This window comes from Siphateles boraxobius, unplaced genomic scaffold, assembly GCF_051911475.1.
Source record: "Siphateles boraxobius isolate OS27281-9 unplaced genomic scaffold, OSU_SipBor_1 56, whole genome shotgun sequence".
NCBI classification, from domain to species: Eukaryota; Metazoa; Chordata; class Actinopteri; order Cypriniformes; family Leuciscidae; genus Siphateles; species Siphateles boraxobius.
Genome location: NW_027509182.1, coordinates 1,685,833 through 1,757,921, shown reverse-complemented (window position 1 = coordinate 1,757,921; position 72,089 = coordinate 1,685,833).

Genomic DNA, 72,089 nt, shown 5'->3' with positions numbered 1-72,089 from the left:
TTGATCTCCGACAGGCGAAGTCGAACATCATTAGTGCCGACATGAATAATAATCTTAGAGAAATTACGATTAGCATTAGCCATCACTTTTAAATTTGCTTTGATGTCAGGCGCTCTGGCTCCTGGCAAATATGTGACTGTGGTGGCTGGTGTCTCTATTTTCACGTTCCGTGTAATAGAATCGCCAATAACTAGGGCACATTCAACAGGATTCTCAGTGGGTGTTTCACTGAGTGGGGAGAATCTGTTTGATGTTGTAATCAGAACGGAAGAGCAGTGTTTTGTCCCGCGACTACAGCGCCTCACCGTCACTCAATTGCCCTGCTGCACGGGCTCTACTTCAGCCGGAACCGAACAAAGTACAGTGTTCTCTAAGCTAATTGCATCCAAAGTAGTATCTAAAGCCCTTGCACTCTTACAATTAACCTCAATTAAAGTTTGGATGCGTGTATCTAGTTCTGAAATCTTCTCCGTCAGCCTGACTATCTCCCTGCATTTATCACACGTAAACCCTAGGCTGGCAGAGAAGGCTATACTATACATGTTACATGAAGTGCAAGTGACAATAAGAGGAGAAGATGACATGACTCACCATGTTTGTTGACTGATTCTACTTACCACAGCTTTGATGGATTTGTAAAAGGCACGGGCTAAATATATAAATAAATAAATAAAGAGCGCACGGATGGCATGCTAACAGGCTAGCGAATTAGTAGCTTGTTGTGCTGGCAACGATTTAGATTGAAGTTAGCGATGTCACGTTAATATGTGATGTTGAGTAAGTTGTATTTAGCAGTATAAACAACAGGGAATAGTAGTAAATCATGATTCAAAACAGAAAGATATACGATGCTACAGAAACAAACCAGCAGCAAGGCAGCAGACAGACAGGAGCAATCGAGGCAGACAGGAGCAATCAATCGATCAATCGTCCAACAAACTATTTTGATTATTATTTTATTCTAAAAAAAGGGTATCTTTCATGGCCACAGAATAATAATTCTTTCTTAGGATGTACAGCGCTTAGAGCATGTAACAGGATCAAGATCGTAAAATAAACTTTGTTGCAAGCAGAGGATCAGAACCAAATACATATTGTGCACAAGTTGTATTAACAAAATCACGAACACATAACTAACATACAAACAATTACACATACAGGGTAGATGTTAAATGACAGAATGAAACCGGAAATGAAATGAAGCTACAGAAAAGATTCATTGAACATGAAAAGAACCATCAGATTAACATTTTCAAAGCCCCTCATTAAATGTATATACTTGCATGGCATTTGCAGCGGACACATTTCTTGAAAATCTTGTAAAAGGATGTTGATATTTCCTTTGAGTGTTAAACACAGAAGTTGCAATCGTTTTCTTCTCCGTTGGATGAAGAAGATATGATGAACTTGCTGGGTAGTTCGACTCGTAGTTCTGGATGAAGGTTTTCTCTCTCTCCATGAGCACATGGCTGAGCACATGCAGATTGTGACCTGCCGGCTCTGGGCCGGAGAGTGGTCACAGCCTGCCGGGGCCCATGGGGACACAGTATCAAAAATAAAAATTAATAGAATTAAAAGACACTACACAAAACAGAGTGAGACCTGGGTCTCTATAGCCCCTTTCACACAGAGAATCCGGAAAATACACGGATAAAGTGACCCGGGATTTGACCCGGGTTCGTTTGATTTTGGTTCATTCACACTGCCAGTGATTTTCCGGAATCAGAGAGTGCGTTCACACACAACCCGTAAAAATCCCGTAAAGACACGTGACATTGATGTGAAATGTAATGTCTCAGCAGCGTCCATAGTTTGATTATGAGCTGCGATTTCTCTCTGGAGCGAATTACTGGCGATTTACTAGCGAGTAAAACTAGCGAATTACATACTGTTTCACTAGCCTGCTTTCACTTCACTGCAGCATCATCATTACGACATGGCATTGATTACGGCTTTTGTTTACACAGCGCGCGTTCGGGGCCTGATCCTGGCAATGTTACTTGGTCCCCAACCCGGCATCGATCCCGTCATCAATCCCTGGTCGTGTTTGCGTTCACACAGAAGGTGTTCTGGCAATTTCCCGGGATCAACGCGCTGTGTTAAAGGGGCTTATGTAGGCAAGGGCGTGGTGAGCTGGTACCTGCTTACCTCACGCAGTACCACAAAATCCAATAGGAAAATTCAACTGCAGTAGCCACCTTTCAACCTGAAGAGTGCAGCACTCACGTTTTTACACCATATATTGTAGAATTAAAACACTTTATACCCAAATGTCAAAAAATTTCCTCAAATCAATGAACAGCATTAATAAACCCCCAGTCTTACAGAACATTAACTAAAAAAAGTTGTTTTAGGGTTTAATTACCCTTTAAAATAACTAGCCCCACGTTACATTGTGCCCCGCTCTCCCCTATGCTTTTTTTTATCAGTTTTATTTTGATAAACATGACACAATATAACATCGAGACAACATGAAAAGAGCTTTTACTGTTATAAAAAAAACTGATTTGTGAATATTAGTGGAACTGAAGGTGTTTGAATAAACACAAAACACACGTGATCGCTGTCATGCGATGAATCCGGCCAATCGTGGAACAGCTGTGTCGTCATCAGAGCTTATGCAGCCGCTCTGGAGAAGCTGCGCAGAATGAACCAGCCGACTGCTCTCGAATCGCTCTCGCTGTACTTTGATGGCATACGTCTGGTGGCGTCGGCGCAGTACGGACAAATTTTCAAACCGACATGCACTGCTTCAAGTCAGCCGCCGATCGGTCTGCGCAGTGCTGTATGAAGTTGAACAAGTTTTTTTTCAACAGACTTGCTAAAATCATGAAGGCCCACCCCTAAACCAAGTGGATTAGAGCAAATCAGGTAAAGTGGCTGAAAATGCCCATCGTAGTTTGAACCCGTTGGAACATGGCTGTGTTTTAGGCTTATATCTGGTGTTAGTGTCACATGCTGTGCTAAGCTTATCAGGTATCAGCAATATGCTGTCGTTTCAGCACCATTGCTCTCAGTACTTTACTGGTGGTTGCTAGGGCAAATGTTATCGATATATGCTTGTTACTTAGGCCTCTAGTATTATTGCGCATACTGTCCTAAGCAACATGCTGTAGTATCAAGCGTTGTTTTAGGCTTATCTGGTTGCATTGGAAAAATGCTCGTCATTTATTCTATCCGATTATTGCAACAAACTGTGTTAAAGTTTACACATGCTTGTGGCTAAAGCTATCTAGATTATCGGTAACATACTTGTGCAAAATACACATTCACCATAGAGGTCTGTTATTCAACACTAACAACACTGTAGCTTGATGGTCCTGTGGAGGAGTGTGGAATCATGGGTGTCGTCATCTTCACCTCCACAGCGATGGAATCAGTACGACGGGAGCAGAAATCATGTTCATGAATGAGGGAGCACACTGTATTCATAGCTTAGCTGCACACTGCATCTGACTCAGAGCTGCAGGGTGTATGCTTACCCTGCCAAACTACTCTAGTTTTAATACTAGTCCTATGGGTATACAAACATGCTCGTTGTATCAGTTTTGTTGCCGCTAGTCTGAGCTATTGCTGTAGGGTGTATGCTTCCCCTACCAAACTACACTAGTTTTATCAATAGTTCTGTGATTTATACAACATGCTGCTTGTATCAGATTTTGCTGCCGCTAGGGGTGTAAGCTTCCCCCAATAGATCCCATACAATTGTTAAATTGGCTACAGCAACACGCTTGTTGCAATGTGTCCTTGCTGGCTCCAGCTTGGGGTGATGCTTCCCCCATAAGATTGGATCTATAGTGCTCAACAGATGCTGCTAACATCAGGATGTATTAACCATTATATTATATTATATCAGCATCAGTCGTGTTGGGGGTAGTGTGTAATTTTTTTTTTAAAAATCTGGGTTTCTACAGAAGTAAACTACAACCAAGGTTATGGCGTCATTGACAGGTAGGGGTTGCATGACTACTGATTTTTGCTAGTCGATTTCTTATTAAAACAATACTCGAGTTACTCGACTACTCGTGGTTCATGCTACTGTAAATGGAAAGACATGAAATAGTTCTTATCAATAAATGTTTATTAATTCATAATGCAACAATTACATAAGTAAACTCTCAAAACATTATAATTATGACATTACATATTTTAATTTCCATGTTACAGAGTAGCTAAAGCCAAATGTGACCGGTCACAGAAACTCGGGATACAAGTCGGTTCTGGGGCATTTTGAGTTATTCATAGATTCTGAAAGTGTAATCTCCAAGCTTTCCAACGATGTGTAACATGTGGAAATCTGATAATATTTGGAGAAGTTGTGGCCATTTTAAAGTAGGCACTTAAAAAAGCTCAAAGATGAGAAAACGACCTCTAAAGATTGTGCAGTTCTCACCTGTCTCTGCTGCTGGGAGTGACAATAGGGCTCATTTACATTTAGATAAGCCATACCCCCTGTAAAGCTCCCCCCTGTGCTTTACAGCTTTTTTTGCACTTCAAATGAGTGCACTTCTGCCGCACTAGGCGAAAAACAATTGTGCTGCCCCTCTATTTGCAACGTACCAGCAACAACACACAAAGACCAATATGCCATATAGCCTACATATAACGCAAAACCAGCAACAACACCCAAAGACCAATATGCCATATACATATAACGCAAAACCAGCAACAACACACAAAGACCAATAAGCCATAGGCCTACATATAACGCAAATAGTGCGCAACACTCGTGTGCCCAAAATGTCAACAATATTAAAGTTTATGCAGGAGGCAAATGCCTGCTGGCATTTTTCTTTAAGCAGTCATGACAGGAATTTTCCAAATAATCACATTTCACCTCCTCAAATTACTGTTGCAAATCTCTTTACACCACTTTCTTATGTGCGTATACACACACAAAGGAAATGTCCGCAAGCACATTATATCATCAGCAGGTTCAGCATCTTAAATAACAACTTAAGAGAAAATGAAGCTTAACTTACATTTCAGATGCAGTGAGGGCGCGCCTAACCATGCGCCTAACTTTTGCCCCCACCCTTGGAGGGTGGGGGCAAAAGCGCCGGGTTATTCAGTATGGAAATACACACAGACAATGACACGCCACGCCCCTACTGCATGCTAGAATCTCCGAAAACAAGCCGATTTCAACCTCAAAATGTAAGCTTTTAAATATACCAATACTGCTATCTCAAACATGGAGAGGCTTCTTCGTGATTTCAATTAACAGATTCTGCAAAAAAATTTTTCTTTCTCATTTTGCTCGAAAGTTGTGCTGCCGACTTGTGTCCCTGGTTTCTGTGACGGGTCACAAATAAATAGTCGTTCTTGCCTTTCATTACAGGCGCAATGTCTGCTTTTAGGGGCCGTTCACATATCGTTTCTTTTGCGCGCTCAAGTTTGTTATTTCAAATGAGGCTCATAATGGAAGCAACGCGGTCGCGACGCGCATGTGGTGCGGCGCGCTCGTTTTTCCAGGCGCGTGCCTCGGCGAGATGAAAACATCTCAACTTTTCAGAAAGCCGCAAGCGCACCGCAGGTCATGAGACAAAAACCAACCGATAAGCTTGCATTTCCCTAACAACATCGAAAGCTCTGCCGCACAGCTGATCATAGCCTTACAGAGTTGGCAAATTACGATATTTTTGTCATCCTTGATGAAATATTTCCACACATCTGATGTGTGGTGTCTGTTGGTGACGTTCGCCATTTTTATTTCATGTATGGTTAATGGCATAGTGGTTAATGGGCGCTCGAGCAGTCGATTGTTTCTAAAAGCGCCAACTAGTGGTTGAAGTAGTCGATCTCTCGACTACTCGACTAGTCTGTACAAGTCCTATTGACAGGTGACGGTGTATGCAGTTTATGCAAACCTACATATTTGTGCCTAAATATACTGTATCTAAGTATCAGCATCATGTTTGTTGCATCAAACCATCCAGCTGTATTAATGACATGTGTTGCTTAATTCTGTATGAACCGGACGTTTCCACAAACATTACTTCAGTATTGTGACATATTTCCAATGAAAAGGATAATTGAAAAGGAAATCTCCATCTCTCATCTCTAGATCACAGTCGTCACTCAAAAGAAACTGGAACGGGACTGTGGATATACAACCACAAGCAAGCATCTTATTAATTTTGATATCTCAATTTTCACTTCTTCATTTTAGAAAGCATGTCATTAATGGCAATATGCCTGTTTACTGCTTAAGCATTTCGGGTATTGACAACATGCTTGTTGCTATGGCTCATGCAGGTATTGGCAACATACTCGTTTAGGTCATCCAGGTAAGGGCAACATACTTGTTGCTTAAGGCTTTCCATATTGTTGGTAACATGCTGTTGCTCAAGTTTTTTAGATATTGACGAAATGCGTGTTGCCTTGGCTCACTCAGATAACTGCAAAAGCATCCAGAATTATGCTGTCAGTTGGGTTTGGGGGATATTGGCATATGGTTTTGTTTTGGAGGGTTATTGCTGCTCTCCCTGCTCTTATCCATGCTAGGCTGCATGGATGCGCAGGGAGTTCTCACCCAGAACGGAACCATACCACCAATCCAAACTGTATGCTAATTGTCAATCGTATTTGACGATAGTGGTACTGACAGAACTGATGATTTCTACAACATTAACAGCTTATTTTCTTGTTTATTACTGTTAAGGTGCTTTAAAATCTGTATTGTATGCTATATAAATAATTGTGACTTGACTTGACATTTTTGCAGTGCACAAAGGAAAGCTTATTTACACTGTTTGAATCATTCAGATCATCTTCAGGTCTCTTTCTTGACTCAAACTCAACTCTCTCAGGTGTTGGACTATAATGAGCTGGTCTTTCATTGAATATTTGCTTCAAATATGTTTTGGTTCCAAAAACCACCAATTTGTAAAGTTGACATGCCCCCAACAAACTGTTTTCAACAAAATCATTCACATTGCAGCTGTTCTATTAAAATCTCATGGAACAGCTGCAATGTTAATTCTTTTGTTGCTTCTTGCTTGTGTTTGTTTTGAGTACACTGTAATGCTCTGCCTAATCAAGGCAGGATACATCACAAAACATTTGTTCTGACCCTCTATAAATGCGTTTAAAATAATTTCTCACAATGTAAACAAAACAACTATCAAGATTAAATGACAACCCAAAGTGTATTAAATAGAACACACCGAAAATCAATATACAATATATATAAAATGTATGTATGGGATTGTTCCAGTCCAATGTGTTTGCGTTTTTTAAACCGTTTAAATCCGGGCACCAAATGAGGAACAGCGCTGTCCTGTGAAGCGATCTCCAAGGTGAAATAATCTAATAAGTGTGTATTCTCATGGAGTCGGACAGTCACAGTCAATGACAGCCAAGCTGTGTAGTGCGATCGATCATTAAGAGCAATAGTAACATTTTTCCACCTGAACGACAGGCTCCCTTTATCGGAAGTGAAGTTGATCAGCTGACGTATGAAGTCACGGGGATTCCCAGGTGTAACGATCAAGACTCTCGCTTAGAGAAAACAGACCAACACTCGACAGGGGCAACAAAAGAATTGCTGACATACACTCACCTAAAGGATTATTAGGAACACCATACTAATACTGTGTTTGACCCCCTTTTGCCTTCAGAACTGCCTTAATTCTACGTGGCATTGATTCAACAAGGTGCTGAAAGCATTCTTTAGAAATGTTGGCCCATATTGATAGGATAGCATCTTGCAGTTGATGGAGATTTGTGGGATGCACATCCAGGGCACGAAGCTCCCGTTCCACCACATCCCAAAGATGCACTATTGGGTTGAGATCTGGTGACTGTTGGGGCCATTTTAGTACAGTGAACTCATTGTCATGTTCAAGAAACAAGTTTGAAATGATTCGAGCTTTGTGACATGGTGCATTTTCCTGCTGGAAGTAGCCATCAGAGGATGGGTACATGGTGGCCATAAAGGGATGGACATGGTCAGAAACAATGCTCAGGTAGGCCGTGGCATTTAAATGATGCCCAATTGGCACTAAGGGGCCTAAAGTGTGCCAAGAAAACATCCCCCACACCATTACATCACCACCACCAGCCTGCACAGTGGTAACAAGGCATGATAGATCCATGTTCTCATTCTTTTTAACCCAAATTCATCAGAGACTCATCAGACCAGGCAACATTTTTCCAGTCTTCAACTGTCCAATTTTGGCGAGCTCTAGCAAATTGTAGCCTCTTTTTCCTATTTGTAGTGGAGATGAGTGGTACCAGGTGGGGTCTTCTGCTGTTGTAGCCCATCCGCCTCAAGGTTGTGCGTGTTGTGGCTTCACAAATGCTTTGCTGCATACCTCGGTTGTAACGAGTGGTTATTTCAGTCAAAGTTGCTCTTCTATCAGCTTGAATCAGTCGGCCCATTCTCCTCTGACCTCTAGCATCAACAAGGCATTTTCGCCCACAGGACTGCCGCATACTGGATGTTTTTCCCTTTTCACGCCATTCTTTGTAAACCCTAGAAATGGTTGTGCGTGGAAATCCCAGTAACGGATCCTCAGACCGGCCCGTCTGGCACCAACAACCATGCCACGCTCAAAATTGCTTAAATCACCTTTCTTTCCCATTCTGACATTCAGTTTGGAGTTCAGGAGATTGTCTTGAACAGGGACCACACCCCTAAATGCATTGAAGCAACTGCCATGTGATTGGTTGATTAGATAATTGCATTAATGAGAAATTGAACAGGTGTTCCTAATAATCCTTTAGGTGAGTGTATATAACTCTTTAATTAGTTTAATAAGCCGCCTTATAAATATCCCCTTTATGTGGCCATGCTACATAAATCCAATAAATCCCCCCCCCCCCCCCCCCCAAAAAAAAAACATTTTTTTTACGGGAATTATACCTAGCTTGTTTGCCTTGGCACATCCTCATTCTATTCCTCACTTCTACCATCATGATGTTTTGTTCCACCAGGGAATATGCAGCTTGTTCTGGTGAAGGTGGTCTGTGGATAAGACGTTCCAATTGTCCTAGAATTTGCCTACTTAGCATGAGCTCTGCAGGTGTCTTTCCGGTGGTTTCTTGCTGGGTGGTGTTAATGGCATAGCGGAATTCTGGTAGCCACTGGTCCCAGGTCTGATATTGTTGACCCACATAAGCAGCAATCATAGTTTTTACTGTTCAGTTGATTCTTTCTGTTAGGTTTGACTGTGGATGATAACTCATGGTGAGTTTTTGAACACAACCCCAGGTTTTGCACAGATCGCCCAGAATGCTGGGAGTGAATTGGGGACTATCGGACACCAGGCATTAGGGTACACCCCAGCGTGTAAATACCTCCTCCCAGAGTATTTTCACTATTTTCTGGGTCTTGTCGTCTCTAAGAGCTAGGGAACATTTCCACCCACTAAGTGAAGTAATCAACAATGACAAGGAGGTACGTGTTCTGTTTTTTACTGTTGTGGAAGAGTCCCATTAGATCCACCCCTAACATGTGTCCAGGTTCTGTGATCTGTGTACTCTGCATAAATCCAGAAGATTTGGTATTACTGGGTTTATATTTCTGGCATATCTCACAGCTTTTGACGTATGGGCACACGTCCTTCCTGACGGACGGCCACCATGCCACGTCTAGGATTTTCAGCAGAGTTTTTAACGGTCCGAGATGGCCTCCAAGTGGATTATCGTGGTAATAATGCATGAAGTCAGTGGTTAACGATTGTGGTACTACCAACTGATACTTCTCTCCCTTATTTCTTAAAGGAACTTTGCGGTACCACTCCCCTTGGAGGTCTTAAAAGGTGATGGGTTGATCATTGACTGATCGAGGTTTGAAGCTAGACTGCAGGTGAGTGATGTAGACACATGGTGTGAAGATATGGATAGGCAAGGATTCCTCCAGGTAATGTCTTCACTTTTCAACTGCCCAAACCACTGCTAGACATTCCTTCTCTGAAGTGCTTTAATTTTTCTCTGCTTCAGTTAAGGTCCGTACTGCATATGCCACCACCTTTTCTCCCTCCTCTGAATGTTGAGTGAGGATGGCACCCAGTCCTACCTCACTCAAGTCTGTGTGAACCTGGAAGTCTTGGTGAATGTCTGGGTGTATTGACACTGGTGAGTTTTGTAAAGCTTTTTTTAAGTGCATCCATCCTAGATTGACACTCTGGAGTCCACTCCCACTTAAGTCCCTTCTTTTTGAGGTAGTTCAATGGAGCAACAATATCAGCGAAGTGGGAAATAAACTTATGATACCACCCCGCAAGTCCCAGAAATTGTTGCAAGGCTTTGAGATCTTGCGGTGGGGGGAACTCGGCAACGGCCCTGGTCTTCTCTATGTCAATCTCTAATCCCCTCTCAGAGACTATATGGCCGAGGAATTTGAGCTGTCGCTTGAAGAAGTGGCATTTCTTCATGTTCAGCATCAGGTTGGCTTGGTTAAGTCTATGGAGGGCCATGTTGAAATTGTCACAGTGTCTGGTTTGTGTTCCCTGGTTCACCACTCGAGGTCCTCTTCCCCCACGGTGTCAGTCACATTAGAAACTGCATTTCCCACAATCCTTGTCTGCTCTCATCACGGTTCATTGCACCCAGATGTTCCCCATCATGATTGCCAGTTCTGTGTGTATAAATACCCTGCCTGTTTAGTGTTTGTCATGGGATACTTGTTTAATGTTACTAACACTTCAGAGACCTGTTCCTATCTGTTTGTCTCTTGTTTTGGACTGCCCTTACATGGATTTTGATCTTTGCCTGTCTGGATTTACGCTCACGGATTACCCAATAAAACCGCTCTTGGATCTTACCTGCTTGTGTGTGCGTGACGTGACAGAAGGATCCCATCACGAATAGATCCAGCGTTATGGGTTTTCGTGCCTCTTCCCCAGCCACCGAGAGGGAGAGGAAGCAGCAGAGGGGGAGTTCGCAATCTGGGGAGGTGCCGCCTCGGATGAATATTTTCGAGTGCTTCGCATTATGGGCTCGCATCACTGAGGAGACAGTGGTGGTAGAATCTCCCGAGCCCCCTTCCATCGAACACAGACGAACGTTTGAGGGAACCCGTCTGGCCAGGCTTTCTGGGACCCGCGGTGGTCGCAGGAGAGGAGGTGCTAGAGGGGAGCCCCGGCACCACTCTCCGCTTCGGTCCCTCCTCGACCCTGGACTGGTGATGTCCAGCCCAGAGCTCCATCCGCCGCTGATTCCATCAAGCCCAGAGCCTGCACATCGCGGTCAGAAAAGGCAGAGGAGGGGGAAGACCACCAGCCTCCCGGAGGCTGTGCCCGAGCAGCCCGCTGTCTTCCCGAAGGCCGTCCCCGAACAGCCCGCTGTCATTCTGGAGACCGTCCCCGAACAGCCCGCTGTTCATCCCGGAGGACCCGACTTTGGTGGTCTCTGATCCGGTTGATCCAGAGCTGACCACCATCAGTCCTGTCACGGCCAATGGGGCGGCCTTCACATTTTATGTAGTGGCGGTCCTGCGTGTCTGGGGGGGCACACATCTCAAGGGTGACTATTCCTGTGCCTGAGCCAGTGTCTGTTCCTGTGCCCGAGCCGCTGTCTGTTTCTGTGCACGAGCCGGTTTCTGTTCCTGTGCCCGAGCCGGTGTCTGTACCTGTGCCTGAGCCGGTGTCTGTTCCTGTGCCTGAGCCGGTGTCTGTTCCTGAGCCGGTGTCTGTTCCTGAGCCTGAGCCGGTGTCTGTTCCTGTGCCTGAGCCTGTGTCTGTTCCTGTGCCTGAGCCGGTGTCTGTTCCTGTGCCTGAGCCGGTGTCTGTTCCTTTGCCTGAGCCGGTGTCTGTTCCTTTGCCTGAGCCAGTGTCCGTTCCTGTGCCTGAGCCGGTGTCTGTTCCTGTGCCTGAGCCGGTGTCTGTTCCTGTGTTTGAGCCGGTGTCTGTTCCTGTGTCTGAGCCGGTGTCTGTGCCTGAGCCAGAATCTGTGCCTGTTCCTGAGCCAGGGTCTGTTTCTGTTCCACCGCCATGGCCGCCCGGGGGGGCTTCGTCGCCGCGGCCTCCCGAAGGGTCTTCGCTGCCCTGGCCGCCCGAAGGGTCTTCGCCACCCTGTCCGCCCGAGGGGTCTTCACTGCCCTGGCCGCCCGATGGACTGTCTGCTTCGCCCTGGCCGCCTGAAGGACTGTCGTCTGCTTCGCCATGGCCACCCGATGGACTGTCTGCTTCGCCCTGGCGGCCCGATGAACTGTCTGCTTCACCCTGGCCACCGGCTAAACCGTCACCCCTTGTTCCTGTTCACCTTCATGGACCTGGACCCCCATCCCTCCCCATGGTCCTCCACCATTCCACCTCCCACCTGGACTCTTGTTTTGTTCTGTAGTGGTGTCTTGGAGGGTCTGGTAGCCGCTCCGTAGAGGGGGGGTTATGTCACAGTGTCTGGTCTGTGTTCCCTGGTTCACCATTAGAGGTCCTCTTCCCCCACGGTGTCAGTCACATTAGAAACTGCATTTCCCACAATCCTTGCCTGCTCTCATCACGGTTCATTGCACCCAGCTGTTCCCCATCATGATTGTTAGTTCTGTGTGTATAAATACCCTGCCTGTTTAGTGTTTGTCATGGGATCCTTGTTTAATGTTACTAGCACTTCGGAGATATGTTCCTATCTGTTTGTTTCTTGTTTTGTCAAGCTACTTAGAAAATGTAGTGAGCTAAGCTAGCAGTTACTTTACATTAAATGTAGCTTCACTACACTGAAGCTACCACCCTGGGAAATATAGCAAGCTAAGCTACAGCACTATGGGAAAAGTAGTTTACTACATCTAAGCTATTTTTTCAAATTAAATTTTTATATTGAACCAACTTTATTCCAAGTCAATGCTATCTCAGTGATCAATAAAACTGTCAATCAAACATATAGGCAGGCATCATTTTTCAGTTCAATTGTTTATTCAACAACTGTTCCAAACCAATTTGGCAAAAAAAGAAAAAGAAAAAGCTAAAACATAACTATATAAAACTATATAACTAAATAAAACTATAACAAAACCAGGTGTCAAGAGTGTGTGCATCTTTTTCCATTAAGTTGGCCTACATTTCTCACGTGTCAGCCCAAGGATTGATATTGGTACGTGATGTCACACCATACAGAGCAGAAGGGGGTGGTAATGCACCAAAAAGCTGTTTTGTAGGGCCCTATGAAATCCGTTTTATTTTTTCCCACATTCCAAATTCAGTTTTATTTTGTTTCCATTTTTCTGGGCTACCATTTTAATGGTTAAATAAAATTTTAGTAATCAAAAACGCGTAACTAATTGAAATCATGAAACGTATACAATTTTACAGTAATTTATAAAAATTTTAAAATAAATTACATTTTAAGGGCACTATGATACTGGCACTATTTTTTTTAATGGTTTAAATTGTAATGACCAATTATTTAAATTGTAGGCCTAATGATTTAAGCAAAACTTTTTTCAAAGGTTAAATCAACCTTTTATTTTGACAAGTTGCCATGTAGACCTTTGAGTCTCTCTGTGTTTTTTTGATATGACGATAGTTTTTCTCAAATTAAGCTAAAATGCTGCTAAAGTGCCTCTCAGAGCGGCTGTGCCGGCTGTGCCATTAATGGACATTCATCCATTAATGTCCTCATATAGGCTGAAAACATCCAGGCTTCATGGGTGTGGTAAATGAATTCGCGCGTCTGAGCCATTCATTCAAAGAGACACGCAGAACATGCATGATTCATTTTTAAATGGTCTTTATGCAGTCTAATATTCACAGACACTAGTCTATATCGCGGTTTTATTTAAGTTTACTTACCTTCTTTTCATCCAAGATCTGACAAATTCTGTGAAATTACTCGTTATACAGTAAATTTCGTTTTTATGCATGGATATCGCGATTTAGTCCATGTCTTCCACATTGCGGTAATGAAATCAAATGGCCCTATGGTTGCCAACCACCATAAAACAAAAAGAAGAAGAAGAAGAAGTCACCGTCACTAACTGATCCAGCATCAGTGATACTCTGTCTATGGTGATACTTAGCAGTTGTATTTCTGACTTTAGCTTGAGCTTTAGAAATGCTTGGGAAAATGTAGCTTGTGTGGACGCTACCGGACTACTTGATCAAAAAAAGAGCTTCGATACTGAAAAGCTATTTGATTCAGCCGAGAGGGAGATATAGCTATGGGAGATATAACAAATAGCTATGCTACCACCACGCTACTGAGAAATATAGTTAAACTAGTAGCGTCACTACTTGTTGTGACACTACCGCCCAACTCTGCAACTAACCACATATTTGTGCATAGTTAGGGTAGCAAAATAGCCTCATAAGCTTTTTGTTGTTGATGGCAAAGACTATACGTCTAATTAAATTCTACAGTAATGGAACAGTATTTAAGTGGATGATTAGGTAGATTCTGATATAGAAATTCCTTCATCCTCAAACCATAATTTGAATAATTTTTAAATTATGATTTTAAGGACTTTTCCTGTTTACATTTTTACAACAAACAATTCCTGGAGTGTGCTGAGTCCACTTGATGACCAACGTAAAATGAACCAAAACCAAATGAGCATAGGAGTTTCCATCTATGTGAATGGACATTTTATTTTGAATGTGCCTCTTATTAGATTTTAGAGTCCCTGGATTCCATTGATGAAGGTTACACAAACATTATTGAGCAAACTGGAAAACCTAAATCTTGGAAAAGTATTTTACAACTTCACTATATGTAGTGCTTTGCTCTTTTTTAAAATAGATTTTATTCATAGATTCTGAGATGTCAAAACTGTCACAATTATTGAAGAATCATAAAATGTGTTCCCTATCCCAGCGGAGGCAGCAAACTACTATGAGCTGTCAAAACGTATACCCCCTATAAACATAACTTTCTTTCACCCTTGAAGGACTCGGCTGCTTAATGTGTCTTCAAATATGATCAGAAAGTGAATAAAACCTGAACATAAAAGTTTGCTCATTTCTATCCGTATTGGCTTTTAGCAAACTGGCATACACGAATCTCAAGAACATAATTGAATTTGTGGCTGTTAATATGTGCTATTCATCACACGGAAAAGGGAGCTCTATTATTTACCTAGCTGGAATAACACTTCAGCTCGGGCGATGGTGCGGCCTGCTTCTTCATGTTGTTTTAACAAAGTTCTGCAGCCGTGGGCTGAGTGGTGGCTCAGGTTATGTGAGAAGCACTGTCTACTCTCCAAGTGAGGCTATGTTGCCTTTCCTCCAGCCCCTGAGCCAGGGTTTTGTGCTTTGCTTGGCAGCTACTGGTATAATCAGCTGGTGTGCACATTTCAGAGCAGAGTCTACGACCTCGTAGACTCTTTTCTCTGGTCGGGATGGTGAGGTGTGGTGGCAATTCTGTTAACTGGGCGATTTTATAGCACACAAACACCTTTAGCTGTGGTCGGTGAGGGCTCAGGGTCCCAGGGAAAGAAGAACTGAGAAAGACAAACTGGTATTTGTTTAATTTGAAACAAGGTTGAATCATAAAAAATAGCTGTGCATTAGTTAAAGACCAGAAATATGCAAGTGCTTAGTATGTGTTGTTGCATCACTTTGGTGGTGACAACCATACACAGAACATGACGACTTCACATCTAAAATCGACATTATATATCTTCGATACTATTTCTCATATAAAAACAATCGGATTCCTATGATATCGCTACTTATATCCAACTTTCAGAATTTCCGCTACTAGCCTTAAGCCCGCTAGCATTGAACTCGTGGCCTCTTGCCTATCGATCGTCTTATTTACACCCGTATCACTGAAAGGATACGGGTTCTATCCAGGATTTCAATCCTAAATTAGTAGTGATATTGGTAGTATCACTACTAATTTACTGTTCATCTGTTATAATGGCGAATATATCGGATGTGTGTCTAACGTTACCTCTTAGTGCAGGTGAGGACACATATTTGAGCTGCATTCAGTGCAGTTAGAGCTGGAGTCCGTGGAGAACCAGATCCGTGATCTACTAGAAAGGCAAGCCGAGCTGTGAGTTCGGCGATCAGCGCTTGAAACATCACGCGCCGATGCTCACAAGTCAGTGGTCAGTAACTGTCTGACTCCGACCTCGTCTACTCCGTGTGTTTCTCTGCACAGGACCCAAGCACCCAGGACGCGATCATCCCTGGCTTCATTCACTCCAGCACCGACACAACACCATGGACCCTGGGTGATCCCACAGCGGAAGACATGAGCCAGGACCAGAGCAAGAACCTCTCCGCCCCTCCCAATCTTCGAGATCTCCACCCGGAAACGCGAAAACGCCGTGATCATTGGCAGTTCCATCGTCCGTCATGTCCGCGCTACCTCAGGTAAAGGTAAGGTGCGCACTCACTGCTTTCCTGGTGCTCGTGATCTAGATGTCGCTGCACAGGTTCCCGAGATCCTGAACGGTGATGAGCGCGTCGGAGCTGTTGTGCTGCACGCGGGAGTGAACGACATCAGGCTGCGGCAGGCGGAGGTTCTGAAGAAGGACTACAGGAGCCTGATCGAGACGGTACGCAGCACATCGCCTGAAGCAACGATCATCGTGTCTGGACCGCTTCCCACATACCGACAAGGACATGAAAGGTTCAGTAGATGATTTGCACTAAATGAAGGGTTAATGTCATGGTGTAATGAACAGCAACTGCTCTTTGTAAATAATTGGAATCTGTTCTGGGAGCGACCTAGGCTCTATGGCCTGATGGCCTGCACCCCAGCAGAATCGGAGCGGCTATTCTGTCGGACAACATCTCCAAGACGTTACACACCATATGACTAGTAAGTCAAACTCCAAATCACAGTCTTTGCTGTCCCAACTTAATTGATATCATAGGTAGTGTAGAACATTATATAGAAGCTGTGTCTATTCCTCGTTTAGTGAGGCCAAACAATAAATCTACTGTAGGATCTAGGAAAAATCTAATTGTAATTAAACCAGAAAATCTCAATATCAGTGAACAAAAACAATTTCTAAAGCTAGGTCTTCTAAACATTAGATCGCTCACACCTAAGGCGGTTATTGTAAATGAAATGGTCACAGATAATAGTTTCGATGTACTTTGCCTTACAGAAACCTGGCTTAAACCAAATGATTATTTCGGTCTAAATGAGTCCACTCCACCAGGATACTGTTATAAGCATGAGCCCCATCTGATCGGTCGTGGCGACGGTGTTGCAACAATCTATAGAGATATTCTAAATGTTACTCAGAAAACATGTCAAAGGTTTAATTCATTTGAAGTACTTGTGCTAAATGTTACGCTTTAAGATGTAAGAAAGAAATCCCTATTATCTCTACCCTTGGCTACTGTAAATAGACCTACAGGGCCCTATGCTGATTTTCTAAAAGAGTTTGCAGACTTTCTCTCAGATCTATTGGTCAATGTCGATAAAGCAATAATTGTTGGAGATTTTAACATACACGTAGATAACACAAATGATGTGTTAGGGGCTGCGTTTACAGATTTTTTAAACTCCTTTGGGGTCAAGCAAAACGTCAGTGGTCCCACTCATCGTCTAAATCATACACTAGATTTAATTATATTATATGGAACCAATCCAACCGATATAGATATTATACCGCAATGTGATGATGTCACTGATCATTACATGGTAACTTGCATACTACGTACTGCTGAAATTTGTCATGTTGCGCCATGTTATCGACCAGGCAGAACAATCCTTCCAACCACTATAGATAGATTCTCAAATAGCTTACCTGATCTATCTCAGCTGCTCAGTGAACCCAAACAAACAGATGAACTAGAGGAAATGACTAGCAGTTTGAGCATAATTTTCTCTAGTACATTAGAAATTGTTGCAACAATTAGATTAAGAAAGGTTAGAGAGAAAACTAAGGCACCATGGTACAACAGTGCTACGCATGTTATCAAGAGAGAAACTCGTAACTTAGTGCGTAAATGGAAACAAACTAATTAAGAGGTCTTTAGAATCGCGTGGAAAGACAGTATGTCACATTATAAAAAGGCTCTAAAAGCAGCCAGGGCTGAGCATCTCCACAAACTAATAGAAAATAACCAAAATAAACCAAGGTTTTTATTTAACACCGTGGCTAGACTAACAAATAAACTAATATCACCAGAGCAAAATATTCAAAATATATATAGAAAATATACTTAAAATAGAAAGCATCAGAAACACAATTGTAAATGTACAATCTTTTATGGTGTCTTATGATTCAGCCTCAATTATCGCCCCTCAAGAACAACTACACCGCTTTACAACTATAGGACAGGAAGAGCTAAATAAACTTATCATTGCATCTAAACCAACAACATGTTTATTAGATCCAAAACCTACTGAAAGAAGTGTTACCTGTAGTGGAAGAGACTCTTCTCAATATAATTAACTCGTCTTTATTTTTAGGTCATATTCCAAGAATATTCAAGCTGGCAGTAATAAAACCTCTCATTAAGAAACCACAATTTGATCCAAATAACCTAGCAAATTACAGACCCATTTCAAATCTTCCATTTATGAATAAAATACAGAATTTCCATTTTTGGGTGAACTAACCCTTTAACAGAGTGTCTTAAAGATATAAAATGCTGGATGACGTGTAATTTCCTGCTATTAAATTAAGATAAAACGGAGGTATTACTTATTGGTCCAAAAAACTACCCACAAAACCTCGTACAATACAACTTTAATTTAGAAGGATGTACTGTTACTTTATCCACTACAGTAAAAGACCTGGGTGTTATACTAGACCACAACTTGTCTTTCGAAAATCATATTTCATATCTTACAAGAACAGCCTTTTTCCACCTTAGAAACATTGCTAAGCTACGTAACATGCTATCTGTTTCTGATGAAGAAAAGTTAGTTCATGCATTCATGACCTTGAGACTAGATTACTGTAATGCTTTATTAGCTGGCTGTCCTGCATCCTCAATAAACAAGCTACAGTTAGTGCAAAATGCAGCTGCTAGAGTTCTTACTAGGTCAAGAAAATGTGATCATATAATACCGATTTTACCATCTCTACACTGGTTACCTATTAAGTTACGTATCAATTACAAAGTATTACTACTGACCTATAAAGCCCTAAATGGTTTAGCTCCTGTGTATTTAATAGACATTCTATCGCCCTACAATCCACGGCGTTCTTTAAGATCACTAAATTCAAGGCTTCTGGTCATTCCTAGGATATCCACTAAAGGAGGGAGGGCGTTCTCACATTTAGCTCCTAAACTCTGGAATAGCCTTCCTGATATTGTTTGAGGCTCAGACTCGCTGTCCCAGTTTAAAACTAGATTAAAGACGCATCTCTTTAGCCAAGCATTCACATAATGCTTACCTTTTATACTACTGTTGAATCAGATCGAATGCATTGATATTATGAACAGCAGCTATGCTAATTATTTCCCATCTGCTTTTCTGCTGTTCTCTTACGAGAGGTTCTCTCGTATTGCGTAAGTTTAGCTTACGCTACGGGAAAGATTCATCTTCTCGAGATACTGAAGCCAAAAAATTATCCTTAATTTTGTATTCCTTGTCAACGCAGTGCAGCAGCTAGCAGACCTAGAGCAGGCCATCTCGCGTGCTCATTGGCTGCCCTGCGGGCAACTGCTGCAGCCTACCAGTGAGCCCGGCGTGACGTCACGCCCAAGAAGGGCGCCCGCGCCTTCATAGCGTCACAGCCCGCCAGAATGGGCGTGGCTTAGCGTATAACACTAGGGGCTGTAGGCTGACTTCCCTGATTTTCGTCTCTTCAGCGAGCTCTTCGCATCGCTGGATCTGAGAGAAGCCACCGCCGCCGTCGAACAGCGGACAGCCAGCTTAGGAGAGCGCTGAGGAAGCCGGCCGTCTTCGCCCCCTTCAGCCATCCGTGCGAGCTACGCTATCCGGCGACGTATCCTTTACCTTGCTAAAACCTATTATAAAACCTATTCTAAAAGAGCAGCGAGTGTCTTTTTTAAGATGCCTCGCACTTCCGGCTGTGAAGCGCTTCCGCTGTCGACCCTGCAGGCTCGACTCGAAGCCTTCTACACCCCCCGCCTCTCCTCACCGACGCGCAGCTGCCGCTCACGAGCCTCACTGCCGTCGCATCTGAGAATGAGGCCGAGAGACACGTACGAGCACGCGGCTAGCTCTCTTTACGTTACAAGAGAGCTACCCCGCCCTCGTGTCCCCGTTCGCGCGTCATGCAGAGCCCTCTCGAGCTCTCTGCATGACCCGGACGGGCATCATCTGTGTTACATGTAGGTCCCGTGCCCACTACTCGTGCGCGCGCCCTCGTACAAACACTGTTCCAGTTCTGCTCGACCACCGAGCACGCGGCTAGCTCTCTTTACGTTACAAGAGAGCTACCCCGCCCTCGCGTCCCCGTTCGCGCGTCATGCAGAGCCCTCTCGAGCTCTCTGCATGACCCGGACGGGCTTGCGCGCCGCCGTCGAAATGTCTCGCCATGTCAGTCCCCTTAGATAAGGCTACTGCAGTGGTGTATTTGGCAGCCAACGAGCCGGTAATGCAACCCGCTCGCCTGCACACATCCGCCGTTCTCGCGGCGACCCAGAGAAATCTCACGTGAGTATAATGTCAGATTAAGAATGTAAGTTACGTGCCCGCTCACGAGCGCTCACGCTTACTAACAGACACATCGCCTCCGAAAAGACGTGCGTGTTTAAGTTTATTCCCTGTCAATCCCCTTCAAACAGGCTACTGCAGTGGTTCAATTATCAGCCAACGAGCCGGTCTGTTGACCCTCTCGCCTGCACACAAACGCCGTTTTCACGGCGACCCAGAAAAATCTCAAAATGAGTAAAATGTCTGGTCCGGCTCATGCCGTCGGTGTTGTACGTGTAATGAAAGTGCCCACGCCCCAGTGTTCACCACTACATATAAGCACTCCGAACCTCGCAGAGCACACTCTCATGAAGCGCAGAAAAGCCGCTCGAGTGTTGAATGTAAGAAATGTGTCCACAAGTCTGTGCCCACTATCTGCCCGCTCTGTTACACGATCAAGAAAGCAGGTTATGAATGTAAGTCTCGTGCCCGCCAGAGTGCGTTCACGCTTGCTAACACAAACCTCCCCCCGGGCTCCGCCCGCGCGTTTAAGCGTTATCACAAAACGCAAGGCATTAATAAAACGCTCCCCATCCATTATGATCGGGACGTCAAATACACTTGTAAGTATAGTGCCCGCGCTCACGCTTACAGGAAGCTTTTCCACCCGGAGCGCTGCTCGCGCGTCAAAGAGTGAAAAAAGAATGTTCCCCATCCCTTATGATTGGGACATCTCACACAAATCAGCCGGTCTCGGCTTTCAGCGAGCAGCCATTGCCCAGAACCGAGAGCGCGCGCGCAGCGCTTTCGGCTCCGGGTCAGTTTCACAAAAGAAAGCAGGTTATGGATGTAAGTCTCGTGCCCGCCAGAGTGCGTTCACGCTTGATAACACAAACCTCCCCTCGGGCTCCGCCCGCGCGTTTTAAGTGTTATCACAAAACGCAGGGCATTAATAAAACGCTCCCCATCCATTATGATCGGGGCGTCAAATACACTTGTAAGTCTCGTGCCCGCGCACACGCGCTCACGCTTACAGGAAGCTTTTCAGCCCGGAGCGCTGCTCGCGCGTCAAAAAGTGAAAAAAAAAAAAAAAAAAAAAAGAATGTTCCCCATCCCTTATGATTGGGACATCTCATATAAATCAGCCGGTCTCGGCTTTCAGCGAGCAGCCATTGCCCAGAACCGAGAGCGCGCGCGCCGCGCTTTCGGCTCCGGGTCAGTTTCACAAAAGAAAGCAGGTTATGAATGTAAGTCTCGTGCCCGCCTGAGTGCGCCCATACAAAAATGTAATATATGGCAATATATGTACTTATATTTTAAATAGCATGACATATATCTATACATATATTTGACTTATCTGAGAACACAATATATGCCTGCAACATTATGTACATTTATGTGTCCAAAGATGTGAAGAAAATATTTGAGTTCATCCATATATGATACCATATATTTGCATATATTACAGTATAGTATTGGTTTCTCACATATATGGACAACATTAAGTATAAATATGTGACATACATATTTGTTTCCCACACATTTAATAAATGTATGTAAACATACATGCATGTGATACTGATGCATTGAAATAAGTACATATATGCATACATACATATATGCGTCTGACATATATTTAACATTTATGTGCATATACGGGAAAATATATGCCACTGACATGAAAACGGCCATTTTTGCTATATTTTGAAATATATGTTTCATATATGTCTATGTGTTTTATATATATGAACTTTGCATATATTCTCATATAGGCAGCAGACATACATGGGCACTGACATTATATATGTAATTTACTTATATTGACATATATTACATTTCTGTATGGGCGTTCACGCTTGCTAACACTAGCCTCCCCCCGGGCTCCGCCTGCGCGTTTAAGTGTTATCACAAAACGCAGGGCATTAATAAAACACTCCCCATCCATTATGATCGGGGCATCAAATACACTTGTAAGTCTCGTGCCCGCGCACACGCGCTCACGCTTACAGGAAGCTTTCCCACCCGGAGCGCTGCTCGCGCGTCAAAAAATGACAAAAGACTGTTCCCCATCTCTTATGATTGGGACATCTCACATAAATCAGCCGGTTTCGGCTTTTCAGCGAGCAGCCATTGCCCAGAACCGAGAGCGCGCGCACCGCGCTTTCGGCTCCGGTTCAGTTTCACAAGCCCGCAAATGGCGGCGGTCTGAACCCGGAGGCCATTCGCCCCATAGCGGCTCACATAGCTGCGTGGGAAACTATCCCAGGGATTTCAGAATGGGTGTTGAGCACAATAAAGCAGGGCTATACACTTCAATTCATTCGCCGTCCCCCGCGCTTTCAAGCCCGGACCGCGACGATTGTGAATGCGTAAGTAGCACACCTACTTCACGCAGAAATAGCAAAGCTGCTGTGCAAAGGGGCTATAGAAAAGGTACCGCCTTCTCTGAGCGAGTCAGGCTTTTACAGACGATATTTTCTCGTACCCAAGAAGGACGGAGCCTTCAGACCTATCCTAGATCTGAGACATTTGAACTAAGTGCTTGCGAAAAGACCGTTCAAAATGCTTACGACCAGGAAAATCCTCACGCACGTTCGCCCGAGGGACTGGTTTATTTCTCTAGATCTGAAGGATGCCTATTTTCAGATTCAGATAGTACCCCGTCACAGGCAATTTTTGAGATTCGCCTTCGACGGTCAGGTATATCATTACACCGTCCTGCTGTTCGGCCTGTCCCTGGCACCCTGTACATTTACGAAGTGCATGGACGCGGCGCTCGCCCCCCTGAGAAGTCAGGGGCTGCGAATAATGAACTATCTGGACGATTGGCTGATATTGGCACAGTCAGAGACAGAACTGCTATCTCACAGAACAGTGCTTCTCAGTCATCTGGAAAGCTTGGGTCTCACGGTCAACTGGACCAAGAGCTCATTACTGCCCAGCCAGTCAATTTCCTTTTAGGAATAGCACTGGACTCGGTGACCATGACGGCTCGTTTATCGACACAGCGCGCACGCCGTGTTCGCCACCTAGCCGCATCTTTCCAGAAGGGCAGCTTTCTCCCTTTGAAAACATTTCAAAGGATGTTGGGCTGTATGGCATCAGCTGCAGCGGTGCTCCAGCTGGGCCTACTGCGCATGCGCACGCTCCAACGCTGGTTGAATGCTCGCGTGTCCCGCCGGGTGTCTGGCGGGCAGAAAATCAGAGTTACTCAGGCCTGCATAGCAGCTCTGCAGCCCTGGTTAGTGGCCGACTGGTACCAGCAGGGAGTAATGATGGGAACCATCTCTTATCGTAAAGTCATCTCGTCAGACGCGTCCAACTCGGGTTGGGGCGCACTGTTCGAGGGCTGACCGGCCTTTGGCCAGTGGTCAGACCAGGAGAAGGGTTTTCACATAAACTGTCTGGAAATGATAGCGGTCGAGAACGCGCTGAAGTGCTTCCTCCCGTTCATACAGGACCAGCATGTTCTTGTCCGCTCGGACAACATGTCTGTGGTATCATATGTAAACCGTCAGGGCGGTGTCAGATCCAGAAATCTCTGCAATCTGACGGAACGCCTCCTTATTTGGTCTCCGATGCACCTGCGCTCGCTGAGGGCGGCGCATGTGCCTGGCCATTTGAACAACGGCCCAGACAAACTGTCCAGGGACAATGTTCCCCTAGGGGAATGGTCCCTGCACCCCAAACGGTCCAGAAACTGTGGCGCCTATTCGGCAGAGCGGAAGTCGACCTATTTGCGTCAAAAGACAACGCTCAATGCCCGACGGTCTGTTCGAAGGACGAGGATGCGCTGGCCCAGGTTTGGCCCAGCCTCCCGCTATATGCTTTCCCTCCGGTCTATCTGTTGCCACAGGTGATCAAGAGAATCAGGGAAACGCGCCACTCGGTGCTCCTCATAGCCCCGCGTTGGGAGAATCAGATTTGGTTCCCGGAACTAGCAGGGCTGTCACATACAGATCTGTGGCCGAATCCGGTGAGGGCAGATCTCCTCTCTCAGGCTCGCGGCACGATCTGGCATCCCAATCAAGAGCGCTGGTCTCTGCATTTATGGTTGATCAACGGGTACTCGTTGCCCTGCCAGAAGGAGTGATGAACACGATCACGCAGTCTAGAGCCCCTTCCACGAGAAGGCTCTACGCGTCTAAATGGTCGGTGTTCTCTGGATGGTGCACCGACAGAGATCTGGAACCGCGGACATGCGGGGTGGCGCATCTGCTCACCTTCCTACAAGAGCTGTTGGATAAGGGAAGGTCCCCATCCACGCTCAATGTATACGTGGCGGCCGTGGCAGCGTTCGCAGAATCGACGCACGGCCAGTCATTGGGAAGACACGAGTTGGCCATCCGCTTCCTTAGAGGAGCTAGAAGGATGAATCCGCCGCGCCCCCCGTCGGTTCCCATGTGGGATCTTTCATTGGTCCTCGAGGCCCTGAAAGCTTTTCCATTTGAACCACTAGACACCGTGGGGTTGAAATATCTATCACTGAAAACCGTCTTTCTGGCTGCACTGTCGTCACTAAAACGTGTAGGGGACCTGCATGTGCTGTCTGTCTTGAGTTCGGACCGAATGACTCTAAAGTCATCCTCAGACCTAGACATGGCTATGTCCCTAAAGTGATGGGCACTCCATTCAGAGCGCAAGTTATTTCGTTGTCAGCTCTCCCAGCATCTGCCAGCGAAGGTGATGTGAATCTCCTCTGCCCTGTCAGAGCGCTGAGGTTTTACATTACGCGCTCCGCCTCCTTCAGGCGTTCGGAACAGCTTTTTGTTTCGTTTGGTGGGCGCACCAAGGGTCTCGCCTCCTCGAAACAGAGCCTGTCCAGATGGATAGTAGACGCTATAGCAGCCGCTTACGCGTCAAAAGGTCTGCAATGCCCTCTGGGCATCAGGGCTCATTCCACGAGAGGCGTGGCCTCTTCGTGGGCATGGTCCAGTGGAATTTCTATCCATGACATATGTGTAGCGGCGGGCTGGAGCTCCCCGTCTACCTTTGTCAGGTTTTATAACCTAGAAGTTCCTGCCTTGCAGGCTAAACTGTTGTCAGTCTGAAGGAGAGGTGTATTCTGCCCAGATCTCCTGCTCAGATCACTCTCACATGACTCAGCTCTCCTGGTTGAGCTGCACTAAGTAGGGTATGTGCCATGTGCCTATACAGACCGGCGCGCTGCTCTGTATTCCCTATGTGTGCTTATGTACAAGTGATGGCCCGCGTGGCTGGCAACCTTATTTTTTCCACTTATGGGGTTCCCCTGAAAGCTCGGGGTCTCATGTGGATGCTTGGCGCGCACGGCGTTGACAAAGTGTTCCCGTAGCGTAAGCTAAACTTACGCAATACGAGAGAACCTCTCGTAAGAGAACGATACTCGGTTACTAACGTAACCTCGGTTCTCTCTAGAGAGGGAACGAGTATTGCGTAACCGGCCGTGCTCGCGCCACGAGCGACTTCGCATCAGTCGACGAAAACCAGGGAAGTCAGCCTACAGCCCCTAGTGTTATACGCTAAGCCACGGCCATTCTGGCGGGCTGTGACGCTATGAAGGCGCGGGCGCCCTTCATTGGGCGTGACGTCACGCCGGGCTCACTGGTAGGCTGCAGCAGTTGCCCGCAGGGCAGCCAATGAGCACGCGAGATGGCCTGCTCTAGGTCTGCTAGCTGCTGCACTGCGTTGACAAGGAATACAAAATTAAGGATACTTTTTTGGCTTCAGTATCTCGAGAAGATGAATCTTTCCCGTAGCGTAAGCTAAACTTACGCAATACTCGTTCCCTCTCTAGAGAGAACCGAGGTTACGTTAGTAACCGAGTATCGTTTTCTCGGGACGCCAGTCCCGTGGTAAATAGCGTTCGTCAGCTGCAGTTTGTATCCAGCCTCTGACGGAGACTTCAGATCCCTCAACACCTGCGATGAGATGACTAAACGCCTGTGAAGAGACGACTCGACAGCTGTGAAGAGACGACTCAACGCCGGCGATATGTTAGGCCCTAAATGAATACATGATTAACTTACTGTATTTTTCTATGTACATTTCTGAAATGCACTTTCTGTAAAGCTGCTTTGAAACAATATGTATTGTGAAAAGCGCTATACAAATAAATTTGAATTGAATTTGAATTGAAATTATATGATCTATAAACAGATCGCAGTGCCCTGCTTTCAGTTATCTTCAATAGAGGGAGGGTTACAGTCCAGTTGGATAAAGACAAACAAAGCATGGTTAAAATTCTTCAATTGTTCCATCCTCAATTTATAGTGTAGAAACAGCTCTGTTATGAGCATATGGCCTGCAGCTGTCCTTAAATAACCAAAGACCGACCCACAAACACCTGCCCAAGACAGACACAGACAGACAGACACACACACACACACACACACACACACACACACACACACACACACACACACACACACACACACACACACACACACACTCTCTCTCTCTCTCTCTCTCTCTCTCTCTCTCTTTTAAACATACTGAAAGATGTTGTGACAACAGTAACCATAACATGTCTTGATTCACAGGGGTCTGTACCTGTAAACCTCCACAACCAAAAAATCTATCTGTCAAATGAGCCATTCAAAATAGATTATTACATTTTCAGAAGAAAATGTGAATGTTTGCCCCTGCAAAACACATTATAGCATTGCCATAGTGTTATTATAAAGTATAACTACCAGGACATTAGGAGGTTGCAAGGTTGTTCTAGATGGTTGCTAGGTAGTTACATACATGCTTTAAGTAAAAAAAAAAAAAAAAAAGCCGACCCCAAGGATCTTGTTTCCTAGATATGTCTCCCTCCTTAAGTGTAATTGTAGTTGCATCTTAAATGGTTAATACGATGTTAAGGTGTTTTGTCATTGGATGGTGATACAAATAAATTTATAATATATAAATATAAATCTATTATATATTATAACACTGGTCTACAGCCAAAATGCTTCTGAAATAAATGTAGTCAAACTTTACGGTAATTTTATTTATTTTGATAGCCCACTTTAGACATTCTACTAACTATAAGTAACTTTGCAACCACATGTAACCCAGGAAGTCCCTAAGGGACATTTAAGGAACACCCAGGTTCAGTCATGTGACAATGTGTGCATTTTTGTTGCCATGGTAACATTTCCAAAATGGTGGCCTGTCTGGTATGCACATGTTGCAGTGTCAGCAATTTTTTAAAACACTTTTTTTTGTTATTAAAGGTATGTTTCAACGGATGCAACAATTCTAATGTTTTAATAACATATCCTAGATTACACTTGACCTGATTTTAAAACATGTTTTGTACAAATTGATATAAAACAAGTTTTGAAAATGTTGTGGTGACATATGTGTCACATCGGGCTTTTAACCTTAAAACATTTATCTTCCCAGAAAAGTTATAATTTTGAAAATGTTGTGGAGAGAAAATAAACAGAAAAACTGCTATTTAGCAAGAAAACTGACAAAAAAAATGTTTTTCCAAATGAGAAATAAAAGCCCAAAGTGAAATATATGTAACATTAAAAATTTATCATAAACGCCCAATGTGACATATATGTAACATTGCAGATCTTTGACAAGGAGTGGTTGTATTTAAAAAACAATGGCAGAAACATGTTTTAAGTGGGTCATTTAGTCTTTTTTATATGCCCCATAATTTTCCTATAAGGGGAAATTGGTCTGGGTTCTTATTGGTTAAACCAGAAATTACTAAAATAAATTTATGAATGGGTTTGGACAGTACTTGCTTTTTAGGCAAAACAATGAATGGATGATGCAGTCATTATGAAGCTTAGATCACTCTGCTTATATCATCTCTAGAAATCATACAGCAAGGATGTAGAACTCAATTCATGGAGAGCCACAGCTCCGTAGACTTTGATTTTGCAAAGGGACGCATTTATGTTTAGCCAAAGTAAGCAGAAATGCCTTGTACTAGTGTGAACAGTGCAGATAATGGTAACACTTTAGAATACTGTTCCTTCATTAATGAATAACTACACAGGAACAAATGAATAACACGCTATTAACATTGTAGTAACTTACAAATTAGTAAGTAATAGCACTCTAATGTGGTAGTTCACTAATAGCAGTAGCTACTATTTTTTATACCTCACGGAAGACTACTAAGAACTACTATACAGGTTCATAATTAATATTAATAATGCATAATGTATGATATAAGGTAATGGTAACCCATTAGTAATTAATCAAGTGTTACTACATCCTTCTAAAGGAATTACTAATAATTTGGATCAGTATTCTAAAGTGAAAAGCTTGATAACTACCTAATATTGACAGAAGTCATTTTATGCTTTTGAGGTTTTTGTAAGGTTTTGGATAGTAATGACTCAAGTGTTACTACATCTTTCTAAATGAACTACTAATTATTTGGATCAGTATTCTAAAGTGAAGATCATGGGAACACACTAATGACTAAAGTGTTACCAAATCCATCGGAAGGAATTACTATTCAAAATCTTACAAAAATCTAAAAAGCTTTCAATGACTTCAGTCAATATTAGGTAGTTCTCATGTTTTTCACTTTAGAATACAGAACCAAATAATTCCTTTAGTTCTTAGTTCCTTTAGAAGGATGTGGTAACACTTGAGTCATAACTAGTGGGAAACTTCCCCTAAAACTAACATCCCAAATGAAGCTAACACACTGGCAGAAGCCGGTGTCCTGTTACAGGACGCATTAAGCCTGATAAGAATTTTACGACCCCAAAAGGAATATGCAGGGAATTGTGACTCTCACTTAATTATTGCTGAGAAGGAGAAATAAACCATTTTAATAATAATAATAATAATAATAATAATAATAATAATAATTTATTGTCATTGCAGTGATACGACGAGATAACATTAGAGCATCAATCGACAGTGCAATTTCATGAAGTGCAAGAGATCAACAGTAGCATATTTTGTAAACAGGGCACAGCGACAAATAACAACCAAGGAAAATGGTATATGAGTCGGAGAATCACTAGTGATCAGGAAAATGAGTATACTTGTGTGTGCTGCAGTGATGCAAAATCCAGTTCACAATGATTGCATATGTTGGATAATATATATAATAGACGGATTAATAAAGATCAACAATAGCACAAAACAGGGCAAAGCGACACATAACAAACAAGGAATGGGCATATGAGGGCGAAGAATCACTATTAACCAGAAAATGTGAATAATTGTGCGTACTGCAACAAAGCAAAGTCCAGTTCACAGTTATTGCTGTGGTTGGGTAGTGTTAAGTAGTGTTAAGTGAGTGGAGGAGGTAGCCGGGAATGGTGCTTATTCAGCAGTCTAACTGCCTGGGGGTAGAGGCTGTTGGCCAATCTAGGGGTTCTGGCTTGAAGAGACCTGTACGTCCTGCCCGATGGTAGCAGGTGGAACAAGCCATGTGCTGGATGGAACCAATCTCTCATGATGTTGTGTGTCCTACGCAGACAACGGGAGGTGTAAACAGATGAGATCTCCGGGAGGACAGTCCCGATGATTTTGCCTGAAGTTGCTGAATGTTGCAGACTTACACACTATGGTTAACCTAAATCATATATGTAGCATGTTTAGTCTCTATAAACTCCAATCTTCGTCCCCCATTTGTTAATTTACATTAAAAAAATTCTAAATTTGTGATGAATTAGTATTATAATAATCTTAAAGATTCTTTTCTTAAACACCCAATCAAATTATATATTCAAATGCCCTGCTAGAACACAATGGGTCATAAAATCTCCCTCCAAAGGGAAAATTTCTCATTGGCTCACACACCTCCAGAGGGTGACATCTTCACGCTTTAAAAATCACAGATCCCATGATCACGCCTCTTAGTCTCTTAGTACCTTTCTGAAAGCCTAATGAAGATGATGCTGAACTAGAAGTTTTCCAAGGACCCCCAAGCTTGTACCAGGCTGCGGCCTTATCTTTCCATTCATCAAAGATCCTCTGACTCCCACTGGTTTTCTCTCATCAAGACAACATCAGCAAAGATCAACTGGAGCCTCAAATAATTGCATCAGGTCAGTTTAATACAAATGGGCGAGACATGCAAGTAACAAACTTAGTCTCATTATTTGATACATTAAGTATTCTTAGCCCTTTTTAAGAAGGGCGTGTTAGAACTAAACTGATGGTTTGCTCAAGGCTGTTGATCTGCTGAATTTCAAACAATGCTATAACTTCTTGCTTTCCTGTATTCCGCTTGAGCTCTCTTTCCCTTGGTAAACAATATGCATGTATGTATGTGCATTGTGCATGTTAGAGTAGTTTAAGTGTTTAGTCTAGTTAATAAAATCTTGGTCATGTCACACATAAAGTTGTCCGTGTCTCAAGCTCATGTACTGGAGTCCCTAATCATAGATTTTTGGCGCTTTTCAACTGCATGGTACGGTACGGTTCGGTTCGGTACGGCACGCTTTGGCGCTTTTCCACTGCATGGTACGGTACGGTTCGGTTCGGTACGGCTCACTTGTGGTGCTTTTCCACTGCATGGTACGGTACGGTACGGCTCGCTTCGGATCGCTTTAAATGGTACCTGGTCTGTTGAGGTTCCAAGCGTACCGTACCGGTACTAAAATGTGACGTAAAAACACTGCAGATCACTGATTGGTCAGATAGAATCGTCACTACCAGCGTCATTGGATTTGCGACACGAGACACTAAACCCGCTAGATTTAAATAACCAGTAGACAACAGCCAACGCGTTAGCATCTGTTTTTTACTTTCTTGAAAAAAAAGAGATCAAAACTTTATAAAAGAAATGGCTGAATCGTGGTCAGTGGACGAGGTGCAGACGTTCCTCTCGTTGGTTGCCGAGAAGCGGATCCAGCGAGGGCTGGATGGGGCAAAACGGAATGAAAAAGTGTTCCAAGAAGTAGCTCAGCTCTTAGCCGCACACGGCTATTACCGGACCTACAAACAGTGTAGGGACAAATTAAAAAAACTTAAGAGTGACTATAGAACCATAAAGGATCACAACGGCCGGAGTGGTGCGAACAGGAGAACGTGGAAGTGGTTCGACCAAATGGACGCTATCTACGGAAGACGACCTGCGAGCAGTGGGAGAGAGGGTGCCCTGGACTCGGCCACCTCGCTGTTAGACAACACATTCGATGATGGTACGTTGTGTTAAGTTAACAATATATTAAGTTTGAAAGCTTCACTTTATTGACCATCTACTGTAAAGCTTTATTTTGATTTTTTTTATACATCTATGACTATTTAATTATTCAAATGTTCTGGAATTGTTATTGTTGCTAGTTTGACTTGTGTTGCAATAATTTGTGTAACTTTTTGTTGGACTGGACTGGACTGCATTTATATAGCGCTTTAACAGACCCAATGGCCACCAAAGCGCTTTACATATTTGCGTCACATTCACCCATTCACTCACACATTCATACACTGACGGCGGTGTCAGCCATGCAAGGCGCCACTCAGCTCGTCGGGAGCAGCTGGGGTTAGGTGTCTCGCTCATGGACACCTCGACACTTGGTCAGGTGGAACCGGGGATCGAACCACCAACCTTTCGGTTTGTAGACAACCTACATGAACCACTGAGCCACTGCCGCCCCAAGATTGACTCATTAGCACTTTCTCCGTGCAGTGATGCCTCAACGTCCCAAATGGTGATAGCAGCTTCGCCACCAGCACGACCGCCTACACCAGCAACCTCCAGCACCAGCAGGACACCAGAGCGTGTGGTACCAGGTATGAAATACGACTAAAACACTTTCTGTTACAAATCATATATCTAGACTAAGCTTACCTAATCCTTTTCTTATTTCGATTTGAATGCCTGCAATAAAATTGGATATATCATGAAATCCTGTTGCTCACCATAAATACATTATTGCTAGCTACTGTAACTTTGTGATTAGTTCACACTGTAGATCATGTAAGGGTTGTTAATGAACAGTTATTTCATAAATTAATTGATATGTGATTCTGTTAGCTTTATTTTTACTCTCCTTTTTTTTTTTTACCTTTAGAAAAAAAATCACAATTATAACTGTTCTTCCTTTGTATCTAGGCAAGAGGAAAAGGAGCATGGACCATCAGGAGCATCTAGCTGTTTTAAGAGAGATGCAGGTGGCTGATATTCAACAGCAGGAACTGAACCGGGCACAGAGGGAGCTCCATTTGCAGATGGCAATCGATGAGGCCCGGCAAGCGAGGGAGCAGGAAGCGGCCTTAAGGACGGAGGAAAATGCACAAACGGCTGCATTCAATCAAGCCTTCCTCAACGTCATGGGGATGCTTGTACAGGCGATGAGTGGCCGGCAACAACAGACCTCTCTGTCCGACTAAAACCTCTCTAGTCCATAATTCATAGAAATAGTTATTTTTTAACTTGTTTTCTCTGAATTTTTTTGTATAATACGTTTGCGCACGACGTTTAAAGTTTGCTTAGTGTATAATATAGCTAATTATACCTTTGAAATTCAAAATAGACTATATTCAAGTGGGGCATACATGACACCCAAAATAAAAAGGGGTTGCTGTGACTTATGAGCAGCAACCTTTTTATTCTGGGTGTCATGTATGCCCCACTTGAATATAATCTATTCTGAATGGAGACATAACCAACATATATTAAGAAAGCCAAGTCTAGAAGTAAGAGTTTACAGTTCAAGACTCAGAATTAATCAGACTGTTATTAATATTGAGATATATAAGCTCAAGGAAGCATGGAGCAGGAACGTCTACGGTTACGTATGTAACCCTCGTTCCCTGAGTAGGGAACGGAGACGTTACATCGGATGACGACGAATGGGGTTTCGCTTAGAAAGCCTATCAACTTCGAGTATTACAAAACGAGCCAATGGCAAAGAAATGCCATGGGTCTGCGGAATTTGCATGGCGTGACTCCGCCCCACCTCGTGGGTATAAAAGGAGGAAGCCGGCAGCAAGCAGATATGTTTCTTCGCTGAGGAGCCAAGACTGAGCTCAGGCGATCCCCGCGGTACAGCGGAAAGTGGCAGGCAGACGTAACGTCTCTGTTCCCTACTCAGGGAACGAGGGTTACATACGTAACCGTAGACGTTCCCTTTCGTTGTCACTCCGAGTTACGTCGGATGACGACGAATGGGGTTACCAGTCTAATCACGCCACCTTCTCAGCTGTCTTCCAGTGCCCTGCGTAAATCGAGATCCCTGTCAGCCTGGACAAAGGACTCCATATAACACAGGAATACCAAGGCACACTGGGAAGCATATCCCAAGCTTAGGGGAAGTATGCAATTAATGCCAGCCCGGAGGGGGGGGACTTAGAGAATACACATATGACCCGAAGGAAGCATATGGAAAACACTGGGGTGTCCAGCCGCAGGTGGAATATTTCAACCCCAGGGGTGGCAAGGTGGCTTGCCAAGGGAAAGACACACGCTCAGAGAGGCTTACAGTGGAAATACACATGTGGGGGTCGCTCAGAGGAGGGACCATGCACACGGGAGGCACCTAGCCGACGCACAGGCAATAGACACTGGCGCCGACGTCAGGAGTGCTGGAGGAGCTCAGGGCTTTCGGAGAAGCTCACCTGAGGAAAGTATCGCACGTATCCAGTCCGTGGAGTGGAATGGCGAGCAAGCGAAGACACCTGAGCGGGTCCGGTACTAGCTGGTTGAAGCGAGTACACGAGAGGACACAGGCTCCACTCGGAGATTATAGAATCTGGCGAATGTGTTAGGTGTCGCCCAGCCTGCAGCTCTGCAGATGTCTGTTAGCGAGGCGCCATGCGCTAGAGCCCAAGAGGACGCCACACTCCGGGTGGAGTGGGCAGTCACACCAAGGGGGCACGGTCGACCTTGCTGCTGGTAAGCCAAAGCAATGGTGTCCACTATCCAGTGAGACAACCTTTGCTTGGAGAGAGCCTTTCCCTTCAGCTTCCCACCATAACAGACAAAGAGCTGGTCTGAGGTCCTGAAACACTGCGTTCTGTCTACATAGGCGCGGAGAGCGCGTACTGGACAGAGCAGTGCCAAGGCTGGGTCTGCCTCCTCCGAGGGCAGCGCTTGCAGGTTCACCACCTGGTCCTGAAAGGGAGTGGTAGGAACCTTGGGCACATATCCAGGCCGGGGTCTCAGGATCACGTGAGAGGAAGCCGGCCCAAATTCCAGGCACGCTTCGTCAACGGAGAATGCGTGCAGGTCCCCAACCCTCTTGATGGAGGCCAGTGCAACCAGGAGCGCTGTCTTCATAGACAGGAACTTAAGCTCGACTGATTGCAGGGGCTCAAAGGGAGCACTCTTCAGGGCAGTTAGAACCACTGAGAGGTCCCAAGAGGGAACGAGAGGAGGACGAGGAGGATTTAGTCTCCTCGCTCCTCTCAGGAACCTGATGATCAGGTCGTGCTTCCCCACCGACTTACCTTCGATGAGGTCATGATGAGCGGCAATGGCGGCAACATAGACCTTCAGGGTGGAGGGAGACAGCCTTCGCTCCAGCCCCTGTTGAAGGAAGGAAAGCAAAACACTGATCGAGCATCTCCGGGGGTCTTCTCGGTGAGAAGAGCACCAGTTGACGAAGAGGTTCCACTTCAACGCATAGACGTGTCTCGTGGACGACGCTCTAGCGGAAGTGATGGTAGCCACCACCGCTGGTGGTAGGGTACTCAAACCTGCCTCGTCCCATCCAGGAGCCACACGTGGAGGTTCCAAAGATCGGGACGAGGGTGCCATAGGGTGCCCCGTCCCTGAGAAAGAAGGTTCTTCCTCAGAGGGATCGGCCAGGGAGGTGCTGTCGCGAGGAGTACTAGTTCGGGGAACCAGGTCCGGTTGGGCCAGTAAGGGGCAACCAGAATGACCTGCTCCTCGTCCTCCCTGACCTTGCGCAAAGTGTGCGCAAGAAGGCTCACTGGGGGAAACGCATACTTGCGGCCCTGCGGCCAGCTGTGCGCCAGAGCATCCGTGCCGAGCGTGCCCTCGGTCAGGGAATAGAACTGGGCGCAAAGGGTCGAGTCGTGAGAGGCAAACAGATCTATCTGCGCGTCCCCGAACTGGTCCCAAATCAGCTGAACCGACTGGGGATGGAGTCGCCATTCTCCAGGGAGGGGCTGAAGCCGTGAGAGCTCGTCGGCTGCACAGTTCAGCGCTCCGGGAATGAAGATGGCTCGAAGCGACCTCAGATGCTTCTGACTCCATAGGAGGAGGTGGCGAGCGAGTTGTGACATACGGCGGGAGCGTAGACCACCTTGATGGTTGATGTACGCTACAGTGGCGGTATTGTCTGAGCGGACTAGTACGTGTTGACCCCTGAGCAACGCCCGGAAACGGTGCAGGGCAAGGCGTACTGCCAACAACTCGAGGCAATTGACATGCCACAGCCGCTGGGGTCCTGTCCAGGAGCCCGCAGCAGCATGTCCATTGCACATGGCGCCCCAGCCCGTGGTGGAGGCATCTGTTGAGACAACAACATGCCGGGAAGCTCGTGCCAGGGGGACACCGGCCCTGAGAAAATCGAGGTTCGTCCACGGGGTGAAGAACTGACGGCAGGTCGGAGTAACTGGTACTCGGAACGTGCCGTGTTGCCATGCCCACCTCGGGACTCGGTCGCGAAGCCAAAGCTGAAGCGGTCTCATATGAAGCAATCCGAGCGGCGAGACCGCGGCTGCAGATGCCATATGCCCCAGGAGCCTCTGAAAAAGTTTCAGTGGAACCGCACTCTTGCCCTCGAATTGTCTTAGGCAAGTCAGCAGTGACTGCGCGCGCTCGCTCGTAAGCTGCGCGGACATGGCGACCGAGTCGATGTCCATACCGAGAAAAGAGATCCTCTGCACGGGGCAAAGTTTGCTCTTCTCCCAGTTGACCCGAAGGCCCAGACGGGCTAGGTGCCGAAGCACTAGGTCCCTGTGTTCGCAAACCTGATCTCGAGAGTGAGCTAGGATCAGCCAGTCGTCGATATAACTCAGGATGCGAACCCCTTGCTCTCGAAGGGGAACAAGGGCCGCCTCGACGACCTTCGTGAAGATGCGAGGAGACAGGGCTAGCCCGAAAGGGAGAACCGCGTACTGGTATGCCCGCCCCTCGAAAGCAAACCGGAGGAACGGTCTGTGTCGAGGAAGAATGGAGACATGAAAGTAGGCGTCCTTCAGGTCGATCGCTGCAAACCAATCCTGGGGCCGTATGCATTCGAAAACGCGTTTGGCGGTGAGCATCTTGAACGGCATCCGGTGAAGGGAGCGGTTCAGCACGCGCAAGTCCAGGATTGGCCGTAACCCACCGGTTTCCTTGGGGACAATGAAGTAGGGGCTGTAAAAGCAGGACCACATCTCGGCTGGAGGGACAGTCTCGATTGCACCCTTCGCCAGCAGGGTGGCAATCTCTGCTCTCATGATAGGGGCATTGCCACCGACCAAAGTGGAGCGGACTCCCCTGAAGCGGGGAGGAGACCGTGCGAACTGAATCGCATAGCCGAGCCTGACGGTACGCGCGATCCAGTGGGACAGACGGGGAAGCTCTAGCCAGGCTCCCAGGAACTGAACCAACGGGATCATGCGAGCCACAGGCGTCCCCCCGGAGGGGCAGCGAAGCGGAGTAACTGGCCCAGATGTGGACGGCATAGCGGCCCGGAGAGGGGGCACAGTTAGCAACCGCGCCCTGGCAGAGGGGGCCAGGGGAGGACCAGGCTGGTCGTCCCGCGGGGGCCTGCTCTGCCAGGGGTCTGGCGACAGAGGGGGACAGGGGCGAAGCGGTCCGTGGACGGCACGCCGTGTCAACCGCCTCTGGGACAGAGGGGGGCGAGGAGAGCACGGCTTGTGGGCGGCGCTCTGTGTCGCCCGAGAACTCTGTGAGCTCAGGGAAGAGGGGATTGTTTCTGACTTTAACCACATTCACCGTGGGTGAGCAGCGGGGAGTGGAGAACAAAAGATTCTCCCCCGGCCCCCGGGGGAAGGAGTGGTCCTGCTACCACCTACAGCGAAACAATCATCATCCCTGAGCAGTCCGCCTCAGGAGCGCCGCTTGGCCCGGCGTTTAGCGGGGGGCGGGGCAGGAGAGGGCTGGGGCGCCTTCTTACGGCTTCCTCCGCGACCGGCCCTGGGTGGAGGCTGCTGCGTGGTCCGGGCGGGAGGGGCGGGAGCCGCAGGAGGGCGCCCTCGGCGGGAAACAGGTCGAGGCGTCTGCCCGGCCGGCAAGGTGGAGGCAGCAGCGGGCCGGCGGGGCAGAATGTGTCTGATGGCCTCGGTCTGTTTCTGGGCAGTTGAAAACTGTTGGGCAAAGTCTTCAACTGCACCGCCGAAGAGGCCGGCCTGGGACAAGGGGGCGTTAAGCAGACGGGTCCGCTCAGCGTCCCGCATGTCAGCCAGGTTCAGCCACAGATGTCGCTCCTGTACCACAGCTGTGGACATCACCAAACCCAGGGAGCGCGCGGTAACCTTCGTCGCCCGGAGAGCAAGGTCGGTCGCGGCGCGCAGCTCATCAAAGAGCCCTGGGTTTGTCCTACCCTCGTGCATGTCTCTGAGCATCTGGGCCTGGTAGACCTGCAGAGTGGCCATAGCATGCAGTGAAGCAGCCGCCTGTCCCGCCGCTCTGTAAGACTTCGCCACCAGGGTCGACGAAAATCTACAGGCTTTGGATGGGTGCTTAGGCTCGCCCCGAGAAGAAGCACTCTGAGGACATAGTTGCATGGCAACAGAGCGTTCAACCGGGGGAAGCCCAGTGTACCCACGGGCAGCTGCCTCATCGAGGGGAGGAAAGGCGGATGAGACCAGCGAGCGGTCCCGAGAAGACAGGGGGGTCTTCCAGGACTTCGAGATCTCATCATGCACATCCGGGAAGAAAGGTAATGGGGTTTGCCGAGGACGAGGGTCGGCGGCCTTACCCAAAAACCAATCGTCCAGCCGCGAGCGCTCAGGACAGGGTGGAGGCCTCCACTCAAGTCCGATGCTCGCGGCTGCCCGGGAAAGCATGGCCGTCATCTCCGGATCAGACTCGAGCACAGCCGTATGCACACCGGAAGGTGGCAGCTGTGACGAGCCCTCACTTCGCGAAGAGTCAAACCCGCCTAGTGATGCTGCAACAGACATGGCATCTTCCTCTGTAGCTTCAACTGAAGCACGCGGGCCACCAGAGGGTAGACCCGCGGGAATCAGCAGTTCACTAGCGGGCACCGTCATTGAAGAGGGGGGCTGGGGTCGCGGACACATAGTCGGCGCCTGGTTCCAGACCGTAACCCTCAGATCACCCTGGCCACCAGCCGCAGGACGGGGGGTGGATGAGGGGACTCTGACTCTTGCGAGTTCACGGAGTCTCGACTGTAATGACGCGATGGTCATGTTCCCACAGAGAGAACATGAGTCATCCACGAGCGCTGCTCTAGCATGATCAATGCCCAAACATACTATGCAACGCTCGTGCCCATCAGAGTCCGATACCAATCTGCCGCAACCAGAAGTACACGGGCGAGACATCTTTAAAAAGACGTGCCACGTGTAAGCTCTTTTAGTGAGAGAAAACTCAAGTGTTGAAGCACCCGGGGAGAAACGCACCGACTGGCAGACCACTGCAACAGATCAGCAGGAAGCACGCTCTCGCCGTAGATCGCCGTCACACCAACACTCGAGGTACTCGTTTGTAAAGCTGACAATTCAGAGATGGCTTGTGGAGAGAAGAATACACTTGGCTCCGAAGCGAAAACATATCTGCTTGCTGCCGGCTTCCTCCTTTTATACCCACGAGGTGGGGCGGAGTCACGCCATGCAAATTCCGCAGACCCATGGCATTTCTTTGCCATTGGCTCGTTTTGTAATACTCGAAGTTGATAGGCTTTCTAAGCGAAACCCCATTCGTCGTCATCCGACGTAACTCGGAGTGACAACGAAAGGGAACCTGGGTTCCTGCTCCATTTTAAATCTGAAGATTTCTTAAAAATATCCATGCTGTGGAGTATATATGGGGAGTTTTTTTTAAGAGAAGGCTGATTAGATTCTTATCAAATATTTTATTGCCCTGTAGACACCCATTTACAGTCTATTGACTAATGTTGGGTGAGGAGAACTGTCCCATTCATGCTTTATTGTAGTCAATAGACATACCTTTCACACCTCTGCCGGTATGAGACTTAATCTTCATTATTCTTTTATCGTTATTCTTTTGTTTGAATTCAGCCATTATAGCCTTTATTCTGGCATTATGCTTAGCCATCGACACCCATGTCATCCTACTATACATGCAAAATCCACCTATTATTTTAAGTCTTGTTTAAAAACAAAATATATACATATTTTTGGGACCTTATACATATTTTTGGGACCTTACGTGAATTCTTTTAACAAATTGAATTATGTAATAGAATAGCTTTTCCAGCAGGTGGATTAAAGCAACAGGTATCAGCAAGCTACATTTACACAATATAAAATATTAATAATACACTTTTACTTAAAACTCACTTTAAACCACCATCGAGTATTTGTATCAGATTCCGGTCACGGTTTAAAATAGTGTTATGACATAAAATTAACAGAAATATTATTCTGTATGATAAAATATTTAAAAAACATGTGATAATTATTTCTCCAGATGCTGTATATTGCATGTAAGTGAACACAAATAAACCTGAGAAAACATGATTGACTGCATTATGAGTGATGATTCCTATTCAAAATATCAAATGTTACAAATTAATAATTTCGCACTCCTGGAATAAATTAAGAATTTAATGTCACTGCAAAGCAGATGTATCATAAAAGTGGTTGAATATCAAAGCTGGAGTCTTAAATCTTTATAATGAGGGAAAGTTTTTCCAGATCAAGTAAGAGTGTGATGTTTTAACGATTGGTGAAATGTTTTACTAAAATAATCTGTGATCTTTTCCGTGAAAGGGGTTAAGAAATATGCAAGGGAAACATTTTCAAATACTGCACAAAAGTTTATTGACCACACACTTTACAGAACAGACATAGTCAACTGTTCAAGTAACGCATCAGAGCCTCACGGACATCCCTGCCCTCCTCCTCTACAGGCTGTGGCGGTGCCAGCACAGGTTCTACTGCTGAAGGTGGATCCCATGCACTCTCATAGGCCTCTCCATGACTCTCACAAAGGTTATGTAGAGCACAGCATGTCAGCACCATAGATTTCACAAGGTCGACCGAACAGTCATTTCTTTTCATAAGGCAACGCCATCTTCCTTTTAATCTTCCAAAAGCATTTTCAACCACTACACGTGCTCTGGATATTTTCGTGTTGTAGACCCCCTGTCCGCTGTCAGCCGTCCAGTGTCAATGAATGGTTTTAAGAGCCAGTTCTGCAAGGGATAGGCAGAGTCTCCAAGGATGTAGTAGCCAACATTCACCCCATCAATGTTTTTGGTGCTAGCTGGTATGTGGTTTCCACGGCTTGCCACCTCCCACAGCGTGGACAGTCTCAAAACCCGAGCATCATGCAGGCTTCCAGGCAGTCCTGTGAAAACATTCCAGAAAAGTCCCTTCCCATCCACAACACCTTGAAGGATGATGGAGTGCCAGCCTTTACGGTTGAAATAGTCACAGTGATAGTGTTGTGGTGCTATTATGGGTATGTGTGATCCATCAATAGCACCAATACACTGTGGGAGTCCCCATCTGTTCTCAACGTAGGCAGCCATTTCTTTAAACCTCTCCTGATCTGGAAAACGAATTTGTTCAGGCACCAACAACATCTCTGCTGCAGCACAGAACTCCTGAACACACCGACACGCAGATGAAATGCTTGCTCCAAAAAGATGTCCAACACTTCTGTACTCAGAGCCGGTTGCAAGCTTCCACAGTGCAATGGCTACTCTCTTCTTTAGAGGTACACACACGCGGAAGTTTGTGTCCCGTCGCTCCATCGCAGGACGCAGTTTGTTGCACAAATGGATAAACGTTTCTTCCGACATTCTAAAGTTCTCCAACCACTGCGTGTTTGTAAAACCAGGAACAATCACATCCCACCACTCAGAAGCTCTGTTAAACGTCCAAACAGATGGTCTGTGGCGGCGACTTTGCGAAATATGATACATCTGAAATACACAGAATACACTTCTTAATACATAATATTGCCAGCTAAATTCATTATATGCTTTGTGACGATATAGCGATTGAGACCCTAAACAAGATTAGCTTACCCTAGTGCGCCGTCGGGCAAACTGAGTGATGTCGTCATCTGCGCTTCATTGTAAGAGTTCCCAGACTCTTTTGTTTTTTTTAGCAGTATTTTGTTTTGCTGCCATCAGCCTCATTTTAAACACATTTCTCCGTCTTGCAGTTAAAAACATCCACATGCCGAGAATCAGGAACACCATCCCCTCGATAGGCTCCATTGTTCCTGTGTTTTGCGTTTGAAATTTGGCGCGTTTACGATGATGTCATGGCAATAGAGGCGGCGCAAATAACGATCAGTCCCACCCACTTTGAAGGAGTGGAAAAGCGAAGCGAGCCGAACCGTTCCGCGCCGAGTCGAACCGTACCGAACCGAACCGTACCGTACCGTACCATGCAGTGGAAAAGTCACACTGGACTACTTGCTCTTAGTAGTACTATAAAGTAAGAAAGACATTTCCCATACCCCGGAAATGTACATTTCTTAGAATTAATAAACAATTAACACTGTTGTTCATGAGACAAACTGTCTGGATAAACAGAGGACCCAAGAGTGAATGCAGGTAATAACAAAGTCTTTAATAAAGGAATGAACAAATGCAGTCAGCCGCCAGGCTGGCGCTGAACTGGTATCACAATAGACTTGGCGTAATGACACAGAATAGCAGTGATGCCCAAGCTGGGTAGCAGTGGTCAGCGGATATAACTCAGACCCAGAGCAGTACTGCCCTACAAAAGGCAAAATAACTTAACTCGCTAGAGTATGGAACTGAGAAAAATGACTTCAAAAGATTTTTAGTTGTCCCACCAAATTAATTATAGGTAGGACACTGAAAATCGCGCAATTAGATGTTTAAGTAATGAAAATTATCTACATAAAAAAATCTTGAGCTCAAACTTGACTATTAACCTCTATTTTAAAGTTACTGTATTCTGCCTTTGTATTGTCAGCAAAAAGTGAGAAGTCATGCCAAGGCAAAAGTCAGTAACTTCCACATTATCAATATTTGGTTGCTGATCAACATTAACAAAATCATTATAGCAACACCTGTATAAAATCTAGTGATCATGGCATTTATTTTGTATGATTTACAATTATAGCCATCTACTTATTGCTATCCTGTGCTTTGGTTGCATTCTGGTGGCTCTATATTAATAGCCTACATTAAACATGACAAAATACCTCCATGGGATGAAGAGTTTTTTCAAGTGGTACCGCGTGGCATAAGACTTGCTAAACATGCGTTCAAAATGATCACAATAAAACAGATCCTCGCGCACATTCGACCCGGAGACTGGTTTATAGCGGTTGATCTAAAAGATGCATACTTTCACAGGCGCTTACCGAGATTTGTGTTCGAATGTGTCACGCTCCTCGTCCGTTCACGAAAAGTAGCCTACGCAGTGCTTTCCCCCTTGAGACTCAGTAGGGAGCGCGTTTTGGACTACCTAGATGGCTAATGCATTTATAGCACAACCTTCTGTGTTTCACGTCTTTTCAGTATACGGTGGTTTCAGCTGTCTGCCCTATTATTGTGCTTGTGCACTTCGCTCGTCCCACGGATTTTTTCCGGACGCTGTGATTGTATTTGTAACCTGCTTATAAAAGCTGGTCTGATGTTGTATGCACCAACACTTCTTGCTTCCTTTTGTTGTAGACTATGCACCAATATACCATTAAGCTTCATTATTATCACTCCCTGTGATATATTAGTCCGTCGGCTCGACCGGGTTCAGGGTGGTGCTGAAGGCGCCGGCGAAGTTTTGGCACTCTGCCAGCTAGATGCATGATTGTTTCAACCAGGTCCGGTATCCAAACTGGGTGAGGTGGGGATTTAGTTCTTTGTTGTATTCACCTGATATGGCATGTGTAACATTTTTCTGTCATCTCTGCATATATCCTTCGCGATCGTTATCGCACGTCGATGGAGCGGTTTCAGACCATACTAAATGTTCTGACTGCATTAGTGCAGGACAAAACTCGGAGGATATCAGAAGACAGGAATTGATGGCAGCTGTACACAGCTCTACACAGGCTAAATCGTAATTTAAATTTTAATGGAGAGTAAAAAAAAGGCAGACCACCGTATAATCTGGTAGGTAGCATTATTTGACAGAACGCCGGCACCGTAACTTCATATTGACGCGCGGCTAAACAAAGGCAGAGTACCGTAACTCAAGCGTGAGCGATCCAAAACAAAGCCAAAGAGCCGTAACTGGTGTTACGGTGTTCTGCCTTGGTTTCTCATGGGCTTTTGGATGTTACGGTTAAGACAACCAATTATTTTCTCAAAAAAACTACGGATTTGACTCAAGCTACTTATCCACATGATAAAGGAGGTCTTGAATGTGGCAAAAATATAAATAACTCATTTTCGATCCAAAACGATGTTATGGTCTTTTGCCTTTGCACGGCAGAGTAGTTGTCAAGCAGCAGGTTGAGTAGTAGTCGAAGACCACAGGCAGCTGGATGGCTGGGCAGAACACAGAATAAGTAGACGAGACAGGACAAGACAAACAGGAACGAGCCTTACGAAGCAACAATAATCTGGCAATGAAACAGAGAATGTGACAAAATCAGGTTAAGAGAAAAACAGGTGTGGTGACAATCAGTGTGAGCGCTGATTGCGATGAGAATCAGCTGAGAGTGCGTGTGTGCATGCGAGCGTGTGTGTGTGTGTGGAAGTGTGCGTGTGTGTCTGCATGAGAAAGAGAGAGAGAGAGAGAGAGAGAGAGAGATGAACTCTGGTTCAAAACACAAACAGGTTAATTGATTGTAATATTAATTTACAACATTAAGTTAATTCTATTAACTGATCCAAATATTCATAATCAATTATAACAAGTTATTATTGATTATTAATATTTCATAGAGTTTATTAATTATTGAATTACAATGATTAATTAATGAATTAATGAATACAAGAGTCGAGCCAAAAAGAACTGAGTAGACACTGAATAGGACTAAACGTCTAGGTTATGACTGTAGCCTCTGTTCCCTGAGAACAGGGAACGAGACACTGCATCGATGACGCTATGGGGAACACCATCCACGTGAACTGGTGTCTGAAAAGCTATCCAATCACGGCAATCGATATTGAATGGCGACAGACTACAATAGCAGGCATCCCCGAGGCATGGCGAACAACGTAGTGTCTCGTTCCCTGTTCTCAGGGAACAGGGGTTACAGTCGTAACCTAGACGTTCCCTTTCAAAAGGGAACTTGCACTTCGTCGATGACGCTATGGGAAACGATGTACAATCCCACCATGCTGAGGGGAGTGCATGCCAATTATGGCCTGTGACAGAAACGTCAGAAATGGCATTTACACAGAAAATGCCAAGAAACACTCCCCCTTCGGGTCACACACAGGCTGTCAGTGACATTATTACCTACAGTCACTGCCTAAGCTATAAGACCCAAAGAGGCCTCCGATACAATGGAGGCCTACCAAGGCCGCTCAAAGACTTGGAATCAACAGCTTCCATGGAAGGGGTTCCTTTAAGGGAATATGGCCAGGGGGTTCGAAAGGAGTCCTATCCAGTCACTTTCTGAGGGGAACATAAAGTCAACCCCACATGCAACCAGTGAGGCTGACCTGGTCAAATTTACTGACCTAGTCTTGACAACAACCTGTCTGTTTCTTAAACGGATTCTCTAAAAACCCAATAGGGAAAAACTGCAATTAATAGTAGTAATCACTCACAAATCGGATCATAGAAATGGGCATCATGGAGAGTAGAATTCAGCATAGCGCTTTTTTAACCCTTGCAAATGAGGGGAGTAACTCTACTCGATCCTGGATCTACACAGTGCTTCAAGGCCCTGTGAAGGCTGGACAATCTAAAGGGACCCTAATAAGGGGAGCACTATCAGCATGACCCTGAAGGATGCGTCAGTGTCAAGGCCTATTATCTTGTACTTTTACAAGACAGATTTTATATTTTCTACTAAACCCAAGGGAATGGAGGCTTCAGTAAGTGGCCAACGGCATTTAACCATATGACTTTAATTCTTATTTTCAAGGGGCGAAGAAAAATCCTTTTTAACTTAAGGCCTTGCTGCCAGCTACTACACTCGATGCTGTAAAGGGCGGAGGCCTGAGCACACTGCTTACTCTCCAGAGAGAAAGACTTGACAATGCCCATAGATATCTGCATGGGAGGCTTATAGAAGGTAGCCTGCTACCTATGCTGCTATCTACCCTGTTACACCACTATCATTTAAACCTAATGCAAAAGGTGAGCCTTGGCCAGACGTCTCTTGTAGTAAGAGGAGGCTGGTACTAGGAAAAACTAGATTTACAGGAATAAAATTTCCTGATGGTCTAAGGAACCTACCTAAGGAACCTCGCTCGAGGCGAGAATGCTCAGCAGACCACCACCAAAAATCCTACATACAAAGCCTAAGCCAGATTTGAGGCGGCCCTCACACGAATATATATGTCTGAAGTTAAGATTGATAATCTTAAAAACGACTCTCAAAGTGAGAGGAGAACTAGTGCTCTAGTATAAGGTGGCTATCAAGGTTGCCTGACGAGGGCCAGCACTTGATTTTGTAGTTTTATCTGAAGCTTGACAGAGTGGTGGCCTCAGTAGAACAACTCCCGATAGGGAGGAAACTCTCTCACACAGAAATGTCTGTTTGATGCTTGGATCAATGGTGGCCTGACTTGAAATTTTTCATATAATAAGGCCAGCCTGTTCACTTCCACAGATTGACACTACCCACTATATAAGCCTGACGACTCTAAATCAGAGGAGACCTATGCTTCCGTGCAAAGGCAAAAGACTAACTTCGTTTTTGGATGAAAATGAGTTATTGATATTTTTGGCACATTCAAGACCTCCTTTAACATGTGGATAAGTATCGTGAGTCAATTCCGTTGTTTTTTCGAGAAAATAATGGGTTGTCTCAACCCTCTAGTCTCGCTTTTTTTCTTATCAGTTCAAAAGAAACTCAAAATACTCTGTTGATTTTGATCTTACATATTAAGTGTTGTACATCATTAGATCCTGATAAGTGTCTATTTTTTTGTGGATACTCACAATAAAAACAAAGTGTTGTGCTTTTCGACAAATAAAGAAAAACAAACATGATGCGCGTTCTGTGTCATGAGGTTGGCGGATGAACCCAGGCGCAGACAGTATGCAAACACAGAACGTTTATTGCAGACAGAAAACAGGGAAAACAAAACCCACGAGGGGGTAAAACAAGGACAACTCTGACGAGGGAAGACTAAACTAGACTAACACTTGACAAACTAGACTATAAACTAATAACAGAAACAGGATCAGAAATACACTACACAAAACTCTCAAACGGTACTCACAGGTAAATCTAGCAATGACTCACACAACATATGACAAAGTCAAACAATGAACCGACACAGGACAGCAAACAGAAGGGGATTATAAAGGGTACACTAATGACAAGGACAGGTGAAACTGACTAGACAATAATGACAAGACGAGGATAACAAGGGGGCGGGGTTACGTAACGAGACAACACAAGCACATGGCCCAAACAACAGACCATGCGCTTGTACATAAAACATGGGTCTGTCATGATCCTGCCACAATACTAGAAGAATACAAGGACATGATGGCAGAATCATGACAGAACCCCCCGCTTAAGGAGCGGCTTCCAGACGCTCAAAGAGACACTAAGCACAAGACAAGACGGAACGAGACATAGACAAAAACCAACAAAACATGGAAAACACTAAAAACGGCATACATGAATAAACAATTACATGGTTAGGGTGGAACAATAAAAACATCAAACATGGCAGGGGAGGTGGAGGAATCACAGGGTTCATGGGGGGAGGTCCAGGGAAGATGGGAAGACTGGGGATCTTGGGTCCACGGGATGAGGGCTGAGGACGAGGACTCTGGGCAGGCTTAGACGGAGACACACGAGGAGAGGTCTTGGGGGAAACAGTCCGGGGCTTAGTGGAGACAGGGAAAACAGTCCGAGAACTAGTGGTGACAGGGACAAACGGGGAAACAGTCCGGGGACTACTGGAAACAGGGACAAACGGGGAAACAGTCCGAGAATTCGTGGAGACAGGGGCGACCGGGAAGACAGACTAGGATACTGCTTCAGTGGTAGCAGGAACAGTTTCAGACACGGAGGACACAGAGGATGAGGAAATGGGACTCCTGACGGGGGACATAGCAGGTGAAGGGGCAGGACTGGGTGCAGCGCTCTCCGTGGCAGGCTTGGGTGCAACGCTCCCAGTGACAGGCTTGGGTGCAGCGCTAACAGGGACAGGATCGGGTGCGGCGCTCACAGTGGTAGGCTTGGGAGTAGAGCTCACAGACACAGTGGGCTCGGGACAAGACATGACGGGCACATCGAGGATCTTGACAAGCTTGGCAAGGTAGTCTGCTAGAGTCTCGGCAGCAACAATGATAGGCATCCGCTTATGAGCAGACACCGCTTGCAGGACTGCTTCTGCAGCTTGATCGGCCGCAGCTCTCACAGAGGCGGGCTCTGGAACAGTGCTTGCAGTAGCGGGCTCTGGAACAGCGCTTGCAGTAGCGGGCTCTGGAACAGCGCTTGCAGTAGCGGGCTCTGGAACAGCGCTTGACGAAGGATGGGAGGCTCCCCTCTTCCTCCTCTTTCTCCTAGGTCGGGAAGCAATGGTCACAACAGGACTCGTGATCGGCTGGACGGGCTCAGCGGAAGACAAAACAGGAACTGGGAAGACCACTTCTAGTAGGGTGAGCTCAGATGACCATGATTCCGAAGGGGAATCCCACGAAACCCGTCTCCCTCGTTTACCACGGAGGTCAGTGGGTGTGGAAGACGCCTCTGGAGTCGTGGGGGAACCAGCCTGGTCCCCAAGCGTCGCAACGCCTATCATACGACCCTCCGGGATGACAGGAAGACAGGCAGAAGGTAAAGACCTCGAGGACGCCGCCCCAGACTCCTCCCGGGAGAAGTGGTCATACAACTGGGAGAAGTTTGACAAGATCCACTCACCCTCGGGTGAGTATGGAAGGGTGACACTCTTCTTGTTGAGGGGGGATGACAACCAGACTTCTTCAAGGGGGTTCAGACGATGCCTGGCAGAGAAGGACAAACGGTCTGCTGGGTTCTTCTTTGGTCAGTTCATTCTGTCATGAGGTTGGCGGATGAACCCAGGCGCAGACAGTATGCAAACACAGAACGTTTATTGCAGACAGAAAACAGGGAAAACAAAACCCACGAGGGGGTAAAACAAGGACAACTCTGACAAGGGAAGACTAAACTAGACTAACACTTGACAAACTAGACTATAAACTAATAACAGAAACAGGATCAGAAATACACTACACAAAACTCTCAAATGGTACTCACAGGTAAATCTAGCAATGACTCACACAACATATGACAAGTCAAACAATGAACTGACACAGGACAGCAAACACAAGGGGATTATAAAGGGAACACTAATGACAAGGACAGGTGAAACTGACTAGACAATAATGACAAGACGAGGATAACAAGGGGGCGGGGTTACGTAACGAGACAACACAAGCACATGGCCCAAACAACAGACCATGCGCTTGTACATAAAACATGGGTCTGTCATGATCCTGCCACAATACTAGAAGAATACAAGGACATGATGGCAGAATCATGACATTCTGCCTTCTCTCTGTCAGTTTAGTCCATTCTGAAACGCGTCTGAAAATTAACTGTAATTCCGCGAATACTTGTCATACAGGCACGAGTGTTTTTCCATAATGAAGCTTGAACTCTCTTCTTTTAAATGAATTAATTTATATAAAAAAACAAATATTCTCAGTTTATGTAATATGTATGAAAAGAGAGAGATGTCAGTCTTATTCTTTCCAGCTCATTATACCTGATTACGCATTAATGTGCCACGCCCACGGAGAGCGCGCGGTATTCAAACGCAAATGAATATCAAATCTAAGGCAAGCCATTCAAACAAGCCAACGCCCACCAGCTGGATTATAAAACACATCGTGTTTAGTAAGTATCTTACTACAGCTGTGTACACAGCGTATCCCTACGCTGTGAGGAATAATACTATCTAATAACCCTGGAAAATGTACCAGAAGTGTTGGTAGTTTCATTTCGAGGAGCAACGGATCCAGCTGATGTAGTAAGTCATTTATTCTTAAGTGCTTTGTTCTAATCGCGATATTGAATAGTGTCTGACTGTAAACCGCAAAAAGACTGTTTAAATATGAATTGCGTGTCTGTGTTTAGGCTAAATGATGAATGAACGCACAGGCGCGCACGCTTTGTTTACTACAGTTATACAGCGTGTGTCTGTGCCGTTCATTCACTCTCGCACCTACATTAGTAAACGTTATGTTTACTTGAACACATCCAAACTATATTGCTATAGCCTACTAATATGAGTATAAATAGACTGAAATATGTTGAAATAAAATGTCTGTATAAGCAACAAACTGCAAATTCACATGTATATGCTAATATATCATACACAATATGTTACAGACTAAATATGAATGTTTAGACAAGATTTTGTGATTAGTTTTGGATAAATTATAAAGTTTTGACTAAAAAAAGACTACTGTCACATTAAATAGGTACGCTTTTGTTCACCAATTTCTGCTCATAGTTAAATATACTATAGTATGATGTTTTGTCAAAAATAAAGTAGGTATATTGAATTATCAACTAAGATGTTATTATAGTGTTTGTTCAAATATTCAAACTTATGAATCCTTACCTTTTTTAATACGTATGAGAAAATGTATAATGATTTTCAGATCATTTTGAAGCAAAAATTCTAGGCAACAACACTCATTAGTCAAAATTCTTGTGGACACATATTTAGTATGTGTTTTGTGGCCTTATTTCAGACACTTTAAGTTTAGTTTTTTCAATAACCACGTATAAACATTATTCTCTAAAAAATACAAACATGTACATACATGTTGCTCACATATTACGGTAGCCCCGTTTGTGCTATGTAGAGTGAATTTACACCTTTGCCATTAACATGTTTATAAATAACTGAAAAAAGCACAAATGTCAGAGCAACTTCCAAAAGCCCATGAGAAACCAAAGAAGAACACCGTAACACCAGTTACCGCTCTTTGGCTTTGTTTTGGAACGCTCATATACCCCATTTCCCCCAAGGCAGAGCTGGTGCTGGTTCGGAGCCAGAGCTTAGTTTCAAATTGGTTCTTTGTTTTTCGACCACCAAAGCACCAGCTCCGAACCAGTAAAAGTGGTTCTTAAGTAGCACCAAATCATTGCTGGTCTAGAAGTAAGAACCGCTTACGTCAGCGGCTGGGGGCGGGCTTACCGTGACCAACAAGACAAACAAACTCGTGACCGCCATTTTTTAAATAGCAGCTAATCGTGCTAATAGCAGCTAGATTGTAATCTCCGTTAATGCAAGTTACGGCGAGCTGCACGAACGTGCTGGATTCGCCGTGTTTGGATACCGATGTAGGTTTGCAAAGCCATGAGCATAAATAGTAACGCAACGACCGCCATTGTTGATGGAAGGCTTGTTCGAGAAGCATCTGAGCGGCATGGACTGATCGGAGCTGTGGGAGTGTTTGGAGAGCATACGACTCCTTCTGCTTTTGGATCGCTCTCTCAGTTCGAGATTCACAGTGCCGAACCCTCTCGAACAAGCCTGGTGTGTTTGTGTGTGCCGCGCTAGCGTTGCTGGGCAACATGAGATGTATACAGTGACGTAAGATCTGGCTCTGTGATGGCTCTCTAGCCTGTGGAAAGGCAAACTGGTTCTTTGAAAGCTCGTCAGTCGAACCAACTCCGAACCGGCACTAGCTCTAGCTCTGAACCAGCACATGGTTCTTGTTGGTGGAAAAGGGGTAATATTGAGTTACGGTACTCTGCCTTTGTTTAGCCGTGCGTCAATAGGAAGTTACGGTGCCGGCGTTCAATCAAAATTAATGCTACCTACCTATCAGATTGTACGGTGTTCTGCCTTTGTTTTACTCTCCATTAAAATTGAAATTACGGTGTAGTGTACTTTATACAGCTGCCATCAGTCCCTGTAACTTATGATGTCCTCAGAGCTTTATCCTGCACAAATCCGGTCAAAACATTTAGTATGGTCTGAACCAGCTCCATCGACAAACGTGCGATATCGATCGCGAAGGATATTATGCAGAGTTGACAGAAAAATGTTACACATGCCTAGCAGGTGAATAGTAGCCTACAACAAAGAACTAAAGCCCTACCCCACCCAGTTCGGGTACCAGACCTGGTTGAAACAATCATGCATCTAGCTGGCAGAGGTCCAAAACTTCGCCGGCGCCTTTAGCACCGCCCTGAACAATCACGAGCGATGTGCACAAGCACAATAATAGGGCAGACAGCTGAAACCACTGCATACTGAAAAGACGAAGAACACAGAAGGTTGTGCTATACATGCATTCGTCTAGGTAGTCCAGAACACGCTCCCCACTGAGTCTCAATGGGGAAAGGACTGCGTTCCTACTTAGTAGGCTACTTTTCGTGAACGTACAAGGAGCATGACACCTTCGAACACGAATATTATATTCCAGTCCCCAGGTCGAATGTGCTCGAGGATCTGTTGATCATTTTGAATGCCCGTTTAGCAAGTCTTATGCCAGTCGGTACCAATTTAATATAGCTACTCTTTACTGCTATGGAGGTATTTTGTCATGTCTAATGTATTAATAATGCCACCAGAATGCAACCAAAGAACAGCATAGCAAAAAGTAGATGTCTATAAGTAATTGTAAATCATACAATATAAATGCCATGATCACTAGATTTTATACAGGTGTTACTATAATTATTTTGTTAATGGTGATCAGCAACCAAATATTGATAATGTGGAAGTTACTGACTTTTGCCTTGGCATGACTTCTCGCTTTTTGCTGACAATACAAAGGCACAGTACAGTAACTGTAAAATAGTGGTCAAAAGTCAAGTTTGAGCTCAATATTTTTTATGTAGATAATTTGTATTACTAAAACATCTAATTGCCAGATTTCCAGTGGTCTACCTATAATTAATTTGGCGGGACAACTAAAAATCTTTAAAGTCATTTTTTTTTCAGTTCCACACTCTAGCGACTTAAGGTCTTTTGCCTTTGTAGGGCAGTATGGGAAGAGTATGCATAGCCTACCTATATCTGGGAACTTCAGGGCCTTATTTCACTCCTATAAAAACCCTACCTAACACATCCCTTAATACTTTCTAACAGGGAACCGAGGTCTACTGTTCAACCTAACTAAAAAACTCTCGTAAAGGGAGGAGACCTACAGAGCTCAACCTGCTGCCCATAGAGCGATGCCCTAAACGACATTCACAAAATGGAGGCCTATATCCATAAAGAGGTAGAAAGAGCCCACTTACTACCAAACCCGATGCCAGACCTACAGAGGGGTTCCAAATTGAAGGAATCCCTCATCACAGGTCCAGCCTCAGGGCTGAAGAAGCGCCTGAGGTGAGGAAGTGTGCAGATTTATGTAAGATTTAATGCAGCCGAGCGTACCTTCGCCTCTCTGAAACTTTCCCATCACCATCTCGACGGAGGTGCCAAAAAGGCGACACTGGTGCATCGAGAAGTCAAGCTACCTTCATTTATATAACGCTTTTAACAATATGGTTTGTTTCAAAGCAGCTTTACAGTGATAATAGGAAATTACAGTAGCAGATTGTTTTGGCTTTACTGCAGCTCTAGGATAAAGTTATTGTCCATGTAAGTAAGTTTTGATTGATAGTTTCACTTCCGTTGCGAAGATCATTAGTTATTAACTTTGGGGCCGCTAACACAACACCGTTCTAACAGAAAACCCTCAATGCGATCCGGCCGCTCATTTGCACAAAACAGTACCTGGTGGCTAGAGAACGCCAACCATGAAATAGGTACCAAGGAACAAGCCTTGAAAAATGTATAATACAGAAATTTTTTATCACTTCCCCTACTGTTGCTTTCATCGTCGAAAATTATGACTAAATATCGTCGTCAATGAACCTTTATTAGGCTACGGGACGAAAATGAGACGAGACGCAACGTCATGTGACGATGACTATAATTAAATGTATAATGCAATATTGTTGACGAATAAAACGAGACTAAGGGCTCTATCTTGCACCCGGCGCAAATGTTCATAATGCTATTTTAAGCGCGCATGCTTGGCCATAATGTAGCGGTTGCACAACGCGCATACATTTGATTCTCTCATCAACACAGATGTAGCAATTTTCATTTTTGCAAATCATACATTATAACAAGGAAAAATATTACCAAATGGGGGAAATCATTGTGGTGTCCATGAAGATGTGAAAAAATAGGCATAAATCTAGCTTACACATTTACCCAAATTTTTCAGGCAAATTGTAGTAGTGACGGATCAGACCTGTTTGCCCAATAGTGGCAAGACACATATGTATATAAGGACATCTGACAAATTAGTTTGTCCGTCAAGAACCAGGAAAAAAAGATTTGAAGACTGCGAAATCACCTTTACCATAATGTAAGTACATTAAAAACCTTACTCTTTAACTTACCAGTTAAGTTGAGCTTTCTCATATTTTTTTCTATTGATTTGGGTGGGTTTGTCCCATCCCCAATGTCTCTTCTCTTTCTTTTACGGCCCTGACGAGAACATCGATCTCCTCGGTTGTGAACCGATTCTGAAGCGCGCCTGGTAAATGTGCCATAATTATAACAATCCGCCATGCAACATGCGCACCTGCTCTTAAAGGGTATGTAGGATGATGCTCTGATTGGTTTATTTCACGTTACGCCCAAACCACACCTATGAATAATGAAGCTATTTCAGACCAACCCCCTTTAAACTTGCATCGGGCGCAAGAGTAATTTATCCCGCCGGTAAAATAGCAACAGCGCCCAAGACCTGCCCACAAAGTTACTTGCGCTTTGCGCTTGACACTTGCGTTTTAGATCGTTAAAATAGAGCTCTAAATGTGTTTTACAAAATAAAAATTATGCTAAAATGTCTCTTCATTTTCATTGACCAAAACGAGACGAGACGTTATTTCGTCTCGTTTAGTCACGTTATTATTAATATTTTGCAGTATTTCTGTTTCCTGTGTCTCACTTCAGGGGCTGCATCTGGTTGCACTGCGCAGACGCAGGCGAAGTCACTTCCTCAAGCCCCACTCGCGGCATTATTTAGAATGCAGTTGTGGTGAGGTAGCATCTGAGGCAGAGAAAGGTGCCAATGGCTGGCCAGCTGGGGTTCGTCTTTGGGAGAAAAAGAAGAATTGACATTTGGAAAAACTTCATTTCATCATGTGTGTACTTCTAGCATGTTTGTGTGGTAAAAATATATGTTGTAAATTCAAATCAGATCGTCTTCCGTGTCTGGAATAGATGTATTCTTCAGTCTATAAGGTAACAATAATATAATAAGATAATCTTGTTTGAAATGGGTTTGGCTAAAATAATATTTTGGTTCCCTTTCGCTCTTTCCCTTTCCCTTTTTTGGTAAGTCGCTCACGTTCGACGTAGTCGACGTGTCGACTGATTGGGATCACGCTTAGGGAGCCTGTCACCTTCGAGTACTGTTAAAACGAGCCAATGCACATTGGCGTGCGTGAAATGCATCACACACTCCGCCCCCGCTGCGCGGGTATAAATACGGAAGTCGATGCACGCACTAGTTGTCTTTCACTTCGGAGCCGATCTGTCTTCATGTCGATGTCTCTGAAAAGTGTTATTATATTTCAAAGAGCGAGTGTGTCGGCCCCTCTTCAGGAAGTCTCTCCCGTAGCTGGGTGTTCTACAAGGCGAGTGCAGCGGTGGTCACGAGCCTTCTGAGCTCTCAACTGGTGTTTTAACAGCATCACAATTCTGTGTAAAAATTGTGTTTGTTTGTCTGACGGTCGATTGAGGGTGAAGAAAGTGAATGCTTCACTGGTACAGGCTGCACCATCCCTGTCAGTGTTGCCGCGATCATTCCCCTGTGTGCTCCGGCACTGGTGAGAGTTTTTCATTTCCTGAAAGAGCAACACGGGACCGTTTGCGTCTTTTTCAACATGTCATTCCACCCGTGCGTTTCTGGATGCGGTCGTTCCCTGTTCCTCTCTGACGTTCACAATTGTTGCATCACGTGTTTGGGCTTCCATCACGCTGAAGCAGCTTTTGTGGACGGTTCATGCTCCCATTGCTTAGCGGTGTTGAGATCGCGACTCACGTTCGTCCGCGAAGCTGGAGTCCCCATTACCATGCCCCGGGTGCCGTGTAGGATGGGTGATCGGAGGATAGTAATGGATGTCTCGCCCAGTCAACCATTCCCTGTGGGCTCCTCACTCCTCCCTCACACCACAGCCAGTGGGATTTTCTGTTGAACGCGCTGGTCCCTCTGTAATGGGCCGATTAGCTGTTTCAATTGGAGTTCCCCCAGAGGATAGGATGTCGATAGCAGCATCGGAGGGTGAGCTGGCCTCTGGAGATGATGACTCGGCTGCATTATCTCCCTCTGGGAGTGTAACTTGCCCGAGCCGGATCCAGAATTGTCAGCTATGCTGAAATTGGCCACTGAGGCTGCCGGGCTCGAGTGGTCAGACCCTAAAGGATTAGTTCACCTCACCTCAACCATATCTTTCTTTCCTCAGTGGAAAACAAAATAAGTTTTTAGAGGAAAACATTTCTGGATATTTCTTCGAATAATGGACATCAATGACAACCACTGTTTTGAAGTCCAAATCAATGCAGTTTCAAAGGTCTTTGAAGTGCTTAAAAATGCGGTGCATGATCGCAGCTGAGGAGGAGGGTCTTTTCTTGCGAAGCGATAGGTCATTTAAAAAAAAACAAATATATATATATATATATATATATATATATATATATATACTTTTTAACTACAATTGTGCTACTACAATTAACTACAAAAGAGTATGTGGATCTGCGATGCTCCGGGAACTACGTCATCACGTTGAAAGGTCATGTCAGCGCCAGCGGAAGTATCAACCCACTCGACCGTGCGAAGGAGGATAGTTCAAATTGTATTGGTCGCTTTGTAAACAGTAGGGCGGTACTTCCAACAACATGGGCATGACCTTTCAACGTGATGACGTAGTTCCTGGAGCGTTGCAGATCAGCTCAATCCGCACAGTTGTAGTTAAAAAGTATATATATATATATATATTTTTTTTTTAAATGACCTATCGTTTCGCTAGACAAGACCCTCCTCCTCAGCTGGGATCGTGCACAGTCCGCTGATGCACTTCAAAGACCTTTGAAACTGCATTGATTTGGACTTCAAAACAGTGGTTGTCATTGAAGTCCATTATTCGAAGAAAAATCCAGAAATGTTTTCTGCAAAAATCCTATTTTCTCTTCCATTGAGGAAAGAAAGATGGCATTGGGGTGAGTAAATTATCAGGAAATTTTCATTTTGAGGTGAACTAATCCTTTAGGGTCTGTGAGTTCTCGTCCGTTCCGACGGGCAGAGCTTACAAAGCCTGTGGGCAAGCTGCCTCCTCTTTGCGTGCCATGGTGCTGCTACAGGTCTATCAGGCCAGGGCATTCATGGACATGCACGAGGGTAGCCCAGACCATGCGCTCATAGTTGAGCACCGCACTGCATTCCGACCTCGCCCTCCAGGGCACAAGTGACATGCGCGATCGGTCTAGGGATGTCCACCTTGGTGGTTCAGGAGTGCCATCGTTGGCTCAGCCTGGTTGATATGGTGGATGCGGAGAAGGTTTGGTTCCTGGTCTCCCCAATTTCCCAGGTTGGGCTGGCCGCCGACACGGTCTATACCACCGCTGGCTCCCAAAAAAGCAGAGCGAGCGGTACCCACACTTCAAAGGAAGAGCAAATTCCTCTGATCCTGGGCTCCAAGAGGGCAAGTCTGGCGGTATGTGACCCCCTTAAAGCCTTGCACCCCTCAGCCCCCTCTTGATTGCCAGCACGGCAGCTGGGTGCGGTTCGAGGACCCGGTCATCTGCCTTCTCACGCATGCCAGGCCGCCTCTTGGAGACAGGTAAGTGTTGTGCACCACACTCAGACCCTGCTTCGGGCCGCCTTTGGGCCTTCCTAGCCGGGTCCCTGTCCTCCACCTTGCTGCCCAACCTCGGGTACGTCTGTGGTCCCCTGGCACATGGCCCAGTTAGTGGAAGGCAAAAATGCTTCCCAACCGGTCCAGATGGCCCCAAACCATACCATCAGACTTGGCTTGCGATTCCTTTTCGCTCGGCTTCCGCCCATGTTCAGTGACATTCATCACATCTAGGTGTTGAGCAGATATGCTCCTAAAATTTGTGATATTTATCACACCTGTCTTGTGTGCGCACATCGCAGCCACTCCCTCCAGCCGATATTAAGGCCAGCTTCTATAAGCCCGTACTTCATTGTACCCTAGAGAGGTGGGTCACGACCATCTTGGTCCAGTGTTAGTTGAGATAGCCCTTTTTCGAAAGCCTCCGTTCAGTTTGTTACACAGAGATGCATTTCCAAATTCTCCGTCCCCAAGATTGGTCTGCAGCGTTCGACCTGAGAGACATGTATTTCAGATCTCAACAGGCCACCCTGTGTTCATGCGTTTGAAAGGTGTGAGGTATCAGCACAAAGTCCTACCCGTCAAGTGCTCATAGCCAGTTGGGTCCTCAGGTCAACTGGGAAAGAGTAAACTCCACAAGCTAAGGATCTTTTCTCTAGTTTGGAGATGGATTCGGTCCACCGCATCTCTGAAAAAGAGTATGTGGATGGTTAGTGCTGTATAGAAGTGAGAAAAGGTCCCACTGAAACGCTTCAGCAGTGACTTTACGGCCAAATCCCGAGGTGGCCGTGGCAGAGCGGCACGCTCCGCGTGAAAGCACCCTGGCCTGCCGCCAAACCCTCAGTCCGTAACAAACATTTTGATTCTCCGGGTCAATGGCTCCTAGAACAAGTGTCCATCAATACCGGCTGAGGAGACACATACAAAGGGCATGCAGTAACGGAGGTCTGGGCGGCCTTCCGACTGCATTGGCATCCGTAGCCTCGAGTTGCTTTCAGTTCACCATGCTTTGAGACATGCTCAGCGAGCATGTACTGGTCTGAAAAGACAACATGGCGACCGTTGAGCTATGCTCCCCTCGCATGTTGCAACTCGCCCGCCACCTCCTCCTTGGAGTCAGAAGCTTCTTAGGTTGCTTCATTCCCCTTATTACGTCCGGCCTGTTCAATCGTGCCGCTGACGAGCCCCACGACAGTCTCTGGCCAAGAGAGAGTGGAGACTCCGTCCCCCCGGCAGTCCAGCTGTTTGGGACCACTTCGGGGCTGCACAGTTACATCTGGTGCCCCTCCGGACTCGTCCCTCCGCCAGTTGTTTTTTCTTCTGTCTGAGTGGACACCCCTCGACACATTAAGACTCTGGCCACAGCTGGCAATGTGTTCCCCAGTAAGCCTTCTTGCACACAACTGTGCTAAAGTCAGAGAAGAGATGGAGCAGGACTTGCAAGTTGCCCCTTATTGGCCCAACCAGACCCTCTCCTCTCGACAGCCCTTCCTGACTCCTTCCTCTGAGTACATTCTCAGGGATGGGGCATGATGGCACCGCGGTTAGACCTTGGAGAGTTCCAGGTCTGGTTCTAAAAAGAACAGGATGCGTAGGTTCTGGTTATTACCACAATCATTTTTATGCTGTAGAAACCATCACTTCTGTGAGAGCACCCTCTCAAAAAATGAGGCTTGCTCCCCCTTAGAAGTGGAACCTGTTCGTTGAATTGAGTCTTCTCTCTGTGAGGAGATCCCAAAGGTGTTCTATCACTTCTGGGCTTTCTTTTCTGCTAATGGACTGGAGTGAGAGCTGTCTCCTCCACCTTAAAATGTTGTTGCCTCTGTTTTGACGCACATCAGGATGCAGTGGATACAAACCCGTGGGAAGTGCGACTTGATCGTCAGGTTCCTGAGGGGAGAAAGGAGACTGAATCTGCCTTGAGCCCGTTCATTACCCTCTTGGAACTTATCTCTGGTGCTACCGCACTGCAGAGACCTCCCTTGAGCCCTGCAGGCCGTGAGTTAAAAATCCTGTTTTTAGAGAAACAATCAGTTTCTGAATTGAAACAGTCAATCAATTGTGCCTGAAATTTCGGGCGGGCTAACTCTCAAGTTATTTGAGACCCCGGCCTGGATATGTGCCCATATGTCCCCTACCTCTCCTACGGAACCATGTGGTGATCCTGCAAGCGCTGCCCCGGAGGAGGCAGACCCAGCCCTGGATTTTCTCTGTCCATCAGCTCCATTGCAGTTATACGTACTCAGAATGCAAAGTCTTGACCTCAGACCAGCTCTTGTCTGTTACGGAGACCCGTAGAAGGGAAGGCTGTTTCCAAGCAGGGGTTGGCCCACTACATGTGGTTGCCTTCATCTTGGGGATTTCCCAAGGTGCACATGCCCACCTGGGTGGTGAGCTCCTCCCAAGTGAGTGTATTGCTCCCTCCTAGGCGTTGACACAGAGTGCCTCGCTGAACTGATGATAAATAGAGTTGGGGGCTGGGCGACATCTATCACATTCGCTAGAGAACTAGCATGTGTGTCGAACCGCTGCTTCCCGTGGGCTCCCTTCACATGAAGTCAGTTTCACTGTAAGCCCCCGTTCGAAGTGTCGGCTTTCCACGCCATTTCCCTCCTATGGACTAGATAAGTGCGCAATTCTTGCTCCAGTGAGTTACCCTTATTAGCCAAACCCTGTCGAGTTCCTCCATATCCTTCGGCAAGAGACGTGGCAGAGCGTCCGAGCCAGGCCTTTCACTCGTATGCATTGGTGAATCTGTGTTAGGCTGGGTCCATATGTTGTGATCCCTACCGCGATCCCATATGTGTATTCTTCCACGGTACAACTCCCTGCGGCAAGCCCGTGTCTTCCCTCGGCAGAACCTGCTCTGCCGTCACTGTCCGGTTGAGTCTCCCCCTGTCATAGGCTGGAGCCACCCCAGTAAAATTCCGTATGTTGTACTGCCTGGTCATCCGCTCAGTCCATATGTGTATTTCATGTGTATGTTACCCGCGTATTCCTTTCCAACGAAAGAGAACGCTTCCCCAGTGGTCTTGTGTAACAGCACTTCCCTGCCCTAAGACCTGTCCCTTCTCCGCTTCAAATAATGCGGGGGGAACACAAGGCTTTTGTCTAGGCACTGGAAGGCGGCAGCACTAGTGGCGTTTTAATTGGGATCCCAATCAGTCGACTACTTCGAACGTGAGCGACTTAAAGGGAACGTCTCGGTTACGTATGACGTAGTGCCGTTGCCACTATTGCTGGACTACCACTGACTCAGAGTTACACTCGGCTCCTCAGCGAAAATAAATTTTATATCCGTATTTATACCCGCGCCGTGGGGACTGAGTGTATGATGCATTTCACACATTGGCTCATTTTAACAGTACTCAAGATAACAGGTTCCCTAAGCATGATCCCAATCAGTCGACATGTCGACTATGTCTCCGTTCCCTCCTTCAGGGAAGGAGGGTTGCATACGTAACCGAGACGTTTTGTCTATACTACTAGGTACTTATACTATATTGACTGGGTTAAATAGAATTGCATTACTAAAAAGAGACTAAAATACAATTTCCATTGACTAAAACTAGACTAAATGTCATCAGTTTTTGTCGACTAAAACTAGACTAAAATGTCTTCAGTTTTTGTCGACTAAAACTAGACGAAAACAGTCATGGATAATTCTGACTAAAATAAGACTAAAATGCTCATCCTTTAAGTCGACTGAACCTTGACTAGACTAAAACGAGTATGAACGTGACTAAAACTAAAAAAAACTAAAATGACAGCTCATCACTCCCTCCAGGAAATAGACGACACCATGGTTCTGGTTACTAATGGATTTATTGCACTTGTCATCCTTTTCTCCGTCATCACATTCACCATCAAAGAATTCCACCGTTACAGTATGACAATGTAAAAGATAAACACGTTCACATACACTTTAAAGAGGTAAATACAAATGAACTCGCGAATACAAACGTAATACACATACCTCGCTGGCTGCATATAATCAAGAGGGAATGAGTTCACGTGAAAATACCTGGTTCTAAAAACAAAAAATTAAAGGGGTTGTAAAACACGATTTCACCTTTCTAACTTTAGCTAGTGTGTAATGTTGCTGGTTGAGCATAAACAACATCTGCAAAGTTACAGCGCTCAAAGTTCAAAGCAAAGGGAGATATTTGCTTTTTAAAAATTCGATTTCTAAGGACTACAGCAAACAACTGGTTTTGGACTACACGACATTCCTCCGGGTTTGCTGACGTCAGTAAATCCCATTATTTACATAAACCCCTCCTCCGAGAATACTTAATAAGCGGGGCGAGGCCATTTTATATTGCTGTTTTGGCGAGGAGTTGTCGGAATGCCGTCGAAACGCTTCTGTTATTTTCATCCAGGTTGCAGGTCCACTTTGTTCAGCCTTATAGGGACAATGGAGTTAGGGATCAATGGTTAAAATTTATTTTTAACTCGGCCCTGTTAGGATTCAGGCACGGAGATCGAGGAAAAGTGAATTTCACAACTTTATTTACAAGGGAAACAAGTGCAAGATGAGTATTGAGAATTCAGGTGCAGATTTTGTGAAAATCTCTTGGCCTGGGGATAACAGCAGGTAAGCCAGATTACTTCAGAAATGTTGAAACAACACAGTCTCAGTCTGTTAATCCTTATCTTCTTTCTATCAGATGTGATACGAGTGAATCGGATTCGAAGAGGAATAGGATACTCAGGAGAACGCTGGATCACAGACATCAGAGATCAGATCTGGAGACAGCAGAATAAAGCCACAAAGGTTAGTGTTTTTCCAAGAGGGCATATGTTACATCAAGACAACTCAGGAGAAGCTAAGGTTCAGGATACAACGGGATAAGGTCAGTTCCTGTTGGAGGCTTGACATAGACTGGAGCTATCGTGAGTGTTTTAAGTGTTGGTAAATGAGGTTGTTGATAGTGACCAGGTGTGGGTGATTACAAGTCCCCCCCCCCCCCTCCAGAGTCTGCGTCAGCGGATCTTGGACCTCGACGTCGTGGGGTTCTACCTCGAGGTCGTGGTGCCGGTTTCTCAGGATGTTGATAATGAAATTCAGTGAGTAAATTGGAATCAAGGATGTCATTACGAGGTACCCAACACCTTTCTTCTGGTCCGTAACTCTCCCAATCCACCAAATATTCGAGTCGACCCCTTCGACGTCGGGAGTCCAAAATATCCTTTACAGAGTAGATGGGATCGGCTTCAATGGTTGGTATTGAAGGGTTGTCGTCTGGGATAGGGTCTGTAGAGGGGACAGATACGGGTGAATTATGAGGTTTTAGGAGAGAGATGTGAAATGTGGGATGGATGCGGTACTGAGCAGGAAGACAGAGTTTGTAGGTAACTGGACTGACTTGTTTTTCGATGGGGAATGGACCAATGTACCCTGGACTCAGTTTGCGACAAGGTTGTCTTAAACGGATTACTCAAATGGAAAGCCAAACTAGTTGTCCTGGTTGGTATTCAGGAGCGTTGCGGCGGTGAGTATCTGCAAAGCGTTTTTGTCGATTCAGAGCTTGCTGGAGATGATGGCGTGCTTCCATACTCTTTCGCTGTCTTGGAACCATGAGTTGACCGCGGGTACTTCTGATGGCTCACCAGACCAGGGGAACAATGGGGTTTGGTAACCAAGTACACATTGAAATGGTGTTAGGTTCGTGAATGTCTGCTGGAGGGAGTTTTGGGCATACTCTGCCCACACTAGATAGCGACTCCAGATGTTCTGATTTGATTGACAAAAGGTACGAAGGAACCGACTGACATCTTGGATCTTTCGTTCTGCTTGACCGTTTGATTGTGGGTGATAGCCCGAGGTTAAACTCACGGTTACATTCATTAAGGCGAAGAATCCTCGCCACACCTTGGAAATGAACTGGGGTCCTTTGTCGGACACAATATCCTCTGGTATGCCAAAGTTACGAAAGACATGTTCCATCAACAGTTCTGCGGGTACAAAGGCTGTAGGCATGTTTTTCAGAGGGATTAGCTTACAGGCCTTAGAAAAATGATCAATGGCACCAGTATGTCCATCAGAGGGTAGTAGGTCTGTTACGAAATCGACTCCAATACGGGACCAAGGTCGATGAGGAATGGGTAGAGGCATGAGTTTTCCAGCAGGTGAGTGACGTGGATTCTTAGTCATGGCACATAGGATGCATCCCTGGATAAAGGTTTTGATGTTGTGCTGCATGTTTGGCCACTAGTAACGGGTTTGGAGGACTGAACATGTTTTGTTTATTCCAGGGTGACCTGTTCCAACAGATGAGTGGGCGGAGGAGATTAAAGAAGTTCGGAAACTTTCAGGTACGTAGATCTTTCCAGCTGGACTTTCTGGCGTACTAGGTTGGTCTTGTGAAATTTCAAGGAGTTGTTCATTGATGTCCCACTGGATGGAATTGATAAACAATTTATCTGGCAGAATTGTGTCAGGTTCTTCTAGGACCGTTTCGGGGGCATGGAGACGTGATAGGGCATCTGCTCGGATGTTCTTCGAACCAGGACGATAGGATATTTGGAAGTGAAAACGAGTAAAGAAAAGGGCCCATCTGGCTTGACGTGGAGTGAGTCTCTTAGCTTCCTTCAGATACTGGAGATTTTTGTGATCAGTAAGGACAAGGAACGGATGTTTGGCTCCTTCCAACCAATGTCTCCAATCCTCTAGGGCAAGCTTGACGGCCAGAAGTTCTCGGTTGCCGATATCGTAGTTCCTTTCAGCAGTGGATCATTTGCAAGAGAAAAATGCAAACGGCATAGGTCTTGAAGATTTGTCATGGTACTGTGATAAGACTGCTCCTATTCCAGTTGTAGAAGCATCTACCTCAACGATGAATAACTTTTCAGGATTTGGATGACGAAGCAAAGGAGCTGTAGTGAATGCTGTCTTGAGAGACTGAAAAGCACGTTCAGCATCAGAGTTTCAGAGGAGGGACCTTGGTTTTCCTTTCAGGAGAGACGTTAGTGGAGCAGTTAACATGCTATATTGGTCGATGAATCTTCGATAAAAGTTTGCAAACCCCAGGAACCATTGAAACTCCTTTATGGATTGTGGGGTGGGCCAGGAGGTGATAGCTTTAGTCTTACGGTCGTCCATCTCAACTCCCCGTTTGCTTAGATTGTATCCCAGAAATTCAACGGAAGTTTGATGGAATGTACATTTTCCTGCTTTCAGGAACAGAGAGAACTCTCTGAGACGCTGGAGTACAAGAGAGACGTGATGTTGATGTTCAAATGGATTCTTTGAAAATATCAAGATGTCATCAACATAGATTATCACAAAATGATTCAGATAGCCTCGGAATATTTCGTCCATCAAACTCTGAAAGACTGATGGGGCATTTACAAGTCCAAATGGCATCACCAGATACTCATAGTGTCCTGCGGGAGTGATGAACGCTGTCTTCCACTCATCCCCTTCTCATATTCTAACGCGATTATATGCACTCCTTAGATCAAGTTTAGTGAATATCTTGGCTTCTCTGAGTTGCTCAAGAGCGCCGGCGCGTTTTGCTCGATTTTTTTCACATAGCAGGAAAATAGACTCAAAATACATTTTTGGTCATACACACTTAAGAAATATAAAAAAATAAACTGTTGAATGTCTATTTTCTTATGTGTCCACTTACAATCGAAATAAAACATTGTGCTTTTGTAAAATAAAGAAAATAAACAGGGTGTGTGCTTTCTGTCTCTCCATCTCCGTAACCTTTTTTCTGGAGCAGGTCTCTAAACTTAAACAAAACTCAGCGAATACTATTCACCCAAGCATGAGCAATATATCTTTATAATCATTTAAGTTTGTACTTTTAAAATATCTAATTCAAAACTAAAATAAATATTCTCTGTTTATGTAATCTATAAAAAAAGAGAGGGGTGTCAGCCGATCTCATTATCGTTCTCTCAGCTCATTATTCTGCTAATTTGACACGCCCACGGACAGCACGCGCTATTCAGACGCAAATGATCTGAAGCGACACATGCAAACGTGTCAACGCCCCTCATAAACGCGATAACACAACAAATTTAATCATCAGATTAATGTACCTTTTCGTCTTGCGAGGCTGTGACTGTGAGGAGTAATCCTGGGACTAGGGCTGCCACGATGTTAGATTTTTCACACCACGGTTATTGTGGCCAAAGTAATTCACAATATCGATATATCGCGATATCTATAGAAACCATGGGGGGTTCTTTTTTCTTTTTTTCTGGTTTCAAACTGGAGCGAAACACTGTCTGAATGTTTCCTGAATAACTGAAAAGCTCTTAAACATATTGTTGCGCCGGTGCAAGTCATGCAGATTTGAACAAAACAAAATAAGTGCAAATACAAAAATACGAAAATAAGACGAGCAAAGAAAACAGAGTATTTAATAATCACCCTTTATTTAAACATATGAAAACAGAAACCCGCTGTTAACAGGTTAGTCACATTTCCCATTCCATGACTAGTAAAATAATCGCAATTTACTCTTTGTAAAATAGCGTGATCCGCAGGGTGATGGACACGGACATGGGTAAAAAGGTTGATGGCTACACATTCTGCAGATGGGTTTAAGGGGGTCGCACACCGGACGAGAAGCGTAGCTCTGCGCCGCGCCGCGTGAAGCACACCGGATGCGCACTTTCTCAGTTCATGGCCAGCAATATTGTTCTGCTTAAGGACATTATGAAATTAAGATAATGTCTGTAGGCTACTATGATAGGATTGTGCTGTACAATTAAATACAATAATTGCTAAGTCTGCAGTCTGAACACTTTACCTCAGTCAGAGCGCATCCGTTAACTGAATTAATTGAGAATCTCACCTGAAAATCCGAGCCATTGCTGGGCGCCGTGGACAGACGCTGAATGGTACCGTCGGTGTGTGTGTGTCTTTCTTTTACTGTCTATGGTGTTTGTAAGCTCCTAGAAAATAATGTGTTCGAATTTTAAAGAATTCTCTGCGCTTCTCGTCTGGTGTGCGACCCCCTTTAATGTGCTGTTTTCTTTGAAGTCGAAGAACTCCCATACTGGCGAACTTACTTTCTCTCGCTCAGACAACATTCTTCTCAGAGTGGCTGCGCGGGCGCGCGCTGCTTCTTCTTCTTATTTGATAGATGCGAGTGCAATACTGCCACCTCAACTGGCGCTGGAGTATGCGTGTCATGTTATCATAAAAGTCCTTTTCATTTTAAACATTGCGGTTATCGCCAATATCGGTATATTGTCACACTTTAAATTAACACTATGTCAATATTTCAAGCTTTGAATATCACGATTATCATTAATACCGGTATAGTGCGACACCCCTACCTGGGACATTTACCTCAGAACATGTGCTGGTTTATTTTCATTTTGAGGAGCGACCGATCTAGCCGAGAATTGTGAGTCGCCTAAGTTTTTTATTCTTGTGCTTTGTTCTAATGTCTGTAAATGCAAAAAGACTGTTTAAATTTGAATCACGTTTCTGTGTGTGAATGAATTAACGGCACAGATGGGCGCTGTTGTTTATGTTTAGCCTACTATAAAATAAGCACAACATTCCGTAGTTTTAAACAGATTATAAAGTTTTTATTCTAAAATATAAAATAAGCTTTTGTCATCCAGTTTCTGCTCATATTTTAAATATATAGTAGGCTATGTTCTGTCAAAAATAAACTCATCAACTAAGATATTATTGTAGTGTTTGTTCCAATGTAAGCTATATAAAAACTAATGAATCCTTAACTTTAAAATATGTATGATAATACTGTAGGATAATACTGAGGAATACTGTAGTAAGTTTTTTTCATTCTTAAGTGAATCGCGTTTCTGTGTGAATGAATGAACAGCAGAGATGCGCTGTTTACCACAACTCGCAAAAAGACAGTTTAAATTTGAATCTCATTTCTGTGTGTGAATGAATGATCCGCTTTTACCAAACTATATTGCTATACTGAGATGAGTAAAAATCGACTGATATATGTTGAAATAAAATATATTTGTATAAGCAACGTATTAAACTGCAAATTAACATTTATATTTCTTAGATAAACGAAATACCTATGTTACAGATATATGAAACAACATTTCGTTGACTAGTTTTGGATAGATTATACATTTTTACTGTAAAATATTTGCCACCTCGAATAAGCTTTTGTTTGCCAATTTTTGCTCATATGTTAAATAGCCTATAGTATGTTTTGTCAAAAATAAAGTAATCAAATAATATGTTATTATGTGTTTGTTCCAATGTAGCCCATGCTATATCCAAAGTAATGAATCCTTAACTTTGAAATATGTATGATCAAATGTATACTTTAGTTTTTACAAAGAAAGATTGCACTTGAATTGTTGTATTAATTGTAACATTTTTAATATAAGCCTTTTCTTTAAATAATTTTTATTGAGTTTTATTAGTGAAAATTTTGGGGAGAGGATACATATTCCAAAACTGAAAATACAGTATGAGAATTAACTGCACAATTACTAGACATGGAAAAATATTTTAAAAAATGAGATGCTTCCAACTGTGAACCAATTTGGTAGAATATATATATATATATATATATATATATATATATATACATACATATACACACACACATATACATTGCTCTTGCATTCTTTCTTGTGGCTCAGTGACACACCTGAATGGATGGCTCATTAAGTATGCAGGCCCCATGGTCTCCTCAGGTGTGAACCACTAAATATGCATGATGGTGTTGAAATCGTTGACGCCCCTTGCGCATATTGCATTTCCAAACAAAAAGTGTCTTACAAAATTTAAATCAATGTACTGTTTTATGGCATGATTAGGCAGGATGATTTTCACATCATTTAGAAGAAAAAACTCTAGGCAAAGACATCCATTAGTCAAAAGTCTTGTGGACAAATATTTAGAATGTGTTTTGTGGCCTTATTTCAGAAACTTTATTTTTTTCAATAACCATGCATAAACAATATTCTCTCAAAAATACAAACATGTACATACATGTTGCTCACATATTATGGTAGCCCTGTTTGTGCTAAATAGAGTTTAATTACACCTTTGCCATTAATATGTTTATAAGCAACTGAAAAAAAGCACAAATGTCAGGGCATGTCAGAACATCTCAAGGACCCCAAAAAACCCTTAGACCCCAGAGGGTTAAGCGCTCTGTAGTCTATACATGGACGTAACCCTCCATCCTTCTTAGGAACGAAGAAAAAACTAGCAGCAGCAGGTGAAGTGGATGGTCGGATATACACCTGTTGTAGAGCCTCTTAGACGTACTGTTGCATGACCGTTTGTTCGGGGATGGACAAAGCGCAAATCCGGCCCTTGGGAATGGATTGCTCGATTGCTTTTGTCCGCCTCGCTGCCTGCTGTGAGCTGTGAGTTTGTTTGCGTCGTGGCTGTCTAAGCCTCGTATTAGCTTCGTATTTCCTTCTGTTTTTCCGTATTTCTCTCTTTATTCTGTTCTGAACCATCATTTAACTCATAATTACAACTCGGACTGTTGGCCATTATACGGCTGGAACCGCAAATACGGTTTGAACATTGATTGTTGGTCGTAGAGCGAGACACTGCTTCACTGCTGCTCGCCCTGCGATCGACTGCTTTTGTCAGCCTCGTTGCCTGCTGTGAGTTTGTTTGTTTTCCCGTCTATCGTGCGTCACTGTTACAACTCGGACTGTTGGCCATTATACGGCTGGAACCGCAAATACGGTTTGAACATTGGTTGTTGGTCGTAGAGCGAGACACTGCTTCACTGCTGCTCGCCCTGCGATCGACTGCTTTTGTCAGCCTCGTTGCCTGCTGTGAGTTTGTTTGTTTTCCCGTCTATCGTGCGTCTACATTACACCCATACCACTAAAAAGACGGTTTTTACCCAAGACTTGAGTCATAAATTAGTATAAATATTAATAGCATCACTGGTTGCATCATTGCTAACTTACTGTCCATCTGTTAAAATGGCGAATATATCAGGTGTATGTTATCTACCTTTTGGTGCAGATGAGAACAAATCTGAATTGCTCGCGGTGCAGTCTGAATTAGAAGCTGTAGAAAAGCCGATCCGTGACCTTCTAGAGAGACAAGCTGAGCTGAGAGACCGGCGTTTAGCTCTTGAAACATCACGCGCTGATGCACACGGATCAGTGATTAACGTTAGTAACCCGCTGACGCTGACCTCGTCTACTCCGTGCGTTTCTCAGCATTGGTCCCGAGTGTCCAGGTCACGATCAGCCATGGTTTCATTCACTCCGGCTCCAACACACCACCACGAAGCCTGGGTGGTTCCGCGGAAGCTGCGAGCCAGGACAAGAATCTTTTCGCCCCTCCCGGTTTTCGAGATCTCCACTCAGAACCGATTCTCCCCTCTTCGTGAAACGGAACGCGATGCTGTGATCATCGGCGATTCCACCATCCGACACGTCCACGCTACGTTAGGTAAAAGTAAGGTGCACAGTCACTGCTTTCCTGGTGCTCGTGTTCTCGATATCACTGCGCGGGTAACTGAGATCTTGAGCGGTGACGAGCGCGTCGGAGCTGTTGTGCTGCACGTGGGAGCTAACGACATTAGGCTGCGACAGACGGAGGTTCTGAAGAAAGACTTCAGGAGCCTTATCGATACGGTACGCAGCACATCGCCTGAAACATCGATTATTGTGTCTGGACCGCTTCCTACGTACCGACGAGGGCATGAAAAGTTCAGTAGATTATTCGCGCTAAATGAATGGTTATTGTCATGGTGCAATGAGCAGAAACTGATTTTTGTAAATAATTGGAATCTGTTTTGGGAGCGACCAAGGCTCTTCCGCGCTGATGGCTTACACCAAAGTAGAATCGGGGCAGATCTTCTGTCGGCTAACATCTCCAAGATGTTAAATACCGTTTGACTAGTAACCAAAAATCCAAATCACAGTCTCTACTGCACCAATTTAATTGATATTAATACTAGTGTAGAACAGTGCATAGAAACTGTGTCTATTCCTCGTTTACTAAGATTAAATAATAAATCTACTGCGGGATCTAGAAAAAATCTAATTGTTATTAAAACAAAAAATCTCGCTAGTAGTGAACAAAAACAATTTCTAAAGCTAGGTCTCCTAAACATTAGATCGCTCACACCTAAGGCGGTTATTGTAAATGAAATGGTCACAGATAATAATTTCGATGTTCTGTGCCTTACTGAAACCTGGCTTAAACCAAATTATTATTTCGGTCTAAATGAGTCTACTCCGCCAGGATACTGTTATAAGCATGAGCCCCGTCTGATCGGTCGTGGCGGCGGTGTTGCAACAATTTACAGAGATACCCTTAATGTTACTCAGAAAACTCGTCATAGGTTTAATTCGTTTGAAGTGCTTGTGCTAAATGTTACGCTCTTAGATGTAAGAAAAAAAACCACATTATCTCTAGCATTGGCTACCGTATATAGACCTCCAGGGCCTTACGCCAATTTCCTAAAAGAGTTTGCTGACTTTCTATCAGATATTTTGGTCAACGTTGATAAAGCATTAATTGTTGGAGATTTTAACATACACGTAGATAATTTAAATGATGCGTTAGGGGTTGTGTTTACAGATCTATTAAACTCCTTCGGGTTCAAGCAAAACGTCACCGGACCAACTCATCGTCTTAATCATACACTCGATTTAATTATATCATATGGAACCGATCCAACCGATATAGATATTGTACCGCAAAGTGATGATGTCACTGACCACTACTTGGTAACTTGCATATTACGCACTGCTATAATATGTCATGCTGCGCCACGTTATCGACCAGGTAGAACAATTCGTCCATCCACCATAGATAATTTCTCAAATAGCTTATCTGATCTGTCCCAGCTGCTGCCTGAACCCAAACAAACAGATGAACTAGACGAACTAACTAGCACTATGAGCTCCATTCTCTCTAGGACATTGGATATTGTTGCACCCATTAGATTAAAAAAGGTCAGAGAAAAATGTATAGCACCATGGTACAATAATACTACGTATGTTTTAAAGAGAGAAACCTGTAATTTAGAGCGTAAATGGAAAAAAACTAATTTAGAGGTCTTTAGAATCGCGTGGAAAGACAGTATGTCACGTTATAAAAAGGCCCTTAAAACGGCCAGGGCGGAGCACCTCAGCAAATTAATAGAAAACAACCGAAATAATCCAAGGTTTTTATTTAATACCGTGGCTAGACTAACAAATAAACAGACGTCATCTGAACAAAATACCTCGTTACAGTTTAGTAGTAATGATTTCATGAACTTCTTCAACGAGAAAATTGAAAGCATCAGAATCAAAATCGTAAACGTTTGATCTCTGCTCGCGCCTTATAATTCAGCCGCAATTATCACCCCGCAAGAACAATTACAATGCTTTACAACCATAGAACAAAAAGAGTTAAATAAACTTATCACTTCAGCTAAAACAACAACATGTTTATTAGATCCTATACCAACTGAACTACTGAAAGAAGTGTTACCTATAGTTGAAGAGCCTCTTCTCAATATTATTAACTCATCTTTATCTTTAGGTCATGTTCCAAGAACGTTCAAGCTGGCAGTTATAAAACCTCTTATTAAGAAACCACAATTAGATCCAAATAACCTAGCAAATTATAGACCCATTTCGAATCTTCCATTTATGT